Here is a 63,736-nt window from a genome sequence, read left to right as displayed (position 1 = left end):
TGCCACGCCGCATTGAAGCAGTCATTTCTGCAAAAGGATTCCCGACCAAGTATTGAGTGCATAACTGAACATAATTATTTGAAGGTTGACTTTTTTTGTATTAAAAACACTTTTCTTTTATTGGTTGGATGAAATATGCTAATTTTTTGAGATAGGAATTTTGGGTTTTCATGAGCTGTATGCCAAAATCATCAATATTAAAACAATAAAAGGCTAGAACTACTTTCAAATGTGTGTAATGAATCTAAAATATATGAAAGTTTAATGTTTATCAGTACATTACAGAAAATAATGAACTTTATCACAATATGCTAATTTTTTGAGAAGGACCTGTATATCATATATTTACATATATATGTCTGTGTGTGTGTATTTGTTTTATTTTGGAAAAAGCAATTATAGAAATTAATACTTTTAAAAATGATGATAAAGACATTTATCAGGTTACAAAATATTTCTATTTCAGATATTGCTGTTCTTCTAAACTTGAAAAACCTAAAAAAAAAACTCTACTCATTTGTTTTCTGCATAATAAATGTTTTTTTTTAGCAACAAATCAGAATATTAGAATGGTTTCTGAAGGATCATGTGACTCGAGTAATGATGCAAAAAAAAAATCAGCTTTGAAATCACAGGAATAAATTACATTTTTAAATATATTTAAATAGAAAACAGTCATTTTAAATAGTAAAAACATTTCAAAATGTTAGAGTTTGTGCTGTACTTTGTATCAAATAAACACGGGGTTGGTGAGCAGAAGAGACTTCTTTAAAAACATTAAAAATCTTACTGTTCATATACTTTTGACTGGTAGTGTAAATAACATTTTTATTTATTTATTACTTTTTCCTGCAATTATCTTGAAATTTAGCTAATTATTATTATTATTATTTTTTTTTTTTTATCTGAGATGCCAGACATGTAAAAGAACATAATCACTGATTGGAGAGAAAAAAAGGGACTGTCAAATCGATCACAAAAAAAGTTTCCATTTACATATTGTGTAATACACACACATAAATTTAAATATTTAAGAAATGTTTACATGTGTGTGTGTGTGTGTGTGTGTGTGTGTGTGTATGTATGTATGTATATATATATTAGGGGTGTAACGATATTACAAACCGAACCGAAATATCGCGATACACCAACCACGATACGTATCGCGAAACTCTCGTGGCGTACCGCGGTACTCTCACGCCCCTGCTGCCCATTGTTGGGGTTGACGTCACTTGTCTCTAACTAATTTAACCAATTTAAACATCTTTATTTTATCACATTTGAATAAATTGTATTAGTAATGATGAGCTTTTGTTCTAAATATTATATTCTAAAGTGAGTATTTTCCAAGTGCATGTCATGTCATGTGACTTGAGTGAGCGATCACACTCGGTTACTAACGTTACTCAGGGCTGGACATTAATGCTTGTCCGGGACAAGTGGATTTTGTGAAAGGGCAAGTGAAAGGGGATTTTACTTGCCCAACCGGACAAGTAACCTGATTAAAACATCAAGTACAAACAATAACTAGCGCAGCAACGAAACTTTGGTGAGCATAATTCTGATTTTATTACTTAAGATAACTGAAAACGGACAGTATCAAGCTCGTGCAGGCTATCTGACTCACGGAAAATCAACACTAATAGGCTCAACAGCTACACAAAGAAACAAGCATGAACAGACATACTGTACTGCGGTAGAAAAGCACCATTACGATTGCAAACGTGAGTGACATTGATTTTATACAACAGTAGTTCAATAAACTAGAAGTTAATATTAACTGACTTACATTTTAGACACATCATTAACCATTTTTGCAAACGAAAATAGTTCTAAGCAACAGCAGAACCTCCGTGAATCTCCGAGCAACACAGCGGTATTTCAGTACTGAATGATTTAGCATTTTTTTTTTTAATGAATGGAGTCAGTGAACGAACTGGGCTGCGTTTCCCAAAAGCATCGTAAGCTTAAATTGATCGTAGCTCCATTGGTTTCAATGGGTCTACGATGTACTTAAGCTTACGATGCGTTTGGGAAACGCAGCCCTCGTTGAATCCATCTATGGTTGAATCCGTGACTCGCTCATTAAGACAGTGACTACTGCCACCTATTGGTGGTTCGATTTTATATTTAAAGGTATTGCATTTTTCCAATATTTTTGTATAACATTAATCTTATTACATTATTTATGTATTTGCAATTTTACTGTGTAAATGCATTTTTTGGAACCTCTTATCTTCATTAAACTGTCTAAGTAAATACAGTTAAATGTCAATTTCATTGCAGGCCCGGTTTTTCCTGTGCAATGGAAAGATGGAGTTTGTTGATACTGATTTAATTTGTGCAACCATACAGAGTCTAATTATTCTAATTTGATGTATTGATAAAATTTAAGAATTTGATGTGAATGATGACACATACAGTTAGTAAGGTTAGGAAAATAAAGTTAAAAAGTGTCCTAGAAATCAATTTAAGGCAAATATCACAAATATTCAGATTAAAGTAAGACCTTATAGAGTAGTGATGAGACTATTGCTTCAGAATGGATTAATTTACAGCAAAAAAGGCATTTTTTTTTTTGCCCCGGACAAGTAATTTTTTAACTCGGACAAGTGAATGTCTAATTTTCACTAACTTACTCAGGTATCCTGACTGTACTAAAATGGGTTGGCAAAGTTAATAAAGAAAAAGTTTAGTTGTTCTTGTTATTAAGTGAATCTATTGTTCCTTAGCATTGCTGTTAAGATGACATCAACCCTAACCCCACAGCAAACAGAAACCGAACCGAACCGAACCGTGGCTCCAAAACCGTGAACCGAACCGAACCGTGCCTTCGGTGTATCGTTACACCCCTAATATATATATATATATATATATATATATATATATACAGTAGTCAACATTCGAAGTGGATCAAAACCTTTCATCAAATTTGTCCTAAAACCAAAAAGAATACCCATTCTTATCTTAGGACAACTTTTGATTAACTTTTTTGATCCACTTCGAATGTTGACTACTGTATATATATATACACACACACACACACACACACACACACACACACACACACACACACACACACACACACATACCTTTATTTTGGATGCAATTATTCATTTTTACAGCACAAAAAAAAATATATATATAAAATAAAAAATAAATAAATAAATAAAATGAACACTTGAGAGGGTTAAATGTTATGAAATGTATTTCACTCATAATCTACACTGTGCAGGTGTACATAAACTCCAGCATTATGAAACTGCACTATTCTATTTCTATTGTTGAGATTTACTGCAGCTGATGAAATGGTTTATTATCATAAAACATAAAACATTATTCCATTATGACACAGAGGTAAATACATCTCATTTCTAAGTGTACAAGCAACACAACTCATCATACATTAAACATTTTAAAAAATAATTTGAATTTGAAGACAAATTACCTGGACAAGTAGAAAGAAACTGAATGGCTACAAGTCTCTGATGTACATTAGCTTTCCACTTTAAAGATAAAAAATTATATTTCAGCATTGAAAAGTGGCTTACAGAAACAGAAACAAAAATAAACAACCTCAAATGACATCAAAAACAGTGTACAGCCCTCAGCTTCAAAAAGAGGCCCCTGTAAAGTGTGGTAATGAACTTTCATGACATTACAACTTTTATGACATTACAACAAGATGCATACTAATAAGTAATCCATCTGAGCAAGTTCAGCCCTTTGTCAGCACAGTTATATGGCATCATTCTAGATGGCACAAAGTCCGGATCACTGAATTTTGTTCAATACCAAGCAGATATAATCAAACGTTTGATAGTCACACAAATTTTTTTCTTCACACGAAAACATCTGTACAAGTGCATTAAGAGGTTTCACTGGAATAATCTTTATTCTGTTTAAATTATTTAGGAATAATCAAGAGTAACCAACTCTAGGAAAATCCCAAATAGAATCATATACCCAGTGCTATTTTAAAGGGCTTCATGAAATGCTCCAAATTTGTTACATTTGATCATTGATCTGCTACAGAGGCTTTGGCACCATTACATTATTTTCAAGCTATTTAAAGGGACAGTTTACTCAAAAAACAAAACAAAAAAACAATTCTGGCATCACCTTGATGTTCCAAACTTGTATGATTGTCTTTCTTCTGTGGAACACAAATATTTGAATACATTTTGGATATTTCTTCTACAGAACAAAGTCATACACATTTGGAACAAATGAGAGTGAATAAATAATGACAAAATTTTTCTTTTTGTGTGAATTATCCCTTTAAGAAAAAGACGACTACATGTAAGTTTGACTATGGTATGAAATGAAGTTACATGGCATAATGAAATTAAGCTTGATCATCCCACACCAAATAACAGTAACACTACTTATGAAAAGATGACAAAAGACGAATACAAAAATCAAGCATGAAAAATGCATGATGCATTTTAACAATGCAAATCAAGCATAACATTGTGTTCAAAATGAATCCTGGTGCAAAACTGTACCAGTATTGTGATTGTGATATTGTAACTTTCCTTCACATAAAATAAAATTTTTCATTAGTACAGCGGATGTCATAAAACACAAAATAAAGTTGCATATAAAGCAAAGCTGATGTGATACACAGTACATGAAGGAAATATCAGTCTGGAGCATTTTTTCCTCACACAGCCAATAGTGCTTCTTAAAATGTCAACCACTCCAAACAGCACAGTCTTTATTTCGACATCCACGTCACCAATTGAGCCTTTTCTCTCCATCCCTCTGGTTTCTGTTTCCATGGCGACCCAGCTCTCGAAGTCCACAGGTGCTTTTATCAAACAAAACTTTTTTCTCTGAATGTTACATGTTTTGATTGACAGGTGTGACATAATTGCGAGGGAACATTCCGGTGTGTCCGTGACAAGCCCCCTTCCACCAATTAGGATCAGAGTTGTCCAAGACCTGGATAAAATCTCCACGCCTGAAACCCAGCTCTCCATCCTCTTGAGGGTCGAAGTCAAACAAAGCTTGAACGTATGTGGAATTCTGTGGAACAAAAGGAGAAATGTTGAGAATTATGACAATATTGGCTTGAATGTGGCCTACCTAGATGTAACTGCAGTCATTACTGTGCTTAGATTAGTTTATTAAAGTAATATTGGAATATAACATATTTATACAACAGTTCTTTCTGGTTTCGAAACTGATTGGCTTAGAGGAGTGTAATATTCTAGTGATATCGAAACAGTTTCACCATTTGTATCAGTCCGTTTGTGGTTTTTGTGTCAGTTTTTTATGCGAGAATGCATTTGTTTAGACTTCAAATATGCAGTTTGTTAATAAAGATAACATCTATTTGAAAATTTGCTTTGATGTTTTCGGAGATGTGAGCTCCAGACATCAGCAGTCGTTCAACACTAATGAATCCACCAAGAGGAGCCTTACCTCGGCCAGATCTTCTGGAATTTGCTGCTGGCTCTGATGTCTCTATAGTGGTTAAACATGAGATATAAATTGTTTTGGCTAAACCTAACAGACAGTCTTTGGTCTTATTTGTGCCAGGGCAAATACTTTTGGCTGAGTACTTGGCGCTGCCCATGCACTTTTGACTGAATTGCAGTAAAGATTTTATACTGAAAGAAGACTGAAACAGGGTTGTAAACAAGGAAGTTTTTTTTACTTTCAATAGCACCTTGTAGTACGCAGCCAACAAATGAACTAAGTAGTGCTGTCATCAGAAATCAACTTTAAAGGGTCATGAAACTCCATACTACTACTTCTCACTTCTTTTGTGACTTTCTCAGTTGGTCGCACAAGCACATTTGATTGCTTTGGAGCAGCGCAGACCACGCACTTAAATGCGACCACATGAAATTTTTTAACTCGCACCTTCTCAAAAATTAACTCACACTTAAAAAAATAGTCGCAGTCTAGAGCCCTGCTTTAACAGATGAACTAGTGCTACAAAGATACGGCTTTCCTTAACAGAAATACAAACCTATGTTTTTTTTATTAGAAATGACACAGATGTCTCACAGAAGATAATAAGACGATGTATAAGAGGCATCATTGTGGAAAAAAATATTACTTCTTTTATTTACATTTGAACAAAAAGTGGCATGTCCAAAATTATTCATACCCTTCTCAATAATCAGCTGTTATAGCAATCAATCGCTTAATATAATTGCTGACCAGCTTTTTGTCACCACTGGTATTTTTGCCCATTCATCTTTAGCGATGAGCTCCAACTCTTTCAGGTTGGAGGGTCTCCCTGCCATTACCCTGATCTTTAGCTCCCTCCACAGATTCTTAATTGGATTTAAATCAGAACTCTGGCTGGGCCACTGCAAAACGTTTATGTTTGTCTGCTAACCATTTCTTCACCACTTTTGCTGTGTCGTTGTCGTGCTAAAAAGCGCACTGCTGCCCAAGGCCAAGTTTCTCTGCAGAGTGCCTGGTGTTGTTTTGAGAATTTTAATTAATTGCTCCTTGTTCATGGTGCTGTTTGCTGTGATTAGGTTTCCTGGTCCACCGGCTGAAAAACACCCCCAAAACATTAGGTTCCCACCACCATGTTTGACAGTGGGGATGGTGTTCTTAGGGTTGAAGGCTTCTCCTTTTTTACGCCAAATGAAGGCTACATCATTGTGACCAAACAATTCATTTTTTGTTTCATCTGACCATAAAACAGAAGACCAGAAGTCTTCTTCTTTGTCCAGATGAGCATTTGCAAAGGCCAAGCGGGCTTTTGTGTGCCTTATCTGGAGAAGTGGTGTCCTCCTTGGTTTGCGTCCGTGGAACCCAGCGGTGTGCAGTGTCCGTTGGACTGTCTGCCATGGGATTTTGCCACCAGCAGAGCCCAGATTCATCAGGATGGCCTTGGATTCTTTTTTACCTACCAGCACAGGTGTCACTTTTGGCTTCCGACCACGTCAAAAACAGCTATTCCCAATGAATCAGGGTAATTAGGATGCTTTAGAACAGCTTGGACTATTTGGAATAGTATAGAACTTTTTTTTTCCCATAGAATGCGACAGTTTGCAAAGGGTATGAATAATTTTGGACGTGCCACTTTTTGTTCAAATGTAAATAAAAGCTGAGAAATATTTTTCCACAATGATGCCTCTTGTACATCGTCTTATTATCTTTTGGGAGAAGACCGTGTCATTTCCGGTCAAAAAAAAAACTTGCTGGATGAATAAAAGTAACTTTAAGTCAGAATTTGCCAGGGGTATGATTAATTTCCGGCTTGACTGTATATATTACACTAATAAATGTTTTTGTAATCAGGTAATCGGTCGATTATTCTGATGATTAACAGAGTAATCAGAAAATTATAATAAATTTTTTCTGTGGTAAAAAAAAAAAAAAATAGACCTGAGCGAACAATACCCTTAAAATTACTTAAAATACATATATAATATCAATTAGGCAATAATAATTAGTTCAAATGAAGTATCAAAAGCAAGTATTCATATGGTTTTATTGAAAAAAAGTGTTAAAATGCATAATGTATTATAAACAACAGAACTAATGTACATGTATTATAACAAATGAATGTACTGATTCAGTCCTACCTGTGGTACCTGTTCAATGTCCCTGAGGAAAATGGGCTGATTCCTGGACACAGAAGTGGACCGATGATAATCCACTAAAGAGTTTAACGAGTTAAATTTGACCACCCACAAGAAGTATTTTCCTGCTCCATCCCGTAAGACTTTGAAGTGCTGGACATCATTACCAAATCTACAGGAAAGGGAAAACAAACAGTGTTTAAAGAATTCCATCATAGCCGGCTGCATTTATAACACTTGGATATTGCAATTCTAGTCAAGAACTCTGCACTGTTCAGTTTATCAAGAGCCCTAAGGTCTGCAGATATCTGTGGAGAACTCTTTGAATGATTCAGACAGTGTTGGCCTAGTTTAGAAACCACACAAAAAGAATTTGCAATAACACACAAATAAAGTGCTGAGAACGGCCATATTTTGTGCTGCATTGCATCAATTATTCATTGACATGCCCCTATTTACCAGAACAGTTTCAATTACTGCATCAAAATTTTAAAAGCAGCAGCCTTTGATTCTAAGTGTTCATTATTAGGACTTCAGAACAGTCATATACAAATTGGCAAAACATCAGAATGAAATAATAGAATAGAATAGAATAACAAATACATACTTGACAGACAGCGAGAAGTCTCCAGGTGCACTCTCACTCTCTCTAATGAGAAAAGCTCCATCGTGTCTCTGTTTATTTAACATTTCTTCTGCTTTTGCACGGGGAATCTTCCCATAAAACCACCTGCGTGTGCAGAACAAATCCAAAAGCAGTAGTTCAGATACTTTGTGGAATGCATAATGACATACTATTATACAAGAGTTTTGAATTTTGAGAATGCAAAGTAGTTATGAGACTGGGAAGCTCATGTATTAAATATATAATGTTTCCATGGGTCTACTGAATGGAAAGTCGTTGAACTTATGTATTAGAAATACAGAGTGTTCATTACTAAATTAGACGATATATTGATGTTATGTAACAATACGTTCTGCATACTTGACAAAAAAGAAACAATTAAATCTTTCAAACAGATCAAATTCAACAATGTCATTTTATATATAGTTTATTCCATTATTTTCCTACATGTACATGGAGGAAATACAGGGTGTCCTCATATAAATAAATTAAAGGAACTGTTCACCTAAACATGAAAATTCTGCCATGTTGTTCCAACCCCACTTGGAAGACTTTCATTCAATATTTTTCATGAAACCTGAGAGATATCTGGCCCGACATTGTCCATTCCACCAATACAGTTCCGTTTTTTTTTTTGGTAGAGGTGCCAAGAACAAACCTCAATGGCTCTTGCAAAAGCCCAGCACATGACAGGAAACATACTTAATTTGTTAAGCTGTGAAAACTAAGTTACTATTAATGTTGAATTTTAGGATGAATTATTGTAACTGAAAATCATATTTAGGTCAAAACTATCAGTTGTTTGAGAACTAAATCTGCAGTGCAGTTTTATTAAAATGCTATGCATTTTGCCCTATGTGACATCAGTTTTTATATTGTTTCAACAGTACAAATTTTTATATTGTTTGGATCAACTAGTCGAGTAGACAGATATGAATGTTTATTCATAACCATACTGAAAATAAGTCAATATTGTTAGCTGATGCTAACTGTCTAGCTAACAAACTTGCTGGTGCTAAATTGAGGTAATTTTTAGATATAAAGTCCAAATATTTTTATTCAACCAACTAGATAGATTACATCTGAGGGAATAAGAAAGGATGCGATGTTCAGAACATGGTAACTACAGTAATTATGTGGGAAGTGATGTCCTCTGGGGGCATTTGGCCAGGGGTGTTTTTACACTACAGACAAGGTTTGAAAAGAAAAAAAAAATTAAAAATATATTTTCCTTAAAATGTTCTTCCTAACTTCAGGCCTTATTCTCATATTATATATAACTGTGACGTTCTGCAGAACAACTAGCTTTAAAACACTTTTTTCCTACTGGTGAAAATTAGATGGTCAAATCTGTTTTCTCTCAAGTACATCTGAGTGTAAGCTTCACAGTGAACATTACTACATCACTCTCATTAACGTAGTCCATATCAACAACAGAAATATATCTTGACTACATATAGTGGTTATTTTGAAAAAATCCCAGGTATTTTGAGCAGTAGGATTATACAAAACATAAGCTAATATAAAATTAAGTAGCCTATATAAAATTGCAAAATAAATCTATTAGTATTTTTACCGAAGTACATATAAACTAAATAAATGAATGAATGATGCATATATATAGTGCTTTATTATTGGCATACACCCAAATCACTTTTTCAATCATTTGGGGATCTCTCCTCAACCCCCACCAGTGAGCAGCATCCACTTGGATGATGGGACGAAAGGTATAGTAAAAGGTACAGGTACAGCTTGAATCCCAAGCTGTTTCATGTTGACGTCAACATAAAACATTAGCATATTGCTCGCCCACTTGTTGCACACGCAGACCAGGGAAAACGTTAACCACATCTCCCTTAAACACTTTAGCCGAATTCTGTGGATAGCATCATTTCGAGAAGACTTTGTGCAGTGCTCTGCACTGAGGGTAAATCTGTTAGGGTACAGTTAGGGTATGTCGAAAAACTCCCATCTTCAAAATCGCCAATGTAGGATGACTTTGAAGTTGGAGGAGAAAATGAGATGGGAGTTTTTCAACTGTCTTGAACAGGAGTGCACAGAGTATGCCTCTGCATCGCAGAGCTAGATAAGATGAGCATTTGTGGGTAAAAAGTGTATAAATATATATTTTTTAAGAAAATGACAGATCGTTTCACCACATAAGACCATTATAAATTATTTAGAGCCCTCTGAAACTGCATTGAAACTGCAGTTTTAACCTTCAATCCGTTGAGCACCATTGAAGTCCACTATATAGAGAAAAATCCTGGAATGTTTTCGTCAAAAAACTTAATTTCTTTGCAACAAAAGAAAGAAAGACATGAATATCTTGGATGACATGGTGGTGAGTAAATTATCAGGAAATTTTTATTCTGAAAGTGAAGTAATCCTTAAAAAATTGTTGTAGCATGCAAAATACGTATTTAGTTGTGTGAGTTGTGTTCGTTCCACACAGCTTGTAGGTCTCTGGTTAACAGCAATATCTGTTCGCTCGCAATTGTCTAGAAATGTGTCAATGAATAGTGAATGTTTGTCGTTATTAGTTGGACTTATGAAAAAATAGAATAAAAAATAGAGCAATACGTTGGTGTATAAACTGCAGTGCTTTATCGATACATTTCTGAATTGGGCTAACGCATATACCATGGCTGTTTGGGTTTTTAATGTAATGGTGATGGGAGTTCTGTTTTCGTTATGCAGTACACGCGGTAGACATTTCACAACAAACTGGGTCATCAGACCAATCACCGCAGATTAACGTCACTCAAAGGAGGGGTTTGGAAAAATTAATTGAGCGAATGGTTTGGGAGTTGTTGAGCAAAACCAAAACCAAAACTCCCAAAACCAAAATATGACCTTTTCATAATCCAATTTGCTTCAGTTTTATGGGTTTGGAGTGACAGGAGGGTGAGCAATTGATGACAATTTAAATTCTTGTAAAGAGTTTTTTTGTAGATGTAGTCTTTTCAACTAAAAAGAGCAAATGTACTTACGGGTGTGACTTCATTTCTATGTAATTTTTTGGGATAAATCCTTCTTTTCCGTTGAGTTCTGCCTTGTACCAGTTCTGGTCACATTCTTCATTTAAAACCTGATGGGAAAACAAAAGACACTTTAAAACCTGACCAGCATGGTGTCACTACACAGTGTCCACACAGTAAACCACCAATCAATCCACAGAAGACACTTCCCTCAGAACACAGAGGACTTAAAGAGCCAATCGTATCACTGGCTGTGGTGTTTAGAAACCCAAGGCCTTGCTCTATAAATAGCATACAGGAAATATCCTTCATTTCAGCTTTAAGCCACACATTACATCCTGTATACATAAGACTTCTCTGGCACTAATGAGAAATACATTGTACACACTCTGTTTTGTGGAATTGCAAAACTGAACCAGATGGATTGCGCAAAAAGATGTGGACCATTAGCATCTGTCCTGATGGCTGAGATTTGATGTCTCTTTCATAACTGAAGTACAATGTACCCAGAATGATACCATCTGTGGTAATGACCATCACTATCAAAATCAAATATGAAATGAAGAAAGGAGTACATTACAGCCCTGTGCACACAATCTCAGAGGTGAAACTGATGAAGTGGACAAATATGAAAAAGCATCACTTTGTGTGATTACTTTAGGCTCAAAGACACCCTCTCAGTCTTAAGTCAAGTATGTTATGACACATCCGTCTAAGATAAATGGGAATCCTATTCTATAGCCTGGAACGTTCTCACAACTCTGAAAGATGGTCTCCCCATCCCTTCTCTCTCTGTAAACAACCATTAATCTGCTCTCACTCCCACCGCGCCATGGCGCCTCTTTTCTCTGCCTTAAAAAAATAGAGTGACATTATAAACAAGCCAAGATGTCAAATTCCGAACATAGAAAAGGGGAGGAGAATATGAAAGTAGGTCTTGGTAACGTCTGGGTGGGAGAAATGAACACAGCTTATATCAGTTATAATGTATACATTGATTTAGTATTTTTTTAAATCCACTCCCACTCCAAGCAGTAACAAACAGAGAGAGGAAAATACTGTCTGATTTTTTTATTCCTCTTGTCATCTTGGTGAATAGAAAGCAATCTGAGTTTTAGGAAATCTCTATGTGGGCGCAGTGAAGAATTTGCATATGCAAAATTTGCCCCAATTTTGTGTCTTTCCAGTAAAACCCCTCTCAGTGGTTGGATGAAAACTGGTATTAGACCTAAAACACGGAATCAGAGCTTTGTTTTAAAATAAATAAATAATAGAGCAGACAGATGAATGTGATGCCAAAACCAAGTCCAAATTCTAAACACAGGTTTGTGGTTCAAAGATGTCGGCCGACCCCAATCCACAACCACTAAATCCCTATTCAGAGAAAATCATACTAGCAGCAGCCTGCTTGCCCGCAGCAAAGGACTGTTGCTAGGCAGAAAGCACACAGCAACAGATAGAAAGTGGGAAAGAGGTTCAAACCATAGCAAAATACAGAAACACTTTAGATATTGATGGCACATTTGTACAATGAGTTGACCTAATTAGTACCAACACGATAAAGTAACAAAAAACAAAAACTATTTCTGCCGTGTTAAAGGCAAACCATTTTGGTTACCATTGACATCCACTGTATGGACCAAAAAAAAAAAAAAAACCTCAGGAATGATGTCCAATAGCTTGATGTCCAATCACAAAATACCTTTTTTATGTTCCATAGAGCAAAGGAAAATTATGACAGGAATTTTCATTTTTTTGTGTGAAATATCTGTTTAAGCCTCATACACAGAATTGCGTCATTGATGGACGCTAGTCAGGTAAAAGTATCAGAATACTCTAAAGATCTGATTACAAATGGGATGTATTGTAAAAATTTTTTATTTTATTTTATTTTTTTTAGCAAAATTACAAAAACAAAGAGAGAAAATGGAAAAGCAAAAAAAAAGTGTATATGTAATACGGGTCCAATTGCCATGTAAACTGTTCATATAATAGAATATAATAAAAATGTGCAGAGACAAACCATGTAAACCGTTTATAATTACATTAACTTTTCGATCACTCCAACATGCCACTACGCAATACTTTAAAGGACACGGCTCACGTGTGCATTTGGGTTGTTGACATGACATGGCATTTTCACTGTCCCACAAGATAAAAATGAATATGATTAATATTGTCATTATTTAAAATGCAGAAAATTGTTAAAAAATGTTGTCCTACATGTACGTGTTGTTATAAAAGCTGCAGTATTATTATTATTTTTTTTTATCTTTGAGCCAAATCTCAAAATTGTTTAATAAATTTCAACTTTTATAAATTTAAAAAAAGCATAAAATTGTTAATAAATACCTCTGGCTATTTTAGTAAAAGGCATTACATTTTTCACCCATATATTTCTGAAAGCGTAAAAACTTGATACATTTTGTCTCTGAAAACCATGTCCTCTGGTGTGACACCATATCCATTCTGATTTTAAATTGGCCAATTCCAAAAAAAAAAAAAAAAAAAAATCTTTCATTAGTTAAAGGACCCGTGTTACTGAAGCCCCCCTTTTAAATCATAAATTGTTTATTGTTTAATTGTTTATTGGAACTACTACAAAAGTGTGATGTTTTGTTGTCCTTTGGTGTGACACCTCTAAATTATATATATATAAAAAATATATAAAAATATATATAAAAGATGTCACACCAGAGGACAAGGTCTATTTAAAAAGCATTTTAAGTAATTAAATAATATTTGTTTAACTCCTTTTTATTCTTTTCTGTCATTTTCAGTGTTCTTGAATGCAATAATTACATTAATTAAACAATTTTCTAATGTTTTTGCAGAAAGCGTGTACCGTTATAAAGTGTCATGAAAATAAGTATAAAATGTGATACTTTGTTTTTAAGACAGAAAGAACATTTTTCAGTAACATACTGATTGACTAAGACACTGAATTTTGTTGATGAAAATGATTTTGTTTTGTTTAAAAAAAAAAAAACATGTTGATATTGTTTGCATCAAAATTAAACTTTTTTTCTCCTTTCACTTTAATAACTTCCATTTCTGTCATTTAGTGTGACAATGTCCTATGGTGTGACAAACATTAAAGAACCACAGATTTGTTTTTATTATCTCAAAATTGAGTTGAGTATTGCAATAGGGGAGATTATAAATACTACTCATCTCAAAATGGTACAATTTTCAGCAGTATTGAAAGGATGACAGCAAAAGGTGTCTTGTTGTCAACGTTTGTCTTGAAATTGTCCAAAAAAGTCATGGGGAAAAATACATAACATAATATGAAAATGTCAAACAATGAAGATAAATCTCTCTCATAATGTTTGTATTTTTTTGCTATGTCACACCATAGGACTACTTTATACTACTATACTACTATGAAACACTACATAAATAGATGCATTTCTACTTCAAAAATGGTCTTTTACAACAACATCAACAAAAAAATTACTGCCTATTTGTCAACTACCTATTTGCATAAAATCACCACCAGTTGCTGTTGTTCATGTTATCGACTCACAGCGAAATTTAATAACTTCTGGTTGTAGTTGTCATGTCATGCCCGGTTAAGACACAGTGTAAACCTGGAGGTGTTGACAACACTCATGCAGAGAGAGAGCAAAGTCACAAGGCCTCTGACCACATCTGTCAACCAGCCTGCTCTCAACATTGACAAGCTCTGTCCACAGAAACTCAAGACAATTCATACTGACACACACACACACACACACACACACACACACACACACACACACACACACACACACAACATAAAACAAGTCTCCGCTGCATTACATATGGAATCTTGTTTTTCTACCTGAAATCCTCAAATGTCACCATCTGTATTTTTTCACAATGGATAAACTACAACCCTTACTTACAAAGCTTATTTACAAACACTTCTTTTCATTCATTTTTAATTTCTATGCTCACATCATTTACTGTGGTAAAACAGGAAAACCAGATACCATTTTTTTCTTGTCAAAACAAGTACCAAAACACATTTTTTTCTGTCGGTCAACATGAGTGATCCAACAAATTAGCCATTTCAGGTCATACTTTGCATTAGTAGAAAATTATCTTGCAGGTTTCAGTTGTTTCCTTACACGTTGTGCTTGTTAGGCATGACAAGGCATGTTTAGTGTGTTTATATATTAGTGCATTAGTTCACACACCTGTAATCCAGTTTCTGAGGTGCAACATTAGTATCTTGCTCATGTGGAAGTTAAAATTTGCTCTTCCAACTTTTTTACAACCAGTGTTAGTTGCTTTGGAATACTGGAAAAAAAAAACATTAGAAAAGAGAGAGGGTTCTCTCCTGTCCATTTCTTCTCTCAAAGTACAGAGCAGGATATATAATGACATTTATCATATGGGGCACATTATCTTATGATGTTACATTTATCTTCTAATTAAACTTGGATTAGTTCTGAAATTTCATTCAATTTTTATTGCTTTCCATGTACTTTGTATTGTTTAAATTTTAATTTGTTTAAGTTGTTTAAATTTTAATGCACATTAAAATTTTAACCACATTAAAAGCGTAATTTGTGCAATGTAAATTACTTACATGTAAAATATAGCCTATATAATCCATTTACTCTCAAATGAAACCAAACTAAATATATCACTAAATACATTAGCTTACGAGAATACTGCATTATTACTTATTCTGTCTAGAACAAATAATGACACCAACACAAACACCAGAGACTGCAGTGCAAAACAGATAAACACTGTATGAAACATATTCATGTCTTAGTCAAATGTGTTTATCATGTTCATCTCATGCATAACTTAAGAGCTTGCAAAATCACTAACCCGACGTCATGGTGGTTTCCAGTCCACCAAACAAAATGCATCATCTTAACTTATAGGCTTCCCATTGGTCTTTAAAAAGTCTTCAGTTTAGTTAAGAATTTAATTTAGTCCCTAATTAGGTTTTTTTTTTTTTTTTTTTAATGAAGTTGTCAATTTTGTTTTAATATCAATATACTGTTTTTACACAGCAAACAGTTGTAAATGTGAAAGAAGCTAAGTTCTAAAAATCCAAACAATTAAGACAATTAAGATATTAAGTAATATTTATGTTTTAATATAATAATTTATACGTTTGACTCATCCCTTTTCTTAAAAATGGGTTAAAGAGCAGGTCATATGGGCTTTTGAAAAATATCTTTATCTTTAAATATTGTCTCTCAAAAGAAAGAGTCAACACTGTTTACATCATTTACATCACTGTTTACAACGCTGTGTTCTGTGAAAGCAAGTTTGTTTCATTTTCATTGCCTAAAGACGATGATGTGAAGAATCAGTGGTTAAAATTATTTTGTTATGTTATAGCCTTATACCAAAATGGATTAAATTCATTATTTTCCTCCAAATTCTACACACAATACCCCATTAATGACAACGTGAAAGAAGTCTGTTTGAAATCTTTGCAAATTTATTTAAAACAACAACAAACATGTACATAAGTATTCACAGCCTTTGCCATGACACTAAAATTGAGCTCAGGTGCATCCTGTTTCCACTGATCATCACCTGTGGTGAATTCAGTTGATTGGGCATGATTTGGAAAGGCACACCTGTCTATATAAGGTCCCACAGTTAACAGTGCATGTCAGAGCACAAACCAAACCAATGAAGTCCAAGGAAGACAGGATTGTATCAAGGCACAGATCTGGGATAGGGTACAGAAAAATTTCTGCAGCATTGACGGTCCCAATGAGCACAGTGGCCTCCATTATTCGTAAATGGAAGAAGTTTGGAACCACCAAGATTCTTCCTAGAGCGTGCCGCCCGGCCAAATTGAGCGATCGGGGGAGAAGGACCTTAATCAGGGAGGTGATCAAGAACCCGATGGTCACTCTGATAGAGCTCCAGCATTTCTCTGAGGAGAGAAAAGAACCCTCCAGAAGAACAAGCATCTCTGCAGCACTCCACCAATCAGGCCCATATGGTAGAGTGGCCAGATGGAAGCCACTCCTCAGTAAAATTCAGATGACAGCCCACCTGGAGTTTGCCAAAAGGCTGAAGGACTGAAGGACTCTCAGACCATGAGAAACAAAATGTTTTCCACCGGTCTTAGTACACGATATAACTACAGAAGAGTCAAGTTTTAAATATGACAAATATCGAAACTCGTTGGTCATTTTTGAACGTGATGCTATTGGTCTAATAGGATTCAATGATCTATGCTAAGCTATGCTAAAAGTGATATCGCCAGAACAGGAGAACGGCTGGATTTCAAAACGGTAAAACTCAACTTATTAACTCGGGGGGAGTTGAGAATGAGCCTATTTCCAAAAAAAGTGGAGTGTTCCTTTAAAATAGACCAAAACTGCTGATTCACCAATGGTCCCCATCCAACCTGATAGAACTTGAGAAGTACTGCAAAGAAGAATGGGAGAAACTGCACAAAAATAGGTGTGCTAAGCTTGTAGCAATATACTCAAAAAGACTTGAGGCTGTAACTGGCGCCAAAGGTGCTTCAATAAAGTATAGAGCAAAGGCTGTGAATACTTTTTTTTTTTTTTTTGCAAAGATTTCAAACAAACTTCTTTCACATTGTCATTATGATGTATTGTTTGTAGAATGTTGAGGAAAATAATGAATTTGGATTAAGGCTGTAACAAGGCTGGAAAAAGTAAAGTGAAGAATTTTTAATTATTTTTTAATAATAATGAATGTAAGACCTATTTGAGTTTACAAACTGTATTGTTTAATTAGTTGGTCGCGTTAGCCCTCAGCTAACGTATACATTATTATTGTTTTGTTAAGTGTTTACAGTTTAGCAGCTAAATTTTAGCTGTGGGCATGTTTCGCTTGCAGGTGTTAAACCCAATGTTTTTTTCATGTCATTATTAAAAAAAAGTGCATGCTTTGTCAATGGTAGCGCTCGCTAATGTTGTCTTTTTGTTTTTGTGAAAACCGTATCTGAACTGTAAATCATGTTATTTTATGGTTTAATATGTTATAGACATATCCCTAACCCCAGTCATTCGGTTTTCATTTTATTTGTGCAGGTCTTTATTATTTTTATTCGGCCTAGTTACATTTATTTCGGGCATATCAAAATCTGAGGACTGCATGCCCGAAGGGCTACCAGGGATTTTGACATTTTGCGAGCTCTGAAATGCACTGACTTTCATTCATGGCTTCTCATCTGAATCTGATGTTTTAGAATATTAGTGGTCAAATTTCACAATAAGTTAAGTTAATGTTAGTTTATGTATTAACATAAACAAAAAATGAACAATACATTTATTACAGTATTTATTAATCTTTGTTAATGTTAGTTAATAAAAATACAGATGTTTTGTTAATTCACAGTGCTTTAATGTTAACAAGCACAACTTCTGATTTTAATAATGCATTAGTAAATGTAGAAATTAACATTAATAATACTTTAGAAGTATTGTTAATTCTTAGTTCATGTTAACTGAAGGAATTAACTAATGAACCTTATTGTAAAGTGTTACCAAATTAGTTTTTATTTTTTAAATGAGTATTTTCTTTTGATCTCAAGTATAATATGTGACCCTGGACCACAAAACCAGTCTTAAGTCGCTGAGGTATATGTGTAGCAATAGCCAAAAATACATTGTATGGGTCAAAATTATTGATTTTTCTTTTATGCCAAAAATCATTAGGAAATTAAGTAAAGATCATGTTCCATGAAGATTTTTTGTAAAATTCCTACTATAAATATATCAAAATGTAATTTTTGATTAGTAATATGCATTGTTAAGAACTTAATTTGGACAACTTTAAAGGTGATTTTCTCAGTATTTAGATTTTTTTGCACCCTCAGATTCCAGATTTTCAAATAGATGTATCTCGGCCAAATATTGTCCTATCCTAACAAACCAGTTTCGTAAAATTTAACCTTATGACTGGTTTTGTGGTCCAGGGTCACATATAAAGCTGTTTGGTTATGTTTTGGTACTTAAATTACAAACAAAAAGTACAAAATGATAAAAAGTAATTAATTAAATGTGTTATTCAAAAACAATATTAATCTACACTTCAATACATGGCTATTTCATTTTTTAATACAATTGAAGAGTTTTTACTGAATTTCCACCAAAAATACACTGCTGTTTAAATGTTTAGGGTTAATAAGATTTTTTTCCCCTTTATACTGTAAAGCAAGGTTTTGGTCACACTGCACACCCGATATGGCTAATGTAGGCCATTACAATTTTTCTAGGAAATATGGTCCAGTGTGCCTAAAGCACTTATGAAAGACAAAGGAAGCATAATTGCTCATGAGACAAAAATGGAAAAAGAAGCATAGAAGCAGGGTTTTTTTTAGGATCTTATAATTCAGTGACAATCATAGTAGCCTACTAAATTAACAGTACTTGCAAACCATTTTTGGCTAATAATATCCTCTAAATCCGAAACGCTTTACCACATGTCTGGCATGTACCCTTTCCAGCAGGCCGACTTACCTAAGCTTTGTATCTGTAATAAACAGATTATTGATATGCTCAGGGGCAATAGAGAGCTGCTTCTGGTTGGAAAGAATTTAAATCGCCTTCAGCAGCTGAGATTAGGTTCAAACTTAACATTATTATTATTATTGGAGATTTGTATCAAGATTTTTTCTTCACACTAAAAAGGCTGATTCACTTCAACACATGTTTGATGCATTTTGATGAATTTATGTTTTGCATCATCTGTAGATAAATAAATGACAAAACCAATGATATCAGACTGGCATCAGCCATGATGTTACAAGTCCAAACATCCCCTGAAGGCCAAACAGTTCATCACAGGCTGACACGCTCCAGACACACATCATCATCGTCTGGTTCTGTGAGTCACAGAGGCTCAAAGACAAGATCATAACTGTAGTTAAATGATCGTAACAGACAGAAAGATGTGTCACTAAAGCAGGCATCAAGTGCTATGGACACAATGCATGTGTCTATGCACATGTGTACATTTTCAAAGAAAGGAACTACACAATTCATAGATGTGTTGCAAATGCACTAGAAATATTTAGCAGGTTCTATATTTATCTAGACCTGTCTGCGTTCCAAGTCCTGCAGTGCGAAACATGTTTTGACTGGAAATTACATCAGCATAGACAGTTGTGTAGTGTCAACAGAACAACAATCCAACGACTTTGAAAGTCATACAGTGAGTGAGCAGTATTAGGCATTGTGAAGTTAAAACATCAGTGATGTCAACCCAAATGCCTGCTCTCAACCACTGAATCAGTAAATAGTGGGCCTGCAAAGGCAATCTTCCAGAAGATCCCAATGAAACATTTTCTTAATGCAAAATTTAACCCGAAACCCTAAAGACTTGTACACCTTGCATTTTGTTGTCTTAATAGTCTCACATATAATTTTTTTTTAACCAGGTGTTTGGCTGAAACTACATAAACTATTTATATAGTTTATGTACAGACAGTAGGCTTTCTAGTCACGTCTCTAGTGCAACATCAAATTCTCAAAACTAGAAGCAGAAAGAACCTTTTTTGTACCATTCTGCCTTGTGCCAGAGGCACTTTTGGATGAGTGCTCTAAGTCAGTGAGAATGATGCTAAAAATACTGAAAATACATCCTTCCCCTTCAGTCATTTCACTACGACGTTACATATGGGAACTCGCCTGAGAGACCAATCATCTCTGAGCCTTATTCAAAAGGCCAATGAACACTGGCGAGTGGTATTTGCATGACAAGCCACTCCCCTGTACATACGGGTATATAAGAGGGCGGCTTGCAACCACTCATTCAGATTTTTGCTTCAGAGCCTCTCTATGCTTCGACACCTCAGCCATCTGCCTCGGCCTTCAGGTCAACCGAGGGAAGAGCAAACTCTCCCCAGTGCAGAGGATCTCTTTCTCGGTGTGGAGCTGGACTCGGTCAACATGACAGCCCGCCTCACCAGCAAGAAGAGTGTGCAGTCAGTGCTGTAGTGTCTGAAATCATTCAGACACAGGACAGCGGTCCCTCTCAAAATATAGAGGCTCCTGGGGCATATGACAGCTGCAGCCGCAATCATGCCGCTGAGCTTGCTTCATATGAGACCGCTTCAGCACGATCGAGTCCCAAGATGGGCATGGCAACGGGCAAGCAGCATCGGGCTCCTCGACAGGACCTCGACTGCAGCGGCATGTCAATTGCCTCGAGTTGTTGCCTGTGCTTCCGGCCCCTCGTCGCTTCCGACTGACGTTACGCCAGAAGCACGTGCTTGTTTGCACTACGACCACGTGTCACAGGTCACAACTCGCCCGCCATCTGCTCCTACGGAGTCGAACGTGGCAGACATCGCTACGTGCCATTCACATAAAACCAGGGAAACTCAACCGTGCAGCCGATCAGCTCTCACGGCAGTCCACCCACCCTGGAGAATGGCGACTCCACCCCGTGACAGTCCAGCTGAATTGGAGCCATTTCGGCAAGGCCCAGCTACATCTGCTCGCCCTTCCCGAATCCTCCCGTTGCCAGTTGCTTTTCCTCAACAAAGTTGCACTGGCACACAGCTGGTCTCCGGGGCTCAAGTACGCCTTTTCCCCAGTGAGCCTCCTTGCACAGACCCTGTGCAAGATCAGGGAGGACGAGGAGCAAGTCCTGCTGGTTGCGCCACACTGGCCCACCCAGACCTGGTTCCCAGAACCCATTCCCCTCGCGCCCCTCCCTCGAAGATCCCCTTTACGAAAGACCTTCTTTCTCAGGGGATGGGCACAATTCGGCACCCCCGTCCCATGGAGCTGCTCCTGGACGAGACGCGTCAGACCTCTCCGGCTTTCCACAGGCCGTGATAGAAACTATCACTCAGTCCCGAGCTCCCTCTACTAGGCAGGCTTACGCACTGGTGAGGTGGGGTCTGTTCGTTGACTGGTGTTCCACTCGAGGAGAGGACCCACAGAGATGCACGATTGCAGTAGTGCTTTCCTTCCTGCAAGAGAAGTTGGAGCGCAGGCTGTCCCCTTCGACTCTCAAAGTGTACGTTGCTGCCATTGCAGCGTATCACGATGCAGTGGATGGAGCATCCCTTGGTAAGCACCAACTCATCGTGAGGTTCCTGCGAGGTGCAAGAAGGATTAATCCTCCCAGACCGCACCTCATACCCTCTTGGGATCTCTCCGTTGCCCTCCGCGGCCTACGGGAAGCCCCATTCGAGCCACTTGCGTCAGTAGAGCTGAAATTCCTGTCACTTAAGACAGCGCTCCTGACTGCACTGGCCTCCATCAAGAAGGTAGGGGACCTACAAGTCTTTTCTGTCAGCGAAACGTACCTTGAGTTCGGGCCCAGAGATTCTCACGTCATCCTGAGACCCCGGCCCGGTTATGTGCCCAAGGTTCCCACCACACCCTTCCGTGATCAGGTGGTGAACCTGCAAGCTCTGCCCCTGGAGGAGGCAGACCCAGCTTCTGCGCTGCTGTGCCCTGTTCGTGCTCTGTGCTTATACGTAGACCGTACTCACCACTTCAGACGCACTGAGCAGCTCTTTGTCTGCTTCGGAGGTCAGCAGAAAGGGAATGCTGTCTCCAAACAGAGGTTGGCCCATTGGGTGGTGGAAGCCATCTCCCTGTCTTACTTGTATCAGGGAGAGCCATGCCCCTTAGGTGTTCGTGCCCACTCCACTAGGAGTGTTGCCTCATCCTATGCATTGGCTCATGGCGCCTCACTAGCAGATCTGTAGAGCTGCCGGCTGGGCGACACCTAATACCTTCGCTAGGTTCTACAACCTTCGCGTAGATGCCGTTTCCTCCCGTGTCTTAACATAGACTTCAGGTGAGCGGGAGGACGGATGGTGTTGGCTTGCTGCGCCATTCCCACGTGGATCCGTGCGCCATATTCCCAGAATGTTCCCTCCGGCGAACCCTGGGTCCTCTATGCCCCGCAGTCAGGCCTAGATGTGGAGTAGTCCCTGACTGTGATCCTGCCTGGGTCTCCTTCGCCCCGCAGGTTGTGGCTATATTTTGCAAATATTCCAGCGGAGAAGGCCGCTGTTTCCCTCGTGTATCCCTAAAAGCTTTATGGATATATTGAATTATTCTCATTTCCATATGTAAAGATCTCATGTGCTCCACCCCCCCAACCCATGCTTCAGTACATCTGGCATTGGGAAGGCGTTGGGAAGGTTACGTTACAATTTCCATCTGCTGACACGTCCGCCTATCAGCACGTGGGGTTGTGCGTAACGTGGCGTCAGGGTCGTGGCCTGTTCCATGGGTCTGTTCCCATATGTAACGTCGTAGTGAAACGACTGAAGGGGAACGTCTAGGTTACGAAGGTAACCCTCGTTCCCTGAAGGAGGGAACGGAGACGTTACATCTCCTGCCACGACCCTGGCGTCACGCTGACACTGGCTCGATCCGGCTCCCCAGCGAAAACCTGAATGAGTGGTTGCAAGCTGTCCTCTTATATACCCGTATGTACGGGGGAGTGGCTTGGCATGCAAATACCACTCGCCAATGTTCATTGGCCTTTTGAATAAGGCTCAGAGATGATTGGTCTCTCAGGCGAGTTCCCATATGTAACGTCTCCGTTCCCTCCTTCAGGGAACGAGGGTTACCTTCGTAACCTAGACGTTTCTATGGCTTCTGTCAAAGCACTACAGACTCCTATAGAGCTAAATATATTTTTTACTTAAACAGAAGAGTTCAGCCTGGATAATAAAATGTCTTTGAACAGTTTAAAGGAATAATTATCCAAAAATGAAAATTCTGTTGGTAGCCATGTTTCCATTACCCTGTTTTAATGCACATTTTGAAGTATTATGTCAAAAAGGAGTGATAGAAAAGCCAAATTTAGAAACTTGTGATTCAGTCTTCTAATTCGATCTACGTTGATTCACAAATTTCCAAAATCGATTTTCTAGGTAATATAATAATAATAATAATAGCATGATGTTGTTGAAACAAAACAGCAACAGAAATAGAAAAGGAGAAAAAACAAATACATTCCGCCCCATTTTCAGCGAGGGTAAGAATTTGGCTTTTGTTATTATGGGAAGTAGGGATGTGCCCAAATAGTGAATCCATATTCGGAAAGCATGGAAAATGAACAATGCATTCTAAGGAGCCACTAAAGCAGGGATCCTCAAATATGGCCCATGAGATCCATTTTTCCTGCAGAGTTTAGCTCTAACCCTAAATGAACACACCTGAGCATGCTAATCAAGGTCTTCAGGATCATTAAAGAATCACAGGTAGGTGAGTTGGATCAGGGTTGGAGATAAACCCTCCAGGGTAAGATTTGAGAAACCCTGGACTAAAGGGACATGGTTAGCCTCTTGCTAGCAGTATCCGGTTACATTAGAGTACATAATATATATTTTATTTACCACATAAACAGATTAAGGAGAGATGACTGATAGGACGATGACAAGTGATTTGCAGACCCTGATCAGAATGATCGGATTCGGACACATCCCTAATGGGAAGTGTAAAATATTTTTGATTTATTAGGAAGTTAATAGTTAATAAGAAACAATGATATCTTGAGTCAGGCCTACCCATTCTATAGACCGGTGTGTTTTTGTATTAAATAATGGTGTATTGATGAAAATAGATTGTCAAATAGATTGTCAAATCAATTGTGAATTGTGATTAAAAATTGAAAATCGTAAATCGATTTTTAATTGAATCATGTCCCCAAGAATTGGTCTGAATCAAATTGTGAGGAACCGAAAGATTATCACCCCTAATATTTACTACCAGTTTATCAATAAGTGACGATTTTGTTCTCTTTTAATCGTCAGATGGAAATGGTTCTTCTTTTTCCATTGACAATTTGCAACTTTGTTGAGTTTATCTTACTGACTCATCAGTGACCTGATCACCCATCAAGGTGTTTTCTATAAACCTCTTCATCCAAACGGTGGAAATATGGAGTACCTGTTAGAACTAACAAAGTTAGCCCACCCTCTGAAGTTAAAGACCACTACATCTGAGCCAAATCTTGGTCTTCAATCACAATTACTTGTACATATTTTCCTTTGAGCTAAATGCTGCTACTTTTTTTTTTGATGTAGTAGCAAGGAAAAGAGCGACCAGGTCTAGCACATTATTCAAAATGGGCCCTTTTTGTTTCAGTGAGAAAATAAAATAATACAGATTTGAAACATGAGGGTGAGGAAGAGTTACGTGTGAGGAATCCTCTTATTTTGCAGGTGACTCGTTCTTTAATGCAATACCCATGAATGCAAAATCAACTCCCATGAAACTAGTAAAGTAGGGCAAAAAAATATGCAAATATATCAGACATACAGCAAAAATTTATAACGCTGCCCTTGGGCAAAGTGTGGGGGAAGCACCAAAATCACAAGAGACTCCTGAAAAAGACGAGTTCCCTGGAGTGAGAGGTTCAAAACAGAACTCAAGCGAGAAGATCAAATCCTATCCTACAGTCAGGAGGCTGATACAGTAATTAGCCAGGATTTCTAGGCCAACCTAACAGAGTCTTGGGGCTTTGGGATATTCCCAACATATTAGAAGCAAATGCTGTTATCCCATGGGATATGTTTAGGCTGGTATTCTCTCTTTTCAAAAAAACGATTCTCAGTTTGTCAGTACAGCAAAATGTGAACATTCCTCTCTATATGATCCAGGTTTCCAAATCTGTCACTTATTCAACAGAACAATGTAAGTTTGGTAACACAATATTGTATTGTTGTTTTTTTTTACATATAAAACACCACTTATTAAAAGAACTTTCGATATCACTATGGTAAATTATTTTGGAAAGTAATAGCTAAAGCTTTCATTATTAGTTACAAAATGTTGAGAGTCTTTGGCTGTTTATAAGAAAAAAAAAAGAAAGTACTTTTACACACGTGTTTTTAAGGAGAAAAACCTGGAAATGTCTTGAAATAAAACACCTAAATAATAACTGATGGACTGTTGAATTATTAAAGAATAATGCACACCCAAGGAGGCCTCTTGTTGTTGTGGCATTACCACCTTGGTTGTTCATATTTTTTTAATAATTTAATGAGGTGTCATCAATCATTTCTTACACTTTCAATTGAGACTGCAAACTCACAACTCCACAGGTAAAATATAGTCTTTTGCCTTTGCACTGTAGCTTCCATTAACTGCTCAGAAAAAATGGCTGAAATCCTGAGATACTATCAAATCCCATCATTGCTCTTTGTCTGTCCCAGGATTTGAAATTTTCTTGTGCAGGCAAGAAAAATACAACCTGATCTCATGACGAAATTGTACCTGTGGGAACTTTTTCTAAGACGCAAAATACCGCCATGTATGTTTCGTTACAAATTCGATGTGAAATGTCCAGATAATGTACAGATAAACGTACATATGCTATGTTTTATGTGACATTGGTTTGAACTTGTCACTGAAGTTTTGACTTGAAATGTCTGTTGAGTGGCGCTAGAACTCTTATGCTTAGAACCATCTGCACTACCCAATAGTATGAAAAAAGCAAATGTGATGTAAAAACGCAATTGCAAGCATGCGTTTTAGCTAGTGTTTTGATCTCTAATCGTTCAGCTCTTTCATTGTGAGTTATGTTTTTCACAGGTTTCGTACCCAAGGATTCCTCATCCTAAGTCTAATTCCAGGCCGGTTGAACCACCGAATAAGCTTGTTACATATGCGGCAATCACAACTGTGTACGAAAACAATTACAAGTGCTCACTGTTTTACCGCCTCTAGTGATGATTTCAGTTGGAAATAGCAGTAATATGTACATATTGATATGCATTTCACATCTTGTGAAAAATTTCCCACCACAGGTATGTTTTCGTTATGAGATCAGGTAGGAAAAATACCAGGAGTAACTCTCCTGAGCTTCTTCTTTCGGATTGGGGTAAAGTCAACTAAGAACAGGCAACAACCAGAGACAATGGTCTGGCAACCATCTTTTCTACACTCAATTTTTAGTATGACAAATAGCAATTATGGCATATGATAAGAAAAGTGTTACTGAGATTAATTCGATCAAATGAACAGATAGTTTTTGACTTAGTTCACCAATAGTTTGACTATTTAGACTTTCTTTAGAGGCTCGAAACTTCAGATTTTGAAGATGATAAAATGTGTTTCACAACTTCATAGCTCAAAGGTTTCCTTGAGAGTTGGTTCTTTATTGACACTCTGCTAGAGTTAAACTTGGCCCATCTCCATTCCTTCATTTGCATGCCAAATACTTGAACAAACTTGAAGTAAAATAGGGGTGAAGAGGGCAGTGTGTGATCATTTTCAAGTTGGTAGAATGCAAAAGCAGAGAGTACTTATATACGCTGCTGATTAAAAGTTGTCTAGAACATTGAGAATGATGTGCAGCTTTGAAGTCTTGTGTTTTACTGGATGAAAGGTCCAGGGGGGAAGAATAGCTGATCCATGACCTAAATTAAATTACAGCAGGATGGCAAGCGCTCCTGAATGCAGTCCAAAATCTTTTGGATGGAGCTGAACCCTTCAGGGGTGGTGGTTGGGGGGGGAAGTCTGAGTTGCTAGGGTGACTGACCTTGGTTTAGAAGCAGGATGAGTTTTTAATGTGTCTGAAAAAAGTCTCTTATGCTTACCATGGCTACTTTTATTTGTATTTATTAAATTCTTTTATTTATCAAATTTATATTTATCAAAAATACTGCAAAATAGGATTTTTTACTGTTTTTAATATATGATATATAATTTTAATATATTTTAAAATATAATTTACTTCTATGAAGGCAATCATTTTTGCAGTCTTCAGTGTCACATGATCTTTCAAAAACCATTCTAATATGCTGATTTGGGGCTCAAGTGACAGTTATCAGTGTTGAAAATGATTTAATGCATGCTGTTTCATATTTTTGTGGAATCATTTCTTCAGGAATCTTTGATGAATGAAAATTTAAAAGAACACCGTCATTAAAGGAACCGTATGTAGGATTGCGGCCAAAACTGGTACTGCAATCACTTTCAAAATACTGTAGAACGGTGTATCCCCTCCGGCTCCCCCCTGACTCGAGGTTGCCAGCTAAGCTGCAGGAGTAGGCTGCTACAAGGAGCTTCCAATGGCAAGTGACGAGTCCTACACAGAAATTTGTTTTTCTTCTGTTAATTATGTTTATGCTTCACAAGAGATGTTTTGCAAAGTAATTATGTATCGCAAAAATTTACAGATGGCAATTAGCCAAATATTTCGTAAAGATGTACTGTAATACCACATTTCAGTCGGAACATAGGTTGTTTTCATACCCTGCTAGTGGTGCGATATAAAGCTTTTTATGAACGCATTTTGCACGGCCGACCGTGGAAAATCCACTGTGTACGGAAGCAAAGTTAGCCAAACATAGATGAATCTTACTTGTCCAGGAGAAAATTACCAACGATGGCGTCTATCTTCAAATTCTTCTCCGTTTTCAGCCGTCTCCCTCTTTCAAAGGCATATCCTATACAAATCCTTTTTTTATTTCGGACTTTGTCACGACGTATTTCGGATTCATAACGAGGTCTTTTACGTTTTGTAACGTTATACATGTTTTATCCGACACGTTCGTATAGCCGCAGCTGTAACAGAGCTGGCAACCCGGATCACGAAACTCTACTGATTTCGTGATTGGTAGATAGCTGGAGGGTGGCGCCTCAGACCAAAACACAAAATGACAACAATAACATCAGTTGAGGGCTGCAACTCTCACTTTTAAATGACAATATCCTGGCCGGACCACTGTTGTCAGTGATATAAGTATTTGAAATGAACATGATTTCTTAATGTCTAGTGACATGTCAGGGCCATTTTATGATTAACTGACATAAATTTCTTACATACGGTTCCTTTAATTTACTGAAGTCTTGATAAAAGTATTAATTTCTTTAAAAAAAAATTAATAAGAAGTCTAACTAACCCCCAACATTTTAATGTTAGTATATTGCAAGTTGGTTGCAGGTAAGGTCGTCTTTATAATATCAAGACAAAGAATTCTTATTCATATTAATGGCAGTTGTCAGCACATGCAAAACCCCCATCTTTGCTCATGGGTGCCATGTTGTTTCGAGCCACACTAAAATAACGTCAAGGGAAAAATATCCTACATTATATAGTCCATTTCATGCTTTATTGGGAAAAAAACTGTGCCCCAGCAACCAACAAATATAATAAATAATATGCAATTTTTACCCTTATGTAAGGCATAACTTATCAAGCTGCGAAACATATGAATCCCTAAATAAAATATTTTATGGGCTCAAAGGTAACACACATAACAAAAACTTTCAATTTATTTAACGTTTTGTTCAGTTAAAAGCAGATAAACTGTGGGGTACAATTTCTGCTTAACTATTAATATTGTTAATTGTTCATATCATCATAAAATATAAACTCTATTATCACCTAGCTATATATTTAAGTTGCATATAAGTTGCATATAGTACTTCCAACTTCTAATCTGCTAAATGGTACCATAAGACGTGAAGGCATGAAGACATTAAGATATCATAGACAATGAAATCAATATTTTTTTGTACTGTGAAAAGTGACTTACAAATAAAACTGACTTGACATCACTGCACATCCAGACTTTATGAAATCAATGCTATATATTCCCAAAGTATGTGTCTAGAGACTTCTGTAGACATGGTTCCTCATAGTTTGATCACACAGAAAGAACATGAAGTAACACAGAAAGAAAATGCAGCCTTAATAAATGGCACTTACCTTTAAAATCTCTCCTCGCTTAAAACTTAACTCATCATCTGCAGTAGCTTTGAAATCGTATTTAGCTATTGCCTCCATGGCATGAACTGTGTGGACTGAGACAGATATAAATCTCCAGAAGGAAGTGCTTCTACAGGCAAAATAACAGCTCTGACAGCTCTGATTCAATCTCCTAATATCCGTCCTTGTCACTGCTGACCATGGAGTGCCAGATCTTCCTTGTCTGGGTGCTGTCAACCTGCAGACAGACATAAAGATTTAAACCAAATAGTTATCAATAGACAAGCTTCAAGCTTCCGGAAAAAGATTTTTTTCTCTCTTTTAATCAGATCTGGTGTGAAGCAGCTGTGCAATGTACGCAAACATAAAGGGAATGGAATAACTGGGTCGAGCTGACGTTTCCTTGCAACCGACTATGAGCCAATAAGAGGAATAAGATGTAATGTGAGGTGCCTTGGTGATACTGGATGCTGGTGGTGAGAGCTTGAGTCATGCAGAGCTGACACACTGATTGAAATACTAAAGTCACAACAAAAGGCTTTTACATGTTTACAAGTACACCCAAATTCATCATTCCTGAATGAGATGCATTATTACAGACATTCATATCAATATCACGTTTAACCTTTTCTACGCTAGTGGTTGGTGTTTGATTCATTCATACCAGTGACTCGAATCAGCTGAATCGATTCACTAAAAGATTCGTTTACTGATTCATACAGACCTTTGATTCAGACTTTTCACTACGAGTGTTTGAATCAATATTCACGCAACCATTCGTTAAAAAACTCATTATTCTTTAATAAAATAAATGTCTCTACAAATCTACTAAGAAGTTTTAGTGAGAGCATTTTACTCGTTAACTGACAACAAAACAGATCTGCTAAGTATGACATTTAATAATAATATAAATAAAACAGTTAAGAGTTACAGTAAACGTTTTTAAAATTAAAAATTGCCAGTTATTTTAAATCGCCCTTGAACGAGATCCCTAATTGTTTTCAGTAAAAGGGGCGTATTCGGTCAAACGATCCAGCCAATTAAAATGCTCCATCCACAGTCCACACTCGAATGCTATTTGCTGACGGTAGAAAATGCTACCAATGGAGTCACGGGCTTATTTCGACGAACAAATGGTCAAATACGAGTCAGTGCATCGGATTGAACGAGAACGATTCACTTAAAAGATTTGTTCACTCCGCTATTCGACACAGCCGGTGATGCGACATTTTTTTTAGCACTTTGCCATTATAAGCATGCTGTCAAAACGCTGCAAACATGTTCCCGAGTCCAGACTGACCTACGGACAGCTTGCTCGAAGGAAATTTGCAGTGGGCCCAGGGCATCTGTCACGTCGTGTGCAGACAACTTCGTTGATTGTAATAGAAGCATTACACGTTATAGTTTGTAGTTTCGCGTCGCTCGTCTGCAGTTGTAATATAATGGGTTTTATATGTAAATAGGTTAGGGTTAGAGGAACGGGTTCGATTCATGATCAATACGCTGTGATTGTGAAGATGCAATCCTTTGTTTTGATACTAAACTTCTCAACCTTGTGAATCATACACAAACACCACTAAAAATTCCCTTCGCATTTTTTCATTCCCCTACATGTATATGTTTTAATAACTAGAAATCTACCAATTTGACTGAAACGAGTCGAACAGCAGTAATTTCAATGTAACTATCTTTTCAGTCTGCTGATTAGATAAGGAAAAACACTTACCCAGCGCATAGAGGTGCAGAGTAACGTTATCCCTCTCCAATCCCTCTTACGCAGTAAAATAAATAACTACATAGAGATACTGCATTTTAACAACAGTAAAATCATGTTCATACGGCTTACTGTTGCAGTTAATTTTCCCGACTCCTGAGTAGCTCCGGGAAAAGCAAACGGGCTGTTAATTTCCGCTTCCTTCGTGTTATGCTCCGCAAAGATGGAAAGGTCCAAACAAAAACTTCGCGCAGCGAATTAATAGTGTAACCACACAAATGGACAATGCACCATAGATCAGAGATTCGATTTAGACGAACGTACCGTCTTATTTAAATCTTTAAAGAGCAAATTAGAACAGATTGGTTGTTCCAGTTCTCTATGAGAATAATGCAGCATGACACACAGATGAACGGAGCGACATCTAGTGGGTAAAGAGTGAAAATGCTGTACCCCATAAAAGAGAAAAATCTCTTTTTACAGTGCATTTATAGCAATTTATTTATATACTTATATAGTTGACATTACTAAAATTTAACATAAAAAAGTAAATTATTTTCAGATACATTAAGCCTTAACATTAAGCCTGTAATAAGGTTGGGTGGGTAGTTAATGTGGCGACAATGTATTTTTCAAATATACAATTTTTTTACATTTAAGATTACGTAATAAAAATAGAAAAAAATAATGTAGATCCAAACGGTATATCTAACTCCAGAGATAAATATCTATTATGAAATTGAATGTTTTTTATGAATATATCGAATACGCTGTTGCGTCAAGAAACCAATAGGGACAGCAGCAACACTTGTTGGGTTGGTGCAGATAGACTCCCACAAGCCTCGCATCAATATTCAAAAACCTGCAAACCTTTAAAAAAAGAAGACGAAGTAGTGATGCCCTGATGGATAGAGGTGCAGTTGCCATTCCATAACTGGAGGTGTCAGCTGGTGTCCGAGGACATTGAGTGTTGACTAAGTAAGCCATCTCTGCAGAGACACTGAGACTTGCTGCTGCTCATCATCTCGCGCGTCTTCATTTAAGTTTTCCGCGTTTTTATCTTAAAGAAATCTGATATTTGTAAAGCTCAGGGTTGTTTTTTTGTTTTACTTGTTTTATATGTTTTTTATTCATTGTATCAGTGTGGTATGTACGGTAAAAATTGTGTAATTATAATACTATAAGTAGCAAATGTGATGCGGTGACAAAGCTGTGACTTTCGCTGTGCGACTTTAAGTTACAAGCTGCTTTGTCTGCAGAGGTAGATGTAGATACGGTATTTCTTTTTACCATTTTTAACATGGATATTTCTGAAGAATTTGAAAACTCATCTCTGCTTCTTTTTAACTCGTCAGGACATATACAAGGTAGGTATTTATTTCACAGAAACCGTATATTGTGGAAGTAAAGATGGAAATCCAGTTTGTTTTAGAGCAAATCAGCTGATTTAAAACTAATATTAATTGTTTACAAACTGTTTTAAGGAAAAGTAACATGTGCATTATTATTATTATTATTATTATTATTATTATTATTATTATTATTATTATTATATGTGACCCTGGACCACAAAACCAGTCATAAGGGTCAATTTTTGAAATTGAGATTTATACATCATCTGAAAGCTGAATAATTAAGCTTCCCAGCGATGTATAGGACAATATTTGCCCGAGATACAACTATTTGGAAATACGGAATCTGAGGGTGCAAAAAAAAAAAAATAATAATAAAGAAATAGCCTATTGAGAAAATCGCCTTTAAAGTTGTCCAAATGAAGTTCTTAGCAATGCATATGACTAATCTAAAATTAGGTTTTGATATATTTACGGAAATTTACAAAATATCTTAATGGAACATGATCTTTACTTAATATCCTAATGATTTTTGGTATAAATTATTAAAAATGTATAGGTTTGACCCATACCATGTATGTGTGGCTATTGCTACAAATATACTTAAGACTGGTTTGTGGTCCAGGGTCACATATAAACAATAGAAAAACATATTCTCATATAAATGTGTAGCCTTCTTTCTTTCTTTGTTTTCTTTCTTTCCCAAGATGTGCATTCATAAAGTCACTGTAGCTACCAAACCTTTTAAGTTTATCACCATAACAACTGCATAATAATTATTTAATTAGCATATAAATTAGCAAAATGCTGTTTAATAAACGCCGTACACCATATGTCAACGTTTTTCTCTTAAATGTTTGTGTACTTTATGTATCAACACACACTCACACAATCTGGATCTTGCTTTTATATGTGATTTCATTGTGTGCTTAGTGACCATGGGAGACCAGTATGGAAATGCCATCCTGCCCAGTATTTTTGGGACCATATGTTTTCTGGGCATCATTGGAAATTCTATTGTCATCTACACCATCATTAAAAAGACCAAATTCCAGGCTAAACAAACAGTACCAGATATTTTCATATTCAATCTCTCTATTGTGGATTTGCTTTTCCTCCTCGGCATGCCCTTTCTCATTCATCAGCTCCTGGGCAACGGATCTTGGTGTTTTGGAGCCACTATGTGCAAAATCATCTCTGCCCTTGATTCGAACAGCCAGACAGTGAGCACCTACATCCTCACAGTTATGACCTTGGACCGTTATGTGGCTACTGTCCACCCATTCCGCTTCAACCATGTCCGGACGACCTGTGTCGCCAGTGGCGTGGTGGGGATGGTGTGGGTGCTTTCTCTTGTCTCCATTACTCCAGTCTTAATGTACACTGGCTTGATGCCTCTCCACAATGGCCAAGTGGGATGTGCTCTCCTGCTACCGAATCCATCCATCAGCATCTACTGGTTCACAGTCTATCAGTTTGTGCTGGTGTTCGCCCTTCCGCTCATGATTATCTGTGTGGTGTTCTTTAAAATCTTGAAGCACATGTCTACCACAGTGGCACCTCTTCCCCCGAGGAACCAACGAGTACGCACTAAAAGTGTGACTCGGATGGCTGTGGCCATCTGTTTGGCCTTTTTCATCTGTTGGGCTCCATTCTACATCCTTCAACTTGTCCATCTGGGAATACAGAAACCCAGTGCCTCGTTTTATTATGTCTATCATGTTGCCATTAGCATGGGTTACGCTAACAGCTGCATTAACCCTTTTCTTTATATAATTCTGAGTAAGACCTTTAAACGTCAGTTTATAGTGGCTATACAGCCTGCGCACAACCACTTTCGGGTCAACCCGAGTAGCACGGAGGCCACTGTGTCCCTCCGTCTGGCTGCTGACTGCCAAAGACATATTCCTGCTAATACCTCAGAGTAAAGTACTAATGAAATATACAAACTAATTTAAATAAGTATTTCAGTGAGTATATCTTGGTCCAGTTGGAACATACTTAGAAGATATGACAAGCAAGGGAATACCAAGCACAATAGAATGACTGACAGTCAGACAGAACAGTCAGGGTGAAGAGAAGAATCTTTGAGCAGCTGTGCTTTTACATGCTGACGGACGACAGTAACCATCACTGGCAGAACATAAAACAAATGCAGCTGGTTGTCATTAGCCGCGTTTCCACTGTCGGGCAAAAAGCGGGCGTGCTAGTGCGTGCCACGGCCAGTCGCGTTTCCACTGTCACTTCCAGGGCCTGATCGTGCCTCGTCGGTGCTTCCTCAGGGCCAATGGCCCGGGTTTTTCGGCCCGACGAAAACCTTGGGCCAAAGCGGGCCAGCTGGGGCTTGAGGCGTGGTCAAAGTGAAAGGCGGAGTTCATGCAAAGTTTCGATAAGCGTGCAGTCAGGTAAAAGTGTGTCTGCGGTAAGATGCGCATTTCGCTGTATTACGTCGTGCAAAAAACTCATAAAACTTAAAATGGAGAATCGTCAGTACTGGTCTGCGGAAGATACCAGGGCTCTTCTGAGTATTTGGGCCGAGGACAATGTACAATGCCAGTTTGACGGCGTCTGCAGAAACTAAGACGTGATAAAATACATCGTTGCTGAACTCGCAAAGCTAAATATCTAGTTAAGTTCGAGACAAGTTGAAGAAATTGCGGGCGCAGTACAAAGCCATAAAAACGCACAATGGACAAAGTGGTGCCCATGCAGAAAAGACACATTAGGCAGATATTGATATGGAAATCTATGCCGTTTTGATGGGCACATTACTTAAATGGTTATCTGATGGAGCACCTTTTTTGTCCTGTGTAAATCAGGTCCTATATTAATAGTTGCACCATTAACTGTTGTTACAGACAACTATGTGATGAAAACATTATTTAAACGCATGTCTGATGAGTATACTCTTATTTAAATTTGGACAAATGCAAGTACGATCCTATAAAAATGAGATCTGATGTACAAGGTGATTTACATCGTCCAAAGAAACCCCCCAAAAACTCACCAACACACCTTGATAACATTTAACATACACTGTATCTGTACCTAAATAAAGGCATAAAAGATTATATTATAAGTACAAAGGTACAAAGATTTGAGTGTAGGTCATAAAAACAAAGCTTCTTTTCACGTGATTTATTAATGTAATATATTACAAATATTGCTGCTGCATTAACAACTGTTGCAGAGCATTTCTTGCATCAGAACAGACATCGCCAACATTACAAGGCGTTTCTGCATTTGCTGTATTATTCTTTTTTTCGCCTTGCAGCTAACATAAGCTTCCATCTTCGCATCGCTGCCTCATCTTCCACCAAGAAAACACCGAAAGGAGCAAACAAACAGCCGCTTCGGATCTCTCCATTTTGTTCGTTCGATAATCACACTATGGTGGCCTACCTGACTTACTTTCAATCTCCCCGCTGAAAGGGGAGGGGTTTCGTGACGTTTGATCCAATGAGGTGTGTAAAGGGTGGGCTTTAGGTTTGCACAGTGAGGCTACTGGCTCGATAGTGGAAACGCAGCTTACTTTTGGCCTTGGTGCTTGCGACTCGAGGCCATTGGCCCCACCTGGCACGCTCTTAGCACTGGCTCGCACTGGCCCAACAGTGGAAAAGCGGCTATTCATTACTGTACGTAATGTTGATTAAATAATATAATAGAAAAAAAGAAAGAAAAAAACAAATTGATGGGACAATAAAGCAACATTTTGTCATCACGGTGTGCTGTGCGTGTATTTGCATTTGCATTGTGTATTTATGAATCATCTCCTAATGAGGATGTGTACAAGTAAAACTTTGTAACATTTTTCACTGAAATATTACTGTAAGTTATGTAAACTGCGTGTGTTTTAATTTAGCGGAACAGGAATTAATTTAGTCATAAGTGTTGAGTATTGTTGTTGTGCACTGTATTTTTTTTCTAACGTTTGTGATTTTATCTGTTATATTGTAGATTGTTTGCTTGTCTTGAACCTCTTGAGAACATTTACTTAAAAAGTACTAGTTTAATCAGATGTTTTGAAAGTATAGAGAATCAGGAAATTTCACTCATTGGAATTGACTGACTGATATTTTGCTGTTGTGGTATTGAATGACTACTGCTATTTTTTCTGACGAACGATAGATTTCACAAGTGTAATTTCAACTTTTTCAAACCTGTCTTTGTGCACTCTTAATTAAATTTTATAATAAATATATTTTAAAATGTTGTAGTAGTGATGTCAAATGTACTACTATCAGTCTTTCTACACTACCAGTATTATGTAAAACAATGCTGGGTTAAATACAACCCAGTGCTGGGTAAATTTTGGACAAACACAGTGACTAGGATGTTTTGACCACACAGTTGGGTTAAATGTTTAAAAGTTTAACCCAACCTTTGGGGTAGTTTTATTTAAACTATTGTTTAAAAAATTAATATATCGCTCAAATAGGTTATAAATTAAAAATCAGACACATAATTACTAGAGTCATCAGCAATAATCAAAAGGTGAACATTTATTAATAAGCAATTTAAAAACTCTAAGTTATTCAATTAGTATTTATTCAACTTAATAATAAATGTTAATTTACTAAACATATTAGTCAATGTTAATTTTGCGTTCATTTTTAGCAAGAAAATAGTGATTTTTAATCAATAGTTGAGTTAAACAAAACTACCCAAAAGGTTAGGTTAAACATGTAACCCAACCTAAGAGTCAAACCAACCCAATTGCTGGGTTTGTCCATATTTCACCCAATGCTGGGTTGTTTTTAACCCAGCATTTTAACCCAGTGTAGGTACTATGCTTGTTTTGCAGAGAAAATAATTTAAGCACACTTAGGCTTACATCTTAAAGGGATAGTTGTGAAAATCGAAAATTTGGTGTTTATCTGCTTACCCCCAGGGCACCCAAGATGTAGGTGAATTTGTTTCTTTAGTAGAACACAAACAAAGATTTTTAACTCAAACTGTTGCAGTATGTCAGTCATATAATGGCATTCAATGGTTACCAAATCTTTAAGAGTAAAAAAAAAACATACACAGACAAAACCAAATGAAAACCCTGCCGCTTGTGCCGATACATTGGGGTCTTGAGACACATAGCGATCGGTCTGTGCAAGAAACTGAACAGTACTTATATAATTATTTACCTGTGATCCGACAGAACATTTGGTAACCATTGACTGCCATTATATGATTGACAGACTGCAACGGTTTGAGTTAAAAATCTTTGTTTGTGTTCTACTAAAGAAACAAAGTCGCCTACATCTTGAATGCCCTAGGGGTAAGCAGATAAAAAAAAAATTGGGGGTGAACTATCCCTTTAAGTCAGTTTAAGCAATGTTTTCTTTTTTTTTATTATTGGATGTTTCACAATTTCAGATCTGTTCTTATGTGTAGCCTGTAGACTTGACACTGTTATGTCATTAATATCAATCAAACATTGTATTTTTTTCTGTTGTTTGTACTTTTATCTGTTATATTGTAGACTACTTGCTTGATTTGAATCACTTGAGAAATACTAGTTTAATCAGACTTTTTGAAAGTGGTGTCGAGAAATCATGAAATTTCAGTCATATTGATATTGACTGACTACTGATATTTTGATAGATAGATAGATAGATAGATAGATAGATAGATAGATAGATAGATAGATTATGTGAAGTTTATGAAATAAAATATATATATGTTGTGTATATGTATATTCAAGAAGTGCATGTCTTTTTAAAGCTTTAGTTAATATTATGTAAGGTTGAGATTTATCTTGAGGTTGTTTTTTCAAGGCTTCTTGAAATTCCTATTGAGAAAATAATTGGGAAAAGTAATTGGACACAATGCTGCTTGAGAGGTGCATGGACAGTTCTGTTCTGGTATTTTGTGTCAATAGAAAGATCCTTGGGTCACAAAAAGAATCTAGAAAAAGAGGCAAATGCTGCCTCAGAACTGTCTTAATGTGTAAGATATGAATACGTAACACTTTGTCATAGCAACAGAGAGTCTCATGGTAACCGAGGGCCCTATTTCTCTATACATACATTGCCCCTTTATATGCCCACTGTCATCAAACTAAATTTAACCTCCAAAGTCCATAGATGAACACATAATATACAAGACAGACAAGATATAACCTTGTACAAAACATGTTGTAAAATGATTACAATGATGTTTTTTGTTGGCAGTATTTATGTGATCATTTGTAATATCAGCTTTTCATTTCAAGATGCTGTTAAAAGGCTGTAGACACTTCAACAAGTCTAAAATGTCAATTGCTCATTAAAATCATTCCTGTGAAAGTCATTAATATGGCTTCTGAGTGGCCTTTTATCTTGAAAGCTCATGCGTTCTTTTCTATAATTACACTTCACTCTATAAATTCTATAGTGCACACTAGGGCTGGGCGATTCTTTCGATTTTTTTTTTTTTTTTTCGATTAATTCGAATTTACCTTTTAAGACGATTTATTTTTTTATTAAATTGAGGTATCGCGATTTTTTAAATAAAAAATATATATGTATTCAGAACGGAAAACAACGTGTTCTGGTAAAATAACGCGAGTCACTGGGACATGATTAGCTGCTTGCTAGCGGGTTAGCCTGTTACATTACAGTACATACAATTTCACTTACCACATACACAGAGTAGAGAGATGATTGAAGACAAAGGCGTATTATTTGCATATCAGGGCTCTAGAGTGCGACCTAATTTCTCAATGGTGCGACCCGCCGTTCAAGGGCAAAAAGAAACTACTAAGGTTATGTGCGACTATGAAAAAATATTTAGGAGCACCAAGTGCGACTGACCCGACCAGCATATTTGTGTTTGCGCTGGGTGGAGCTTCAAAGGTTTCTATGTGTTTTGCACGTTGACTAATGTATCTCAAGTGTAAGAGACTGAATGGGCAGTAGCTTCGTTTATTATAATAGAGCTTTGTGAGATTGCGAACTAAGATGAGTGACAGCTTTTAATCATTTTTAAGGGAGTTTGTAAACGAGATATTGATTTATTACAACAGTTAAATAAACAAGAAGTTATTATTAAGTGACTTACATTGTCTGACTATAACACTATTGCCTGATTTTGCTGTTTCGTCGTCAAAAGTAGTCTGAAACAAGTCACAGCTGAGCCGCTGCGCATCTCCACTCAAACACAGCGGTGTTTCGTTTATGAATGAACGTGCGTTTTTAAACGAATCTAGTGAAATGATTCAATTTCCCATTCATAAAGAGTTACTTGCTTTATTCTTGAATGAACCATCCGTTCGAACGAATCAAATGAATATGATTCAGTAATTAAATCAGTGTCTTACCACCACCTGCTGGCAGATCGTTTCAGTTATTTAAATCATTTAATATTTCTGTGTTCAAAATTATATATTTTTGTATAGGATATAAGTGCAAGAGAAAAGCATGGCAATATATATTTTCCTCCCATCTCATATTTATTTGTCTTACAAACATTTACTGTGTCTGGTATGATAAGAATGGGGCCTGGTGGAAAGCACTGATGCAGTTGCTATGTATATTGCAAAATATATGGTGCCCATATATATATTGTGGAAAAGCTGGGGTTTCTTTACATGCTAAAAGAAGTAGGGGGAAAAAATCGATCGGATTTTTTCTGTGAAAAAATCTGGGATTTTATTTTTAGGCCATATCGCCCAGCCCTAGTGCACACACAGGTGCACTCCATAAAATCTTGATAATCCATAATGGGAAACATAAATAAAGGGGTTTGAAAAACATGTTTCAAATGGTTTTGAAAAACATTCATACAATTCACAAGAAAGGTTTAAATTGAAGGACTATGTGTCATGCAGTGTAACCATAAGGCAAAAGGTGATAATGCATTATTTTCACACCTTGAAAATGTGATTATGAACCGAATTGTTTATTTCTGCCACAACCTTATCGCCTGTGGGGAGGAACTGTCACTCCACACCCCAAAAATACATACAAGAAATATGTTTTTCAAACAGGAACAGCCTAAACACTGAAACCAATTGGTTATAATGTTTTCTTCATTGTGATTTCAGACAATTGTATTGCCCTGATATTTCTGACCTAGTATTAAAATGAATTATAATTCATAAATTACAATCATATTCTTTATAATCTATTCAAGTCACACTGATAATGTTTTTAAATTAATTAAAGGGTTAGTTCACCCAAAATGAAAATTAGTCCATGATTTACTTACCCTCAAGGCATCCTCTGTGTACTGACTTTCTTCTTTAAGACAAATCCAATCAGAGTTATATTAAAAAATGTCCTGGCTCTATAAGCTTTATAATGGCAGTCTCACACGGCTCTAAGTGTGAATAGGCCTCCTGTAGGGAATCTCCATATTTAAAATGTTATAAACAGTTTTCTCTAGCTTGTGCTGTCACACGTACAAGCCGTTTCAGGCGGATGATTTTGGACGTCAACATAGCATGCACTAGTGAGAAGTATCGAACACGGAAGTGCAAAGGAGAGAGTAAAACAAAACACCGGTCACAAATTAGAAGTACAAAATGAGGATGTTTTTTACATTTAGTCATTTAGCACAGCGGTTCCCAATTCCAGTCCTCGCGACCCACCGCTCTGCACATTTTGTGTGTTTCACGCATCGCTTCCGACGTTTGTTCTATTCCAACGTTACTGTCCTTCGAAGTGGACATCACAGGATATTCCGCCATTATTCATTAGTTCGAAGCGAGCGTATGTGTTCCATTTGAAGGTCATTAAAGCGTGCGAGACGTAAATTTAAAATGCATTTATTTACAGATGCACTTATGTCACACTTCTCTAGTAAGTTTCATCTGTGTGTGTGAAGACGCTACATGCGGTGGCGTAGCGCAAATATATGAATGAATGTTTCGAAGTATAGTAAACAGATTTCCCCCACTTAGGGAGCAGGGAGCAATGAACACTTTGCAGGGACCATGTCAATCGGATCGCAGTTCCTGCACGGACCTCACTTCTAATGAGCTGGTTATCTGAATCAGGTGTATTAACTAAGAGAGACATGCAAAATGTGCAGAGCGATGGGGCGCGAGGACTGGAATTGGGAACCGCTGATTTAGCAGACGCTTTTATCCAAAGAAACTTACAAATGAGGACAATAGAAGCAATCAAAATCAACAAAGAAGCAATATTGAAGTGCTATGACAAGTATCACTTAGCCCAGGGGTCACCACACTCGGTCCTGGAGGGCCGGTATCCTACAGAGTTTAGCTCCAACCCTAATCAAACACACCTGAACCAGCTAATCAAGGTCTTAATAGATATACTTAAAGCCTCCAGGCAGGTGTGTTGAGGCAAGTTGGAGCTAAACTCTGCAGGACACCGGCCCTCCAGGATCATGTTTGGTGACCCCTGAGTTAGCCTAATGCAGTACATGTAAAAAAGTTTTTTTTTGTTAATTAAATAATACAAACAAAACAGATAGAATACAGAAATAATAGAACAGTGTTGGAAATCTAGTGTTGGAGGCCTTTTTTTAATTATATAATAAATAGAACACAAATAGAACAAAAATAAAGAATAAAAGAATAGAGAAGCTAGTGTTTGCTTGTTTTTTATGAATAGAATTAGAATAGAGTGTGCTAGAGTTAGAGGGTCAAATAAAGATGGAAGAGATGTGTTTTTAGCCGCTTGAATATGGCTGAGGACTCCTCGGATTGAGTTGGGCTGGTCATTCCACCAGGAGGGAACAGTTAATGTAAAAGTCTATGAAAGTGATTTTGTGCCTCTTTGTGATGGCACAATAATGCGCCGTTCACTTGCAGAACACAAAGTTCTTGAGGGCACATAAGTCTGAAGTAGTGAATTTAGGTAAATGGGTGCAGAGCCAGTGGTGGTTTTGTAGGCAAACATTAATGCCTTGAATTTTACGCGAGCAGCTATTGGTAGCCAGTGCAAATAGATGAAGAGAGGTGTAACCTGCGTTCTTTTCGGCTCATTAAAAACGAATCTTGCAGCTGCATTCTGGATTAGTTGTAAAGGTTTAATAGAACTGGCTGGAAGACCTGCAAAGAGAGCATTGCAGTAGTCCAGCTTGGACAGAACAAGAGCTTGAACAAGGAGTTGTGAAGTGTGTTCTGAAAGAAAGGGCCTAATCTTCCTGATGTTGAATAAAGCAGGGCTGGGCGGTTTTAGCAATGTGGTCTGAGAAAGTCAGCTGATCATCAATTGCAACGCCAAGATTTCTGACTTTTTTTGAAGGAGTTATGGTTGATGTGTCTTAATTGGATGGTGAAATTGTGATGAAATGATGGGTTAGATGGAGCCACAATCAGTTCTGACTTGGTAAAGTTGAGTTGAAGGCGATGGCCCTTCATCTAGTAAGAAATGTCTGCTAGAAAAGCTGAGATGCAAGCAGCTATCGTCGGATCATCAGGATGGAGTTGAGAAGAGTTGAGTGTCATCAGCATAGCAGTGATATGAAAAGCCATGTTTCTGAATGACAGAACCTAGTGATGCCGTGTAGACAAAGAAGAGAAGCGGTCTAAGAACTGAGCTCTGAGGCACCCCAGTAGTTAGATGTTGCGACTTGGTTGCCTCACCTCTTCAAGACACCTTAAAGGACCTATCTGAGAGGTACAAGTTAAACCACTGTAGTGTGGTTCCTGAGATTCACTTTGCCAATATGGTTGACCTGGTGGTTAACCTTGTCAAAAACAGCAGACAGATCCATCAAGATAAGTATAAAAGATTTGCCAGTCTTAAGGCTTCAACAACTGGGAGCAAGGCAGACTCAGTTAAATATCCAAAAATAACATAGTTTTTCTTTGCTAAGGAAACTTTGATGTTTATAACATTTAAAATATGGATATTTTTCTTAAAATGCACCGATTCTCTATGGCAGGCCTTTATTTAACCCCCGGAGCCATGTGAGGCACTTTTTAATTATATATGGATGTGCTTTATTGGACTTCTTTTGGTTTGTTGAATGAAAACACCCACCCACTGCCATTATGAAGTTTGGAAGAGCCAGGACATTTTTTAATATAATTTAGATTGGATTCGTCTGAAAGAAGAAAGTCATATACACCTAAGATGCCTTGAGGGTGAGTAAATCATAGGTTGTTTTTCATTTTTGGGTGAACTAACCCTTTAATAGATGCTGACACATACAAAGTGTCATGACATAACTAAATTAGAATCTAAATTCTTTGAGTTTTATACCTCGAGCCCCTCAGTAGTGTTACACAATCTATTAACTAGGTATATAAAGATAGAAATAAAGAGAGAAAGAGAATGCTGTTTATCCAGAACCTTTATATAACCATTATTCTCCTAATGATCTGTTTACCTTTTACAGAAAAGTTTACTTAAAGAAGTCTCTCAGACTCATCTGTCTAGACTCGTCTCCTTAATGATGTTTTTGAGTATACTCAAAGAGACCAGATACTGTTGATAACATCCTTTAAGTTTCCCATTACTGTGGTTATCTTGAGATATGATTAACAATATTATATGGCAGTGGTTCCCATGGTTTTCCATGTCTCCTTAATCAAATATACCTGAATCAGCTCATCAGCTCATTAGTAGAGTCTCCAAGACCAGACAAAGAAGAGATGCAAAATGTGCAGTGTTGGGGGGCCCCCAGGAATGTGGCACTTCAAAAGTAAAAACCCTTTTGCCAACCTTGTGTTAAATACAGCAGTAATAGGCCAAACATGGAAATCGCTCTCTCAAGAAGAGTGTGGGTGCTGCTCAACAGTAAAATGTAGGGATACGTGTATAGAAATGTATAAAATGAGTCATTTAACCTACAGAGTAAACTATAAACTGTCCTCTGATCAAACATTCTATGTAAAGTTATGCATTTTGAGAGCTAAATAACTACACTACCGCTCAGGGGATCAGTAAGACTTTTAATTTTTTTAAAGAAGTCTCTTATGCTCATCCAAACTGCATTTATTTGATCAAAAAAAGTAAAAAAAAAAAAAAAAAAAAATGTATATTGTGAAATATTATTATAATGTAAAACAACGTTCTTCTATTTTAATATACATTAAAATCTAATTTATTTCTGTGATCAAAGCTGAATTTTTCAGCATCATTTCTCTATTATTTAGTGTCACACTATCCTTCAGAAATCATTCTAATATACTGATTTATTACGAGTGCTGGAAACAGTTGTGTTGCTTAATATTTTTTTGGGATATACACTACTAATATACACTGCTGTTCAAAAGTTTGGGGTCAGTAAATTTGTATTCTTTCTTTTCTTGAAAAAAAAAATACTTTTGATCAGCAAGGATGTGTTAAATTTATAAAAAGTGATAGCAAAGACGTATATTGTTAGAAAAGATTTATATTTTAAATAAATGTTGTTCGTTTTAACTTTTTATTCATCAAAGAATCCTGAAAAAAGTATCACAAGTTCCAAAATAATTTTGGTAGCACAACTATTGGCAACATTGACAATTCTAATAATAAATCAGCATATTAGAATGATTTCTGAAGAATCATGTAACACCAAAGACCGGAGTAATGGCTAATGACAAAAAAAAAAAAAAAAATGTAATAACATTTTGCAGTATTATATTTTTTCTGTATATGTTTGATCAAATAAATTCAGGCTTGATGAGCATAGGAGACTTATTAAAAAAAAAAAAGAAAAAAAACATTACACGTCTTACTGATCCCAAACGTTTGAGCGGTAGTGCATATTTAAAAGGATATCATTAATTCAAATGTAATTCTGTAAATTCATTCAGTGCATTCAAAATCAGCCAGATTATAATGATAATAATGAATATGTGAAATTTAAATAAAATAAATAGAACACCAGCAACAACATCTCACTGGGGTCATAAAGGGGTAGAGCCCCACACACTTTCACTTCAAATATAAATATCTGACATAAAAATAACACAATAAATCAAGCAAACAAACAAGAAAGAAAGAAAGACATTTAAAAAAACTCTAGAAAGCTGAGTAAACTGCAAAGTTGTAACTGCTTATCAGTATGTGCCTTATAAACTTACCTTTACCCAGGGGTGTTTTTGTCCTCTAGGTTTTTGTCCTCATGTATTTGCTCTGGTTTTTTTTTTTTTTTTTTTTTTTTTTGTTAGAAAGAACTGTTTTGATAGATGGAGACCTCAATGCAGTTCAAAGGAGTTCATAGTCTTTGATCCATGATAAAAATGTATGCTGTATACATCTCCCTCCAGTAATTTGGCTTCTTCTTCTTTTTTCATTCAAAAGCCTTTGTTATTTATCACATGTTGTTTGACACAAGCCTTGGGGGCAGAGGCATACAGATAAATAACATTAAGAGAAAACTATCAAAGGTATCTCTTCTGTGTTATGGTTAAACAAGTTTATTTTTAAAATCAAGTGGCGAAAAAAGAGAAACTGGCCTTTAATTGCTGCACACAAACTGATACCTGGAGATGATGAAGACATCATCATGAGCCTTTCTTCAGTGGTGAAAAAACTTAAGATAAAAGTAAAAGCATAAACCTAATTTCTTTTCACCCTCAATTCTCTGTGTAACATTCAAATACTTGGCTAGTGCTTGAAATAGCAATTGCAGCATGCTTCAGAACCCTTCACTTTCCCCAGCTCCACCTGTATAGATCTGCTATGGGTGATTTCATGTATGTTATGTATGGGGGTTATTTTATATGTTATCTGTGCAGCAGTAGTATTTCTTAGCTCACAACAGCATGTACTGTATGTGGACTAGGGCTGTCAAAATGAACGTGTTAATAACGCAAATTAATTTTAACGGCACTAATTTTATTAACATGCACGCTTAATGCAGCGTGCAATTTCTGTTTGACCCATTACCTAGCCATAGTTAAAGAAATGGATGCACAATGTTGCCAACCTAACGAAAAGTGTCTAACAAACAATACATAAACACATAATTGGACAAACCTAATATAGTTTCTGAGACTCTCCGGTTTTGCCATGCGAGGTTTTGCTCCCAGTGTGCGCGCACCTCCCTCTCTTTTTATCTGCGTCTGCTCTGTTCAGCGAGCGGCAGAGGAGCAGCACTTTCAGTTAAACCAGATATTATGTTGTTTTCAGTGCTTGAAGTGGGCCAGTATGCAGGCACTTTTGTATTTTATCCTTTTGCTTACTGGCACTTTTTTGTGCATACCGGCACTTCATATTGAATGAATGCAAATGGAGTCGGTCTACATTAGGATTGGTGGTGTAGGATTGATGCATAGAGCCACATATGATCATGCAAGCAAAAATTGCATATTATATGCACGTCAAACACATGCATATCATATGCATGCCAAAGTTAACTTTCAGCGTATTAATAGCACACCAAATAGAAACAGAAAATTGTGCTACTGGTACGCATTTTCATGAGACTGGGTTCTCGAATCAGTACATTGTAACGAAAACAATACCTTAAAAAAAATTTAAGCGCTCAAACAACAACAGTACAGGAGGGTGGGGGAACAGAGGCAAAACAGGGGGTGGGAAGGAGGGCCAGGTCCATGTAGAGGAGGTGGGCCTGGATCGTGGAACAGGGACGGACAATGAAGCACTGGAGGACCTGGACCATGGAGCTGTGGCAGACAGTGGTAACTGCAGTGGCAGACAGTGGAACAATGAAGGATCTGGACCGTTGAGTGATGGCAGACAGTGAAACTCTGGAGGGCCTGGGCCATGGAGCAATAGCAGACCTGGATCATGAAGCAGAGGTGGGCCTGGACCGTGAAGTAATGGCAGACTGTGGAGTAGTGGAAGCCATGGCGGAGCAGGCAGAACAGGAAGCCTTGGTATTGCAGGCAGAGCAGGAAGCCTTGGCATTGCAGGCAGAGCAGGAAGCCCTGGCGGTGCAGACAGTGCAATAGGCCATGGCTGATCAGGGAGCTTGGGTGGCCATGGCATAGCAGACAGTTCAGGAGGCCGTGGTGGATCAGGGAGCTTGGGTAGCCATGGCAGAGCAAACAGTTCAGGAGGCCATGGCGGATCAAGGAGCCAAGAACCCCACCATGCAGGTCTCCATGGTGAGGCAGAGAGAGCAGGAACATTGACAGTGGTAGAGCAGATAGTGAGTTCATAAAAGGGTGTTACCCCATTTTGAGGATCTGCAGCGGGAGCTGCCTCCTCAGGGGGTTCCGCCGTGGACGCCGCCTCCACAAGAGGCATTGGCGCAGCGGACACATGGACAGATGAGGCCTCTGGAGCAGACTCGTGGACAGACTCATGGACAGACGAGGCCTCTGGGATGCTGTCTGCAGCCCACACACTTAAAATGGTGATGGCCATCACAGGCAGTACAATGGTTACTGGGATGCCCACTGGGCTGGAAGGTGTGAGGCTTGTAAACATCAGTTCTGCGGGGCTTTCTTGGCTTGGGAACGTCAGCTCTGTGTGGCTTGCTTGGCTTGGAAGCGTTGGCTCTGTGTGGCTTGCCTGGCTTGGGAGCGTAGGTGTCATTGGAATGCTTGCACCCTGCACTGACGTTAGAGGAGGGTCCATTACTACAATCATAACATGACGTAGCTCTGGCAGATCAGACGAGACATGGCATGGCACTGGCAGGACAGACGAGACATGGCGTGGCTCTGGACACTCGGGCGAGACGTGACTTGGCTCTGTATGCTTGGGCGAGACGTGACTTGGCTCTGGAATAACAGCAGCAACTTGGCTTGGCTCATGAAGATCTGCTGTAACTTGGCTTGGCTCATGAAGATCAACTGTAGCTTGGTTTGGCTCAGGGACAACAGCAGCAACTTGACTTGGCTCATGAAGATCTGCTGTAACTTGGCTTGGCTCATGGAAATCAGCTGGTTTGGCTAAACATAGACAACCCAGCTGTAACTTGACTTGATAGGAACAACAGCTGCGACTTGGCTTGACTCATGGGGCACAGCTGTGACTTGGCTTGACTCATGGAGGACAGCTGTATCTTGGCTTGACTCATGGAGAACAACAGCCGTATCTTGTCTTGGCACAGAAAATGTATTCTTGACTTGACCTGACACCGGAGGATCAGGCATCACTTGGCTTGATGTCGGAGTAGCGGTTGTGACTTGACTTGGTTTTGGAGAAACAGCTGTGACTTGACTTGGCTTTGAAGGAACCACTGTGGCTTGGCTTGACTTAGCTGGAACAGCTGCGACGTGGCTTGACTTTGCTGGAGCAGCTGCGGCTTGGCTTGACTTTGCTGGAGCAGCTGCGGCTTGATGTGATTCAAGAGGTGCTGTTGTGTCTTGATGTGACTCTGAAAGTGCTGCTGTATCTTGCTTAGACTTTGGAAGTGTTGGTGTGTCTTGGCTTGCCTCAGGATGTGAAGCTGTGTCTTGACCTGACTCAGGAAGTGCTGCTGTGTCTTGACTTGACTTGGCCGGAACAGCAGCTGTAACGTGCCTTGGCTTGGCAGGAACAGCAGCTGTAACGTGCCTTGGCTTGGCAGGAACAGCAGCTGTAACATGACTTGACTTGGCTGACGTGTGTTTAGGGATCGTATGGTATGATGAAGTGCAGATGTAGCGGCCATTTTGTGTACAAGGTCCGACGCGACCGCCATCTTGTGCAGTGGCTCTGGCGTGGCGGCCATCTTGAGTCCAGGCTCGGGGCTGGCAGCCATCTGGTGAACAGGCTTTGGGATGGCGGCCATCTTGGCGACAGGCTCTGGCGTGGCGGCCATCTTGTGCAGTGGCCCTGGAAGGGTGGCCATCTTGTGCAGTGGCTCTGGAAGGGCGGCCATCTTGTGAACAGACTCTGGAACAGCAGCCATCTTGTGAACAGGCTTAGGGATGGCAGGCATGGCGTGAGCAGGCCCTGGAGCGGCAGGCATGGCGTGAGCAGGCCCCAGAGCGGCAGGCATGGCATGAGCAGGCTGTGGCTTGACAGATGTGATGTGATTAGGTTGTGGTTTGGTAGATGTGACGTAAGCAGGCTGTGGCTTGGCAGACGTGACATAAGCAGGCTTTGGCTTGGCAGACATGACGTGAGCAGGCTTTGACTTGGTGGATGTGACTTGAACTGTGGTACGGGGGTTACTGCAGGATTGTGGGGTCCCTCATCCGCAATCCCAACAGTAAAAGACGATCCCACAAGCAATAACGCATAGTCAATATATTGTTCCAAAGTCCAGTGAATTTTGCCTCCAGGCAGGCCAGAATGAATGGGGTGAGTCAGTCCTACTCTAAAAATGACCTTGAGTGCCACATCATTATTTACCAAGTGACATATTTGGCAAAAGTCCACAACATAATCCTCAATGGGCTGATTACCTCGGGTTAGACAGAGGAGGCGTGATACCGGGTCCATGATGATCTGTGTCCAAAAGCCGCTGGATCTTTGGTAGGCGAAGTATTCTGTAACACGAGGACTCGTAGGAAGCGTGTAAGATCCAATTGCGAGCTTTAATAAACAGATCATAGTCAAACAGGTAGGGTCAATATCCAAACAAACAGTGTGACGAAGGCAAGACAATAGCGTAATCCAATAGTACAGGTGAGGGTCAAAATCCAAATGAGCAGTCCAAAGTAGCAAATGAAACAAAACAATGAAACAAGGAAAAACTATAACTATGACCATGAAACAAAACTATGACTATGATTATGAAACAAAACAGAACAATGGCAGTGGCAAAAACAACAAGGCAATGAAACCCGAAAACGCTTGGTAGAGTCTGCAACAGCAAAACAATACTTCGCACTAACTGTTTGGCAATGGCTTCCTTTTATGGCCACCAAACAGGAAGTAACCAACGAGGCAGCAGAGGAAGCAGCAACAGTCAGTTCATGGATAAGGGCTCCCTCTGCTGGCTTGGCATTACAGCGATTAATCACAAGTTAACTCATGACAATCATGCGATTAATCACGATTAAATATTTTAATTGATTGACAGCCCTAATGTGGACGTATTGGCAGTAGCAGCGTAAAGACCAAACACATTAACATTGCCATTTATATTACCATGCTAAACTCTCAGAGAGTTGTCATAACAGAATTACAGTAAATATCAAATAAAGTGTTTCAATTAGCAATCTCTTATATGGACTTATTATTTGTCCTTTAAAGTGATAGTTCACCCAAAAATTAAAATTCTGTCTTACCTTCATGTCGTTCCAAACCCATAAGACTTTTGTTTATCTTCGGAACAAATAAAATAATTTTGATGAAACCTAAGAGCTTTTTCACTCTGCATAGACAGCAACGCAACTACGATGTTCAATGCCCAGAAAGGTAGCAAGGACATCGGTAAAATAGATCAACCCTAATTTTATGATGTTGCAAGAATATTTTTTGTGCACAAAAAAAAATAACATTATTCAACAATCTTTTCCATGCCAGTCTTTGACGCATGCTCACGACAGTACCACGCATGCATATGGTGCTGCTTACACAAGAACCGGTGTTCTGACATAGTCATGAACTGTTTTATGATGTCCTTACTAACTTTTTGGGCCTTGAATGTGGTAGCTGCATTACTGTCTATGCAGTGTCAGAAAGCTCTCGGATTTCATGAAAAACCATCCTAATTCATGTTTCGAAGTTGAACAAAGGTCTTACAGGTTTGGAACGACATGAGGGTGAGTAATCAATGACATGTAGCAATATTATGTAGCAATGTTGTAAACAGACAATGAATTAAAAAGACGGATCAAAACATCAAAGATGAACATTTTGGATGAAAATTATATCTAATTCATTCCCTCATGTTTTTAACCTGTAAAAGTGACTTGCGTTTTTTCATTGAATACAAAATGAAATATTGAGCAAAATGACAGCCTCAAGGTGCAGTCACATTTGCTGTTGCTCTGAAACATTTCATAGAAAGCCGTTTCAGTAGGAATCTGTGCATGATCAGCAGTTTTGCGTGAGGGAAAATAAATTCCCCCTATAGAGTTCATGCAGTATGCTACATTGACCAACAAAAAGTTTCTTGGTTTGAAAATGACTTTTTTTGTTTGCTCTGCTTCATGGATTGCTACACTATCGACACTTTGGACAACTGTCTATTGACTATTGCTGCCCACACAATTCACTTCCATTATGTGTAAAATAGCTGCAATGAATGTGAACGATGATTTTCTGTCTCTGACATTCTGCCTCATGCTTTTTTGTATTTACAGAAGAAACTAAAATATAGATTTATAGATTTCATATCCTCCTGAGAACCATACAAAAGTTTTGAATTTTGTGTTTTTTATGTCATTACATTGGTTGGAGCATAAGAAACAAAGGAGAAAAAACATTTAAAAAGGTTTCATTCATATTTAATTATATGTTCTTTGTAGAGAACACCAGGACTGTTATTAAAATAATAATAATGAATGGAAAAAAAAAACATGAAAAGACATGTGTTTTATATGTTTTATTTTTTTTTTCATTCACTAATAAGTTTTTTAGGTTTCAGGGTATTTTTATCAAAACTTTGTACAAAGATAATTCTTCACCATTTTACAAATAAATCCTAATCTAATCATGACAAACTATATTTCGTTGGAAAGGTCTAAGGCTCCTGAATAGATATTTAACCACTTTTTTGTGTTACAAATTATGTAGGAAAAGACTTCATTGCCTTTTTCCCTATCATGCTTTAGAAATCATAAGAAATTATATACTGTATCACTTAAAATCTCAAAATTCATCTTTTGAAAACCATTTTAAAATCAGACATTGCATTAACTTGGAAAATGTACACCAAAATCATATTAAAAAATGTTTCCGTTTATGAATTATAAAATGTAAGTTAGAATACTTTATTTTCTCGTCTTTGTTAAAAAATGGGAGTGACAGTTAAGGGATTAACTATATGAAAGACATTTACTTGTGAAATATGTACATAAAATGTCCATAAATTGGTACCATTCTATACAATGTATCTATACATTGCATCTAATTTGCAATATTGTGTTCTCAGGGCAAACCATAATGAAAAAAGAAGTGTAATAATAGGAGTAACAACGTTTTCATATGAATATATATATATATATACATACATACACACACACACACACACACACACACACACACACACACAGTCAAGCCCCAAATTATTCATACCCCTGGCAAATTCTGACTTAGTTACTTTTATTCAACCAGCAAGTTTTGTTTTGTTTTTGTTTTTTTATTAGAAATGACAGAGACGTCTCCAAGAAGATAAGACGATGTACAAGTGGGATCATTGTGGGAAAAAAAAAAAAATTACTAATCTTTTATTTACATTTGAACAAAAAGTAGCATGTTCAAAATTATTCATACCCTTCTCAATAATCAATAGAAAAGCCTTTATTGGCTATTACAGCAATCAAACGCTTCTTATAATTGCTGACCAGCTTTTTGCATGTCTCCACTGGTATTTTTGCCCATTCATCTTTAGCGATGAGCTCCAACTCTTTCAGGTAGGTTCCCTTTAGTTCCCTCCACAGATTCTAAAATTGGATTTAAGTCAGGACTGCCAAACGTTAATGTTTTTGTCTGTTAACCATTTCTTCACCTCTTTTGCTTTGTTTTTTGGTTCATTGTCATGCTTAAATGTCCACTGGTGCCCAAGACCAAGTTTCTCTGCAGACTGCCTGATGTTGTTGTTGAGAATTTTGATGTATTGCTCCTTTTTCGTGGTGCCGTTTACTGTGATTAGGTTTCCTGGTCCACTGGCTGAAAAACACCCTCAAAACATTAGGTTCCCACCACCATGTTTGACAGTGGGGATGGTGTTCTTAGGGTTGAAGGCTTCTCCTTTTTTACACCAAATGAAGGCTACATCATTGTGGCCAAACAGTTAAATTTTTGTTTCATCTGACCATAAAATAGAAGACCAGAAGTCTTCTTCTTTGTCCAGATGAGCATTTGCAAAGGCCAAGCGGGCCTTTGTGTGCCTTATCTGGAGAAGTGGTGTCCTCCTTGGTCTGTGTCCGTGGAACCCGACGATTTGCAGTGTCTGTTGGACTGTCTGCCTTGAGATGTTGCCACCAGCAGAGCCCAGATTCATCAGGATGGCCTTGGTGGTAATCCTTGGATTCCTTTTTTTTTTTACCTCTCTCACTATCCTCCTGGCCAGCACAGGTGTCACTTTTGGCTTCTGATCACATCCTCTGAGATTTTTCACAGTGCGGAACATCTTGTATTTTTTAATAATAATTTGCACTGTAGCCACTGGAAATTCAAAACATTTAGACTTGGTCTTATAGCCCTTTCCTGACTTGTGAGCAGCCACAATGCATACCCGCAGGTCCTCAGTGAGCTCCTTTGACTGTCAACAAACCAACAGCAGAGAGCTTCTGTTTTTCACCTGTTGAGTTAATTAAAACAGCTGTTTCCAGAATCAGGGTAATTAGGATGCTTTAGAACAGCTTGGACTATTTAGAATGGTATAGAACTTTGGATTGTCCTATAGAATGTGACAGTTTGCAAAGGGTATGAATAATTTTGGACATGCCACTTTTTGTTCAAATGCAAATAAAAGCTGAGAAATATATATATATATATTTTTTTTTTCCACAATGAAGCCTCTTGTACATCGTCTTATTATCTTTTGGGAGAAGCTTGTGTCATTTCCGGTCAAAAAAAAAAATTCTTTCCCTATTGACTTCTTGTGTCTTCCCAAATGCCTGATTAACATGCTGTTTGTCCTGGTGTCCTTTACAGAAGACATTTGTGAAAATGATGCCCTGTTTCATAACAAAAAGTCATATTCTAATTTGAAATCCCACAACATTTTTCTGAGATGTTTATTTACAACAAACAATTAAAACATGAGTCAGATTTAAATGATAACTCTGGACCACAAAACATAAGGGTCAGTTTTTTTTAAAATTGAGATGTATACATCATCTGAAAGCTGAATAAATCCCTTCCATTGATGTACACTTTTAAAAATAAAGGTGCTTCACGATGCCATAGAAGAACCTTTTTTAGCTAAATGGTTATATAAAGAACCTTTAACATCTGACCTTTCTCCAACCTTTCTGTTTTACAATTGTTCTTTGTGGCGAAAGAAGGTTCTTCAGATTATAAAAAGGTAAGAAAGAGATGGTTCTTAAAAGAACCTTTGATCTAATGGTTCTTTGTGGAACTAAAAATAATTATTCTATGGCATCGCCATTTAGTAAATTTACAAAATTTCTTCATACAATGTATTTTTTTCTGTTTCTACAAATATACCCATGCTACTTAAGTGGTCCAGGGTCACATATTTCCCTACGAATGCTAGGAGAAGGAGTGTTTATGATCAAACCTTAATTATTAATTATTAATTAATAAACCTAAATTATTAATATCTCTAAAAAGCCTGGAATGTGCTCTGTAGCATCTAGACATGTGACAAAACTGACATGTGTGGTCTCAGAAAAAAATCACTAAAATATAATGTCCTCTGTAGAGGACAAAAGTCTATGCCTGGGCACAGCAGAGATACTGAAACATTGACATCAACATCTTCAGACTGAGGATTGAGGCTACAGTAGTGCATGCTGATGAGGAATGGATCAAGCTGCTCTTTGCATGCTCTGTGAAGGCTCCCTCAGGAACTGAAGCTACTGTAGCCAATGCAAAAAGAAAGTTTCACAGTCAAGTGCTGCAAGAGCAGTGACAGTTTTAGTGTCATTCAGTATGCAAATGAATACACACTTTTTAGATGTCAACCAAGACGAATGCTAAACTAGTATTTAAAAAAAAAAACAAAGAAACGTGATGTGAATACCAATGTCTTTTTAATTTCAGAAATTATACAAAAATATTTCAGTTTATTGTTATAGACACAGGTCTACAGGAACCTGTATATAATCATCTTGACAGCAGAACATGTACCCTTGTGCAATAATCCAGTGATAATTTGAATTGTACATAGGCCTATAATTTATCTCTACATATACACTGTTTCCAGATATATTATTCATTGATTTGTTTTGTATAATACACACACACACACACACACACACACACACACACACACACACACACACACACACACAAAGACATTACAAAATGTTTATAAAAAGTTGCATATAAAACATCTAAAAAACAAATTAAAAAAAGAAGATTTCAGGGTAAGATTCCTTCATTCATTGTCTTGTCAGTACAAGTGTTCATTATTTCAAGCATAGTAAAAAGTAGGATTGTTTTGGAAGCATGGGCGTGGAAAAAAGAAATGCCCTTGGGAAGAAGACCTTTGTGTCTTCACAAATCCTGTTACATGCTGTGTAATTGCGGCTTTTTGCATAACCCCTTTGACATACTCAACTGAATAACAGGGATGATTAGACGTGACAGAAGAAGACAAAAACCTTTAGTGGGTTTGTACAAAGATTTCAACAAAGCTGAAAAGAGAAAGATGTTTTTCCTTGTTTTTTCCATTTACCCTGAAAACTTAAAAACTGTAATTCTTATCTTCTCTGGTATGATGGTATAACAGCGTCTACAGCACAGTAATGGTCAAAACAAATGTAATATAAAAGTATACATTTTCTTTCCTTTGACAGTGATGCCTTTTGTTCTGAACATCTAGGCAGAAAGTGTTTGAGCTCAAACACAAACAAACCTTCATTTCAAATCTTTGCTTATTTAGATCAACAAAAACGATTATAAACTGTGTGATATAGAAACAGCATATCTGTAAATTTACCACAATTATTAAACCTTATTCTACAGTGCAATTCAAACTTTACTGCATACAGTACCCAAGTTCACTGGAAAATGTGCCTGTGACAATATTATGTTGCTTCTTGCATTTCAACAGTGCAAGAAGCACTGTGCATTCCAGCTAACGTTTTATCGTCCTTGAAACAGGTGGATGTGAATCTGGCAATGTTTTATTGCATTGGTAGTTGTACAAATCCTCATAGCTCATAAATGAAATGTCTGTGGTGCTATATGTGAATGCTCTATCATGTTTGACATGCAAAATCATAAGATAAAGACGCATTTGCCATGTCATTTTAGCATTTACAAGTCTTTGAGATTTTTTTATTGTGACTTGTGTTTCAGCAGTACTCTGCGCAAGTATTCCACATCACATTTGCAGTGCAGTACCGGGTGAGTTACAGAGCAAGTTTACTATATCAGATGCATTAGTGCATAACATAGAGCTGATCACATGATACAAACACTATGTATTAGTTTACAAACCATGCACATGGTAAAAGCGTTCTGAGGTCATGACATAATATTGTGCAAGGAATTGCTAAAAAATAAGTCTTTATGGTTGCAACCTGGTCTCATGGCAGGGAAACTTTTTCGTGAGATGCGAAATACATACCAATAAGAACATATCACTGCCGTTTCCAACAGAAATGTCTACAGAGTGGTGCTAAAAGAGTGTTTTATTGTACGTCTAATGGTAAAGGTAGCACTATTTGTCAAAAAAATGGAAAGCGAAACATATGAAGGTGTATTCTTAAGATGTTCATGTCTTTCTTTCTTCAGTCGTAAAGAAATGTTTTTTGAGGAAAACATTTCAGGATTTCTCTCCATATAATGGACTTCTATGGTGCCCCCGAGTTTGAATGCAGCTTCAAATGGCTCTAAACTTTGTGTAGAGTATATAAAATGTAAATGTTTTTAGAAAATAACCGATCGTTTTGCTAGATCGTTTTGCTTCTTCCATGGCTGGGATCATTTAGAGCCCTTTGAAGCTGCATTTAAACTGCATTTTGGAAGTTCAAACTCGGGGGCACCATAGAAGTCCATTATATGGAGAGAAATCCTGAAATGTTTTTCTCAAAAAACATAATTTCTTTACGAATTAAGAAAGAAAGACGTTAACATCTTGGATGACAAGGGGGTGAGTACATTATCTGTACATTTTTGATCTGAACGTGAACTACTCCTTTAAAAATGCTCACTGTTTTACGGTATCTAGTGTTCATTTTTTTTAGAAACTGCAGTTATATGTATATATTGGTACGTATTTCACATCTTGTGAAGAAGTTTCCCCAAGTACATTTTTGTCATTAGACTAGGTTGCTTTATTAACTAATAATCTGCTCCTGTAATCATAATTTGTGTAAAAAATAAAAAAAGTTGTTAGTATAACAATTTATATATATAGGTAGATTTTTTGGGGGTAAAAATGGAGGTAGAAGCACGTTTTTTTCCAATGAGCCTATGTTAGAAGAAACTCAGATAGATTGCAAAGAGATCAACAAATAGTATTTTACATTTGAGGATCTAGTGAATATTCCATATCATGTGCAATAATCAATAGGACACTTCTTGTTTGGTCTATGATTATTTTAAAACACAAATGTGTGATTTGATTCAGTTTGATTTCTGACTAAATTTACTCACAATCCCACAGAGCTAAAAGAAGCACTTTAAGTCTTTGATAATGTGTAATGCATGCTAAAATGTTATATTTAACAAAAGAATGAGCTTTGCGGTGCATATATAGCATGTTTAATGAGCTGGATTCAGACTATTAAATGCTTCTGGAGAGGGAAACATAAGATGACCATTTATCTTGTCTTACTCATCAGATTAATAGACATATGGACCCAATTAGTCCACATTGGAATGGGACAATATGACATATTCTGACTGTTGTTCTGAGCAATTAGAGCCAAACACAATCTGTGTCATGGATGTCTATTTTTTAAGGTCACTTTACTGGTTACATTGAGGCTTTTCTGCAGTCAGCAGGCATTGCTAGACATGCTACTCCATGTTATTTAAACACGTTCAGCAGAATATTCACACTGCTTTTTTCATACAATGAAAGTCAATGATGACAAGAGGGTGTCAAGGTCTAAATATAATAAACAGCACACTAAAAGTAGTCCAAATTACATGTCTGATGCATTTCAAGTGTCCTGAAGCTATATGATAACTTTAGGTCTACCATTATACACTAGTAATTTTATGTATGTTTGTCTAAACCTTCTTCAGTTCAGTAAATCTTAAAATATTATTATTTCTACAAAAGTTCTTCTTAACTTCATAAGAATCAAGATTTCACAGAAAAGAAGCATGTGTACCACAATCTGAAGGTAGACATTTTTACAATTATACTAAAAAGCTTAAAAAAAAGGATGTACTATCAATCAAAGGGCAGAAGACGTGTAGAAGATTGTGTTGAACATGTAGAACATATTTTTAGTAATGTTTTGATTTTGTTGATAATTAAAGGGTTAAAAAATGAAAATTCTGTTATTAATTACTTTCAGGTCGTTCCAAACCTTTTTTTTTATCTTCAGAACACATATTACGATATTTTTGATACAATCCAAGAGTATTCTCGTAGCTGGATAAAATTAAGGCTGAACCACTGATGTCACATGGACTATTTGATCATTGTCCTTAGCTTTCTGGGCCTTGAACATGGTAATTGCATCTACGTGTGTCAGAAAGCTCATGGATTCATGAAAAAGATCATTAAAAATATCTTCATTTGTGTTCCAAAGGTCTCACAGGTTTGCAACAACATGATGGTGATTAATTAATTACAGAATTTTCATTTTTGGGTGAGCTATTCCTTTAATAGGCCCATGTTAAAATGTGTGTATCAAATAAGACACAGTAGGCTTCAAAGGGGTTTTTGTCGTCATTTTGGAGCTTGACAGTTGCTGGTTACCATTCACTTTCTTTGAATGGAAATGAGCAGCATGAACATTCTGCTTAACATCAATGGTCAATTGATGAAAAAAATCAAACATGAGCAACATGAGGGTAAATGAAAATTTTCATTTTTTGGTGTACTATCCTTTAATTTAAAGAGGTTCTTGTTACTGCATTCAAAGTAGGTTTAGGTGGTTAGGTTATGGATTAAACCACTGCTGATAAAGAGGTTACTGTGATTGTGCTTTTCAGAAGTGACACTGTTTTACTAAGGTGTTCTGTCTAATACGTTGTGTTTTTTAACATGCCAGCCTTATACAATATATCTCAGCTAAAGCAACAATTTTTCAGTTTGATTTCATACTTTTAAAAAATAATTTTATAACACAAATTTTCTTAATGCATACTGAAAAATAAGCAAAAATGAATAGGCTTTATGTTTTGGTCTGAAAGCATGATTATGTCAGACAGTGGTGCTATAAATTCACTGAAAGTGCAAGAACTGACATCTTTGTTAAATGTCATGAAATCCCATGAGAGGTTAGCAGTCAGTCAGTACAATCTGCAGAATCATAAAAGATAAAACTGAAAATATAGCAATTCCCTTCATGTATAACAGGAGATCAATTTAGTGGCACAAAAAATAAAAACCGAGGCAAATAATTTTTCAGTTCAAAATCATGGTGCAGAGGCCAGTGTGTAATGTACTTCCAGTGCCAAAACACATTCTGACACAATCTAAAAAATAGCTCTGGTTTAGAGGCACTTCATTTAAGCAGAAATAAGTGAACAAAAACATCATCGACTAGTTCCAAATGTATGTGCAACTTCATAGTGTGCTGCCATCATTTCAAACATATACCATAGTTCTGACGTGGGCTTTGAGATATTTTCTACACTGTTGTGATATTTGGGTGTAGTGAAGTAAGTCTCAGAAGCTTGATTCAGGCACTGGCTTCTTTCTGCCCAGTGAGTTTGTGCTGTAGCGTGTGCGTTGTAGGGTGTTCTGAGAGCCCCTGTCTATAGTAACGCTCTGCGGCTGAGCCGTTGATGTGCCGTTCTTGTGTAAAGACGCCGTTCTTCTTAAACCTAGATCAGCCTTGCTTTGAATATTGGAAGAACTTTGTGAACGTTTAATGTCTGATGATCCTCGACTAACTTTGCCATTTGCAAATTCACCACCGGGTCTGCTACGAACTTGGTTAGTGCTATTAGCCTTTCCTTCTGAAGTTCTATTGTGTGTCCCATTGGAGAGAGAAACTCCAGATGGGCTCTTCACCTCTGCATCAACCCTTTTCACAGATTCACTGTCTCGAGACTTTCGAAGCGAGTCTTTCTTCATGAAACCGCCTTTAAGAAATGCAAAGACACTATCGTGACGTTTTGTCTCCTGTCCCTTTCTCTGTTTCTCCTCTAGTTGGTCTGAATCGTCTCTCTGTGTTGTTCCCCAGCCGCTTGGACTGCTGGGACTGGATTGGATCCCTGCGTTGGAGCTGTTTCTGGACCGCGATTGGTCCTGTTTTGATTTCCTGCTGCTCCGTCTGGTCAAAGTTCCATCTTCTTTTGGTCCACTGTTGCTGCTGTGTTTTTGGCCCGTTGCTTTCTCTGAGCTACTCCGTTCTTGACCCTGTGGTATTTTGAGATACTCTGGAGGTCCGAGGCTGCTGTGGGTTGAAGATTTGGCTGTGGGTTTTTTCGTATCATCTTCTTTACTGCTTTCTTTATCTGAAGGTCGAGTCATCAGGGCAACAATGGGGTCTTTGGTGCATCTTGGCCTTCTGCCAGACTCTAAATACTCCACCAGCTCTGCAGGAGCCTGGCCAGGAGCTTGTGCAGATTTGTGGCGGTCCTTGTTTCCAAAGGACCACCGCAGAGGGAGCACTCTTGTTTTGGTGGGACTTTTCATGCTTACGCTACGCCCTTGGATTCCTCGCACGAAAGGTCTGCTTTCGAACCCACCTAAAGACACTGACATTTACATATGTACAAATTTACAAAACAAAACAATCTCTATCAAGAGGCATCTTTTTAGTATTTACTTTTCATATTTACAACGACTTGGACAAACTTGATGGGTAAACTCACTTCTCTCTTCCATTGAGGGTTCATTTGGAAAGACGGGAGACTCTGGGGAGTCTGGGATGGAAGAAGGGCATGTTGTGGAAGACCGTGATACCATACTTCCTCTTTTACTGTCACCATTCAAACGGATGAGCCAGTGATCTGACATGGAGGAGCTGGTGGAACCTGCACAATGAGACAAAGAATGCTTAATGGCTGGTCCATGTTTTTCCTAGACATGAGCTTAAAGCATGCTGCACTCCCTCACTGCCCCTTCGTTTTTAATAACTAAAATTCATCAACCGCACATGTTCTGTATTTTCGTTTCCATGACAACCAAGTCATGCACACGCACTGCCTCTTAGCCACCAGTTGAAATGTACCTTCATTCAGATCTTTCAGTTCAGTAATTTTCAGTTCAGTCATTTATTTATTTTATGATTACTGCATAGGTACTGCATAAGTATTTTCAAAATCTCTTTTATAGAGAAAATATTTTTGAAAAGAAATTAATTTTTATGGCAATTAACATACTGCACATACTGTCGACTGGGCTTGTAAGATAAAATGATTGGTACAGCGGTCCTACACTCAAAATTCTGTCCTTGTCAACACCACATTTTTCTTGCAATGACTGTGGAACATACATATTGCAATATATATGAAAAAAAAGTTCAGCTGCTTACTGCCTAATGTTTATCCACTGCAAAAAAGGTCAGTGAGCCTCCATCTAAAATATGGTCACAGAGGGTCATTTACTCACCTCTGACAGAGCTGTTGGCAGACCAGGGTGGGATGACATTTCTTCTCTGGTAGAACAGGATATATGCCCCTCGTGTGCTCAGTTCCTCCTCTGGCACAACCTCCACACTGCTGTCATCGTAACTGTACCAGTGGCCGTCCACCGAGTTCCTACAATAGGCTGTTTTGCAAAAAATATAAGCTGTAGTCTGAGTGGTGTACAGTATATATAAAAATATAAAACTGCCTTTATGCCATTCAAATGTACATATCGTAAATAGAAATAGAAGTCCTTTTTAACAAAGTATTTACTATCACTGTTTATCAATTTAATATTTTCCCTTCTGAATTAAAGTTTTAATTTCTTTTTGAAAAAGAAAGGAAAAAAGTACACCAAACCTTACCTTTGTACGGTAGACTACTTCATTACAAAAGATTTCTATATTAAATAAATGCTTTTATTTTTAACTTTTTATTTATCAAAAGAATCCTGAAAAAGTAAGAATCAAAAGCAATATTATGCAGCATAACTGTTTCTAACACTGATAATAAACCAGTGTATTAGAATGATTTCTGGGATTGTGTGACACTGAAAACGGCAGTAATGGCTGATTAAATTCAATTTGTATCATGGAAAAAAATATAATTTAAAGTATATTATAATAGAAAAAACATTATTTTAAATTGCAATAATATTCACAATATTATTTTTTTTCTCAGTATTATATTGATTGAATAAATGCAGCCTTACTGAGCATAAAAAAAAAACGTATTTAAAAATATCTAAAATCTTGACTATGATTTTCATTTTTGCAATTAGCTAGAAAATGCCCACTATTATGCAAAATATATTCCTACACAGCAGGGGTGTCAAACCCAGTTCCTGGAGGGCCGCAGCCCTGCAGAGATTTGTTCCAACCCTGCTGCAACACACATACTATGCAGTTTTCAGTTAAGCCTGAAGGACTTGTTTAGTTGGTTTAGGTGTGTTTAATTAGAGTTGCATCTAAACTCTGCAGGTCTGTGGCCCTCCAGGGCCAGAGTTCGACGCCACTGCTATACAGAATAGTTATGTCAAGTGTAAATAAAAAAAAAAACATGTAGGAATTAAGACAGGTCTAATTGGGTGTTGACAACGAAATAAGTCAAATCCAATCCTTTTCTTTTGCACTAATTAGAAATGCCAATATCTCACTTTTAATATCTCTCACTGTGAATTTATAAGAGGGATTTTCATTATTGCAATCAGCTGGAAAATGCCCAAAGCACACTATTATGCAAAATGTTGATATATAGAATAGTTATGTCAAGTGTAAATGTAAAACAGATATCCGGTAAATCGTATATATATATATATATATATATATATATATATATATATATATATATATATATATATATATATTGGAAATCGCATTGAGAAAGTCTGTAGAGTTCCTAATAAATGTTGGCAATAAGTGCACAAAAAATTAATTCACATACTGTGACAAAGGAGAAAAAAGAGAACTGGTCTAAGCCACAGTCAGATGACCATGGTATTTGCAAATCTCTTAGGATTTTTTTGTAAAATATAAAACACAGTACTAATTG

General features: G+C 37.3%; 2 protein-coding genes across 2 annotated transcripts; one reads left to right on the top strand and one right to left on the bottom strand.

The window, feature by feature from the left end:
- Window positions 1–3,195: 3,195 nt before the first annotated feature.
- Window positions 3,196–31,914, bottom strand: grb2a (growth factor receptor-bound protein 2a). The gene is made up of 6 exons (XM_073851604.1): window positions 31,540–31,914; window positions 29,814–30,051; window positions 11,178–11,275; window positions 8,167–8,289; window positions 7,563–7,731; window positions 3,196–5,031 (listed from the first exon to the last, which is right to left on the bottom strand). The coding sequence occupies exons 2-6, from the start codon at window positions 29,889–29,891 to the stop codon at window positions 4,846–4,848; spliced, it is 654 nt and encodes a 217-aa protein (XP_073707705.1). The 5' UTR covers window positions 29,892–30,051; window positions 31,540–31,914; the 3' UTR covers window positions 3,196–4,845.
- Window positions 31,915–32,475: 561 nt separating this feature from the next.
- mchr1a (melanin-concentrating hormone receptor 1a) lies at window positions 32,476–37,038 on the top strand. The gene is made up of 2 exons (XM_073852415.1): window positions 32,476–32,894; window positions 33,813–37,038. Exons 1-2 carry the CDS (start codon window positions 32,828–32,830, stop codon window positions 34,805–34,807), a joined length of 1,062 nt encoding a protein of 353 aa, XP_073708516.1. The 5' UTR covers window positions 32,476–32,827; the 3' UTR covers window positions 34,808–37,038.
- The last annotated feature ends 26,698 nt before the right edge of the window (window positions 37,039–63,736 follow it).

Source organism: Garra rufa, chromosome 12, assembly GCF_049309525.1.
Source record: "Garra rufa chromosome 12, GarRuf1.0, whole genome shotgun sequence".
NCBI classification, from domain to species: Eukaryota; Metazoa; Chordata; class Actinopteri; order Cypriniformes; family Cyprinidae; genus Garra; species Garra rufa.
Note: the sequence above shows the minus strand (reverse complement) of the source record. Positions and strands in the feature narration are given on the sequence as shown.

Excerpts from the sequence above, each read along its gene's own strand:
- grb2a (XM_073851604.1), bottom strand. The coding sequence starts at position 29,891 with ATGGAGGCAATAGCTAAATACGATTTCAAAGCTACTGCAGATGATGAG. Across the intron at positions 11,276-29,813 it reads AGCGAGGAGAGATTTTAAAG|GTTTTAAATGAAGAATGTGA; the intron begins GTAAGTGCCATT and ends TTTTCCCATCAG. Across the intron at positions 8,290-11,177 it reads ATAGAAATGAAGTCACACCC|GTGGTTTTATGGGAAGATTC; the intron begins GTAAGTACATTT and ends CTGCACACGCAG.
- mchr1a (XM_073852415.1), top strand. The coding sequence starts at position 32,828 with ATGGATATTTCTGAAGAATTTGAAAACTCATCTCTGCTTCTTTTTAAC. Across the intron at positions 32,895-33,812 it reads CTCGTCAGGACATATACAAG|TGACCATGGGAGACCAGTAT; the intron begins GTAGGTATTTAT and ends TTGTGTGCTTAG.